Source organism: Ixodes scapularis, unplaced genomic scaffold, assembly GCF_016920785.2.
Source record: "Ixodes scapularis isolate PalLabHiFi unplaced genomic scaffold, ASM1692078v2 PGA_scaffold10__122_contigs__length_95168666, whole genome shotgun sequence".
NCBI classification, from domain to species: Eukaryota; Metazoa; Arthropoda; class Arachnida; order Ixodida; family Ixodidae; genus Ixodes; species Ixodes scapularis.
In genome coordinates, this window is record NW_024609836.1 from 53,441,724 (window position 1) to 53,513,812 (window position 72,089).

At 44.9% G+C, this 72,089-nt stretch overlaps 2 protein-coding genes across 2 annotated transcripts; one reads left to right on the top strand and one right to left on the bottom strand.

The window, feature by feature from the left end:
* Positions 1-25,018: 25,018 nt before the first annotated feature.
* LOC121834781 lies at positions 25,019-27,292 on the bottom strand. Its single transcript, XM_042288557.1, has one exon. It carries the CDS (start codon positions 27,290-27,292, stop codon positions 25,217-25,219), a length of 2,076 nt encoding a protein of 691 aa, XP_042144491.1. The 3' UTR covers positions 25,019-25,216.
* Positions 27,293-36,684: 9,392 nt separating this feature from the next.
* LOC115327711 lies at positions 36,685-49,022 on the top strand. The gene is made up of 5 exons (XM_029988740.2): positions 36,685-36,956; positions 41,361-41,443; positions 43,135-43,206; positions 44,107-44,401; positions 48,928-49,022. The coding sequence occupies exons 1-5, from the start codon at positions 36,722-36,724 to the stop codon at positions 49,020-49,022; spliced, it is 780 nt and encodes a 259-aa protein (XP_029844600.2). The 5' UTR covers positions 36,685-36,721.
* Positions 49,023-72,089: the final 23,067 nt, after the last annotated feature.

Consider the following 72,089-nt stretch of genomic DNA (forward strand, 5'->3'; position numbering starts at 1 on the left):
CATAGATCGCTTGCACGTTTGTACCTGTCTACAGAATATTTTGTGTGTAAAAATTTCTCCGATATTTGACAACAGTCCATAAGGATTCTGTACCTGCCTTGTTGCGAACACCAATGCGAGTACATTTTAAAGGTTGTTTTAATGTTTTAAATGAGGTTATCAAGTTCCAGACGACTTAAATAATATTTAGATGTCTGATCTTTTATATCCAGATAAAAGGTCCACCCTTTCATTTTTATAATATACCATGGAAAGAAATAATTTGTTTTATATTCCATACGTTTGAGGTAACTAGGAAAAGCTATAACAGACCATACAAAAAGTAAAAGGCGGGTAAGCAAACCATACAGAAATGCATGGATGGCTAAACTAAGCAATGGCAAAGCTATACATAACTATTGCGTGCCTGCTGAAAACAGCGTAGATGAAGCCATAGAAAATTCTAAAACAAGTCGTACAGAAACTTACAGAGGTCCAAACAAAACCAAAACCAAAACTATAGATAGGCTATGATGATAATACATATATTGCAGAGGTGGAACCGAGCCGTCGAGCTACAGTTCACCAAGTTTTCGTGGAACGAAGAATAACGTAAATTTTGTATTTATTGAAAAAAATAAGCGCTGATATTTGGTTGCTCTTGGTGCTTTTTTTTTATTCAGATAATTGTCATGACATTTGGGGTATTTTTATGATTAATTGCTTTACGATTAATCCAAACAAAATAAAAGACTCAATATAAATTTTACAAAATGTCGCCACGGCTGATGAGTTTCGTAAATATTTACAAAACGTATAAATTAAGAAACGATGTTCCAAAGAAAAAAGTCAAAAATGGAATTGGGTCAGATGGCAAAGGCGTTTCCGTTTTTTTTAAGGCAACGCTTGAAGGATGGGACTTTATATTACATTTAGGGATATATCTATCTTGACGACAATGTCAGAGTTTTTCATATTCTCAAAAGAAAACAAAATGAGACCTTTCTGTAAATACAATTATGGTTAATTGGAGAATATTTAAGATTGTGGAGTTTACTGGGGCCTACATTGCCGTAATTGGCATTATTAATACTACAATTAGGATATTTATTACCTAGATTTTCAAGCTTTAATATTTATTTGTTGCTTACGATATAACTTCGTACTCGCGGACCATGGCAAAGTATAGTAGGCATATTATCCCCACTGGCGCCAATTTTAGCATGAATAAATAACAGGATAAACTAAAAATATTTTAAAATCAAGGAGAACATTTTAGCTAGCCTGAAAAATCCGTGTAATATGATATTAATTGTAGGTAAAGAATATGGTGCCATCAAAGTCGCGACTTTTGACAATCGGCAAAACTTTCATATTTGTTGGCAATCCCTCCCGACCAAATGCCATGAAATACAAAAAAAAAAAAAAGATTCCGATGTTTTTTTGTTTTATTTTTAATAAAAAACTTCCATGAACATTTATTTTCTTTCATTCTTAAGCGGCGACCGCAGACTTTCCCATTTCGAAAGAACGCCTACCTAGTTGCACGTCTGCTCAGTACAGCCCGATCGTTTTGGTGGCTTTAGAAAACCGGTAAAACAATAGCGAGATTTAGTATTTCGTATACGAGCGAACGCAAACACTGTGTGTTTGCGTTACCATTGCATGTTCCATGCTGCTTGTGCACGGAGCCCGAAATTGCGGTCTTCGATTGGCACATGGCAACAACGTGCACGTGCATTACGGAACAGGCAACTCTAATGCGGACGCATAGCGCTTGCGTTTGCTTTTATATGTAATACTAAGTCTATGTAATAAGGTACAATCCCATACCGGATGCAGCGCTACATAGAGGCATTGAAGAGTGTTGTTTGTATTCAGAAAGGACTTTTGGTGAGCCATGATCGCTAGCAGTTCTGCCGTGCCCGCTGAGTAGTAGAACCGGATCACTTTCACTAGAGCGCTTCCCGTTTCCGCCGCGAGAGGGCGAGAAACAAGCTAGAGTCTCGTATAACATGCCTGCTAATAACCAGAGGACTACTGCTCATAGCATTTCTTTGTTAGTTTTTTTTTTTTTTTCGGGTTTTGCGATTCGGATTTGTTTAATTCTGTCGAAATTTCAATCAAATCTGCACTTGAACGTCGGATAAACCCAAATTGTATCTTATTTTATGTACCATGCCTTTATTTTGCTAAGATGAAAACCGTATTAATTTATATAGCCTATTCGCTCGTTCAAAAACGTTAATTGTTTTTTTTTTGTTTTTTTTTTAATTTCCAGCAACGTGCATTCTTTTTTTCTTCAAATCTGTTGTTCCTTAAGTTTCCATGAAAAATAAGAACCGTGGCCCCATGAAAAAGTTGTACCCATGAAAATCTCACTCATTATTGAATGCTCGTGACACACTCCACCCCTAAAGAAAATTGGAGTTGTCGTGATCCTTTTGATAAACCCGGTGTTCTCGGTGTTTTTCAGAATGGTCTAAGCCTGTGGTTCCCAAGCAAGGATGTGTCGCGGACCTCTTGATGACCCGCCAAAGTAATGGGGGACCCCATGCAAAAGGGGCAAGGGGAAAGGGGGGGGGGGGGAGAGATTATGAAATACGACAACAAATTGGAGGTCAAAACGGCTCTCTTTACTCTCATATACAGGAGATACAGTAGAAAAGAAAAACATCAAGTGACTTCAGCCTAAAGCCTCAATCCTGTCTCCCAGTGGGCCCGTTGTTGGGGTAACGCCGACTACGTTTGACCAGAAGAAATTCATTGCCTCCCTCGCCGGGGGAAGGAGGCGGGTGGGGTGATGTTTTTAGTTTTTTTGCCTGATCGGCCAAAGGTCATCCTGGTGATATCCCACACTGCCTGGCGATAGATAGGCGTAGTAAATTGGATTAGAGGTGGGAGGAATCATGTTTGTCATTTTAGACCCATGATAGGTTGAGTTAACTGCCGCAAGTTTCAAAGAGTACAGCCATTAACATCCACCCACTCCATTCGTCCACAGCAATCCAGGAGGACTTAATGGATAGATGGTAACGGTTGTACCCTTTACAACGGGCAGTAGCTTGAGCCACCTAGCGTGACTCAACAAAAACACGATTTCACGAAAAAAGAGGGGGGGGGGAGTTTAGGGTTTACCGCAGACTTGGACGTAGTTCAACTACTTTACTCAAACTACTGTAGTTTAACTACTTTTCCGAGTAACTTGGTAACTTTCAATTACAACTTTATTTGGGTAATTTGTAGTTTAATTTAACTACGTTTTTCAAGTAACTTCTACTCAAATTACCAACTACTTTCGAAATCTAATGCTAGATTTTCTCATCACAAAAGTCTGAGTGCAGAAATAAATAAGACGCTGGCAGGTGAAGTGGTATTCCCCAACAAGGGGCCCCCTCAGATTCCGTTCTCACGCACTTATACTCGGCAGCCGTAGAAACTGCATCACAGACGTCCTTGGGCCAAGGTGGCGACGAGCAGCCAAAACATAACACCGGCGCGCACGAACGCAGGCAGAGGTGCCTAACAAGCCTTGGTCGGGTATTGACCTAATCCGGTAACGCACGCAGGCGTCGTGCCTCCAGCTGCAACCGTGAAAGACGGGGACACCCCGAGGGTTGTTGTTGTTTTCATGTTGTCTGCCTCTAGTGAGTTCTAACTCAAGTGGTAGGTTCCGCGGCAGGCGGTTGTGGAATGACCTCGCAGCTGGGCGCCTGGTCCCATGGTCGCCTCGTCGTCAGCGCATACTCCCTTGCAAAGCCGGACTCCCCCGCGCACAAACGTAGACACGGATAATCCCTTCATTGGAGCAGGTTCCCGCTTTCAGCTGCAACTGTACAAGCGCCGATGCTTGCTCACGTAATCCTTCGCGTGCTTCTGACCTTCCACGCCAGGGAGACCTCCTCTTTGTTGAAAACATTTTACTTGTCAGGGCGTGTCAGGCGCGTCAGGATACCGTAGTTGCCGGCGAGAATTGCGAGTCACCCTTGGGAGATCGAAGTATACTTCGTTTCATTTTCTGTTAAACCCATGCATTTTTTTTTTTGAGGCGTAGCATTAGCATTGCAACGAGACGCGGAGTCGTCCGGATAATCTCATCGTCATGGCGCGAGACTTGATCCATTGACGGTCAGGTGCACTCTCTCGACGTACTCTACGAACGTCGTGAGAATAAAGATGGTCAGTCATAAAAATCTAGACTTTCCGAAGAAAAAATAAAAAAGGAGGAGAGTTTGTTATAAAAGACCCGCTAGCCGAGGCGAGCCTCACACGTTTCTTCTTGGGCACCAAAGATGCCGACACTCGCTTACCCGACCCTGCACAGCCTGTTTTTGAAATTGAACGCTCTTTGCATCCAGCGCCACGGTAGAACGTCTGTTTAGCTTGACTGAGGACGTCATCAGAAGGAAAAGGGGAAAACTCTCCGATAAGAACTTTGAAAGACAATTGCTTCTGCGAGCGAATAAACGAAATAGCTCGCAGGGTTTTTCACGGATCAAAACCGATGTTCATTTTGCTACCGCAAAAATATAAAAAGTAACTTGGAAAGTAACTTCAAAGTAACTCGCTACTTTTTTACAGTAGTTAGTAGTTTACTCAATTACTATTTCAAATGCGTAATTTCTACTGTACTCCAATTACTTTTGGTGTCGATACTCCGTAACTTAACTTAACTACCTTTTTTGAGTAATTTGTACATGCCTGGTTTACCGAAGGCTTCGCCGACCCGAGCGGGTCCGGGGAACCCCATTGAAGACCAGTGATCTAGACAAGATTTTTTTCTTGTATTTTCCCGCCTCACAATTTATTAGTACTCTCCTTTAGCCAGCAGATAATTTGTGGATCACAATGCATATTTTCGGCACGCCGAAGCTCTAAATATGCCATAGAACATAAACTGCCGATCGAGGGCTTTTGAAACCTTTGGTGTTATGCCGTTTGAATCACATGCCATAAATAAAAAGGGCCTTGAAAAAAACAAAACTAACAAAATGGCTTGAAGTTTATCTCATAAACCGTCATCAATATGTGTTTGTCGGGGGTGCTACTTATGAAATCATTTGTGTTGTTTCGGGTGTATCATCAGGGGAAGAAGACCCCTTTCAGACCCATGCTACGTGGCACAAGCTACCGCTCGTTTCAAAGGGTACAGCCACTAACATCCACTCACTGCATCCATTCACATTAATCGAGGAGAACTGGATGGATAGATGGTAAGGATAGCGCAAAAAAGGAACAAGATCACTCCTGTTACTTTTTTATGAATGATGGGAGCAGTTCAATTGAAGCGAAAAAGAAATTCTCGCTGACGACTCATTTGGTATCGCAAAATAATAGCCGTAGTTGGCCACATTTATCTCAATCAATGTTTGCAGGATCTGCTGTTCTACCTGACATATATATCACTTGAGGAAATCTATCACATTATTTTTACTCGACAATTAAGAACACTGCACAACTAATTTCATCGCGTATAAAACACTAACTCGCTCGGTCCTGGAGTTTGCATCAGCCGTTTGGAAATCTACTTTTGCGTGGCACCATATTCATAAGATACGGGCCTTTCTTCGGCGTGTTGGGTGTCCTGAGCCAAAATAAATAGGCATACTAATGCTATTCTTTGATTATTCGATTTATTCAACTATATTTTAAACTTTCTTGATGACTGCTTTTCCACTTGTTGGCGACTTGCATTTTAAAATTCCGAAATCCAATTTTTTTTTCTGCTCTGTCGCATGCAATAAATTATTTAATATTTTTACTGTTTTTTTTTAAATATCAGTGGAAACGATTCCTATGTTCGGTGAAGAGCTTCAACCTGTACACGAAATTTAATAATTTGTAAAACTTCAAAAAATTCCTCCGTGTCAACATCCCTTTTTAATTTTATAGCTAGCAAAATGCAGTAGCGAAACAAATGCCGACGTTCTCTCAAAAATGTACATCTCGAAGTTGAATGTAAGACCTTTCCAATTCATCTCATGTCAAAACCCTTACTGTACTAGCGGAGTTAAGCTAACTGCAGAAAGATGCCTGATGCTTGAGAAGAATAAACAAGAAATATCTTGCCCAGTGTAGCTCAGCGTCGGGATTATATACCTCTACTGAAAAAAATGGCAGGAAAACACCGCGAGTCAACTTATATCAATATTGGATAGTTTTCACCAGAAAAGAGTATTTGTGAATGTTGTTTGGCATGTGCACCCTTAAAAATATATTCAAATGTTAGTAACTGCAGCAGTTACTACCCTTTTCTCATTGCTCCTACCTTTTTACTAACATCTTCTACATGAAACGCGCCACAGCTAGTAAACGTTAGTAAGCGCACCATCTACTACCTTTATTCTAATCGTTGCTACATTTTTATGAGCAATATGCCACTTCAAACGAGCGGCAGGTAGCAGGTAAGTTTGCTGTGCGGCAGACGTACGCACGTTGCTAAGAAAGAACAAAAATATGTTTACCCTTACTCAAGGCTAAATTGCATTTCATTATAATTACAATTACCCTTTTATAATAGCCAGTTACCGCTACCCCAAAAAGTAATCTGTTACTTTCGCGGTGCTACTTCCAACTATACTGTCCTGAAGTAAGAAACAAAGGGAAGAGGCTTCATGTTTTTGAATTCACCGCCGGCCCCACTCATTGACCTTCAGTATTTTGAGTGACACCGGGCTCTCGAAAGTCTCGTAACACATTTTGTTACATTTCTTCGTGAAGATGCCGACTGCTACTGTGAACACGCTTTCAACTGACGCTTTGGACGGGGAGTACCATATTCTTCCTCATGATTGCTTGATGCACTGCATTGTACTTGTCCAGCGAAGTGATCGAAAGGCTCTTTCCTTTGAAGAAAGAGCAAAACTTTTCCTGGCAGCCATGCCTGCTACTATCCGAATCACAAAGCTCTAAGAATCGTCATACAACACAGATTATTTAAACTTGACAATTAAATAATAAATAACGTTTTTATTTATATCTTTCTTGCTTTGTCTGTGAAGAGGTGGAGCCTCCGTTGAAACGTTCGAGAACAGGAGAATAGAACGTGTTCGATATAAATATAATAAAACATTATAAACACCAGGACAGCATTAAAAAAACTAAACAATTAGAACGTCGGTTAAGCCAAGGAAATGTAAATGCAAGTTTCAGCACGTGCTTTTCTTGAAGCCGTTCAAAATAGCACAGAGCACGGGCCGGCAGTAGTGTAACAGACGTCTGCTGGGCCATGGGCAGCGACGGACAGAGAAAAAACTCCACTCCCTCCTTTTTTTTTTTTTAGTAAAAATCGGTGTTTCAGGTGTGTCCGGCTGTGTTAACAGCGGGGGAAAAGAAAGACCATTACCGTTTCCGCAGTGCTCGGATAAGCTGTAGCATAGAAAGGTTAACTTTACTCTGTGTAATTGAAGTCTTCGTGCAACTGAAGCTTTTTGGAACTGAGGCTGCTTTCTGGAACTGAAGACTGGAACTGTGGAGCAGAAAAAGAAAACAAAAAGGCTTTGTGGAATGGAGCACTGCCAAACCTCCTTTTGCGCTGGTCAACGCCTGTGACAGCGTGAGCGTGCGACTTTACTAATAAAACTTCCTTTTCTGTCTGTAAACAAAAAAAAAGAAAAGAGGGGGTGCGGTGAATAATATATAACAACTAATAACAAAACCGATACGTGCTTATGTAAGAAAATTACTTTAGAGTTAGTTTATCAAATGTGTTATTTTTACCTTAACGAATTTCTGACCAATGTAAGTGTTTACACGTCATGTCGGTACTTTTTCCAGATTACGAACACGTGTGATGTGTGGGGAAGCGAGAACATAGCTGCTGAGAACCTATGGGGACGCTGTGTTATAGACTGTTGTAAATAATTACTGCGCGTACCGCTGGGCACCTTAGTAAGGGGTACTAAAGAGATTTCGTACACTGTGTTTCCCCCTCAGCTAAGCCCTCCGCAACAAAGAAGCCGCTACTGCGCCTGCGCGCCAATGGCCTTGACTGTAGAGTTCAGGGTGTCGTAGCGGGTTACGGAGTGCGTCGCGAGACGGCGAAAACGAACTACGAAAGTTCCCCTATCAAGATATAGCGGTACGCGATATTGTTGCTAGACATTTCTTGGAATGTTTAGCAACAATATTGGAGAACGATATAGTTGCAAAAGCAGTACCATATATGTAATATTGATTACGGACGAGGTGGTCACTGACCAAACGACTCCTTTCAGATTATCGGCATAAAAGGTAGCCATTGTTGGCAGCGACTTTGTCAGCGTGTCTTCACGAGGGGATTGTGCGTGTATCATTTGTGTTTTAATTCCTTGCCCGTGGTAAATGTATATTACGTGTGTAAATGTGCATGCGTACAGCGTCGAAAAAAAAAAACTGCAGGGTTCAACCATTGTGAACACCAAGAGACCGGAACAAATAGTTAATTCCCAATTCCTTGTCGAGCTCGAGAACCTTTCCTGCGTAATCTTAGCCTTGTTGAGTAACCGTGAGATTTTGTAGTAAAAAAAAAAAAAAAAAAAAAGCAGAAATTGAGAAAAGCAGGTGCCGCGATTCATTGGATTAAGTACGGTTCATTCATCCGCACATATTCGTTCATATCCTCCTCAGAGACCACGTACGATGGTGTGCACTGTAAAGTGCCCTTGTTGTATATTCAATAACGTGGCTCTTAATTCTCGCAGATGATGATGATACCGTGTCTCTAAAGCTTATAAACAAAGAATACTACATGTACACGGGACGAGACAAACAGTGGGAGGATTTCTGGAGCACAAACGAGCACGTACCACGTGACACAAAGCGTCATACCGCGTTCCACGCGGCGGCGTGTGTTTCCAGAACACCTCCGATTGGATACATTTCGTTTCTCGTGCATTAATAAGACAGGTAAGAAACGCCAGAAAGTCAAGGTGGAGTGGTGTAGAGGTTAGCACACCCGACCGGACATTAGGAGGCCCAGAGTTCAAATCCTGGCTCCGCCGATTTTTGGCTTTCAGCGGGTTCCTGAAAACTTTGATTCTTTGATTTATTGGATTAAGTACGGTTCATTCATCTGCACATATTCGTTCATATATATATATGCATGCGACCGAGTCAAGAGGAATATACAAATTTATTGTAAAAGCTTGGTCTGCTGGGCAAGTTTGTAATTGACATTCATAATAAAAATAGCGCAAAAAAGACAGGGAAAAACACGAAGAAGCACGCAAGACAAGCGCTAACTGGCAACTAAAGTTTATTCAATGCTTCCAACTTTGCTATCGCTGTGCACGCCCGTAATCTCGTCTAAACAAAAACACGGCGTATTGCCAAATCAGTAGATATAGCCCGCCCACTGCCCGTTCAAAAAGTCAGCAGAACGTCCATCGCACCACCGCACAATCCGAAGGGGGAAAGAAAAAAAAGCGCAGTGTTAATATTTATCTTTCAGTTGCATATAAACCGATGCGACGCTTATGCAAATGTCTTTGACGCAAGCATGTATATTTTCCGCCTCGAGCAACTCTCTTTCAAACCTTTTTAACCGCTGACCGGGTTTCCACAGCTCAGGCGGATGGCAGAATTTTCTAGCTAATAGGGGTCGCTCGATTTGCAAAATGGTGGCGGCCAGAGAGCTCCTTTCCCAAAGCTCTATAGACCGACACGCGGAGCGGCTCTGTTTACCAACACGGCCGGGAGGCCGCGCATGCGCGGTAGCTATGTGGGCAAAAGAACCCGGCCCTCAGTGTTTTCGCCATTGCGTTGTGAGGCGTGCGCTCGTTGTTGACGTTGTAGGGACGCTTGTAGCTTTGTTTGTGAGTCGTATTTCTTGGCAACGTATGTCGTATGCTATGCCCGACTATTTGAGCTCGCTACCCGAGCCTGAACGGCAGCGGTATCGAAACAAGCTGAGCGTGGACGTCGTTGCCTACGAGGATTCGTATGCCGTAAACAAGGCCTGCTGGACTTCCGACGTGAAGTTGCTGCCACCGAAGTCGACGGCTGACGTCGTCGTTAATTTAGTTTTTTCGCCAAGCCAGTTCACGGCCGACACGCTGCAGGCGTACGAGTCTCTCAAGGCCTACGACTGCTTCGAGTCGGTTTCCGCACTGCCGGCGGGATCAGCAGACTGTGGGTATGCGGAAGTGTATTTATTAATTAAATAAATACACACAGCGTCTTCAAGTCAAGGTATGCTATTTTTCCTACTCTCATGACCACAAGGCACGACAAACAGTAACGCTTTGTCCGTTCTGCAGTCTCGGCGGTAACACGTTACAAGTAACGACGTTACCAGGAACGCGTTACTTTTTTCAGTAACGTAGTAACTTAATCGTTACTTTTTTGACACAGTAACGGGTAACGTACTTACGTTACTATGTCAAGTAACGTAGTTACGTTACTCGTTACTACAATTACACTTAAAGTTTTTCCGTGTTTTTAGGCGTCAAGCCATGTTTTTTTTTGCGTTTTTTCTCGTGAGCATTTAGGTGAAACCGTAAAAAGAGATAAAGTAATTATGTTCTGTTTCTGCATGAACATAATGTTTTTTATATGTGAGCTTATGCATACCTGTATCGTCAAGACCGTAAAACGTGTTAAATCACAATTTAAAAAGTAACGCAGAAGTAACGTGCGTTACTTTTTATCAGTAGCGGTAACGCGTTCTTTTTATTTTTAGGCAACATAGCTCAGTAACGCGTACCTTTGATTTGCAAGTAACGAGTAACGTATTTCCTTACTTTTTTTTTTGAAAAGCCTACAACACTGCCGTTCTTTTGCCGATCCCCTTCTGCTGGATAGCAGAGGCGTAGCGAGCCTCCGACGAGCGCTTGGCCGGTGCTTTGTGTGCGAACACCGTGGAAACAAAATCCGGGTGGTCTCGATCAGAGGACGGTTTCCCTGCACATAAGCAAGCCTCGGGACAGAAATTCAAACGGAAGCCGCACTTGCCTCCAAGAAAGTGCTTGCCGCACAAACGCGCGAGCCGACCATAATTTTTGATTCACGGATATCATTTACCTTCGAAGCCCTTCAGAGTGTGCCGGGAACTTGTAGAATCTCACTCCGGTACTTTTCTTGTACATTTCGGTGAGATTAACGGCAACACAGCTTCGCGGCATCCTGAAATACTATGACGCCCATGCGAAACGTGCTCCCTTTTGCCCACACCCCTCGGCTCCGGCGCGATCGCAGCGCCGCCGCAGCGCCGTGACGTCAAGCCCCCATGTCGGTCTATAAGAATCTCCGCAGAATATAATTCGTGGAAGTACCACACTATAGCTTGTCAACGTGCTTTGATCGTACGAGGCACTTTTTATGGCCCATCGCCTGATGGTCTGACGGACCATCAAGTCCCGTTATGAAATTCTGGCTGACCGTCAAACGCTTGTGATGGTCCAACAGAGAGGGCTGATGGACCAATAGCTGCCATTGGAGCTCCTGACGGACCATCAAAACGCTTTTGATGGTCTATCAGGGAAGTCTGGTGGACCATCAGGTGCCATTTTAGCTCTTGACGGACCGTCAAGGCGCTTTGGATGGTCCATCGGACGCCATCAAGGAAGTGTGATGGACAATCAAAATCCCTCTGATGGTCTATTTGGAGGGTCCGACGGACCAGCAGGCGCCATCAAGGAAACCTGATGGGCCATCAGGAAAGTTTAATGGCCCATCAAGAATGTTTGATCGACCATCAGATTTTCTTGGTAGTCTTTTCGATCGAGTGTTTTCACTGAGATAATTGTAAGTCATTTGGTGTATTTAGGTGATTAATTGCTTCAGCATTATTCCAAACAAAATAACAAACTCAATCCAAATTTTACAAAATATCACCACGAATGATGAGTTGCAAAAATGTTTAAAAAGGTAAAAATAAAAAAACGCGGTTCTCACTGCAAAATTAAAAATGGAATTCAGATCAGACGCCAAAAATGCATGTGTTTTTGCAGGCACCGACGTGAAGGATGGGACTTGATATTAGATTCAGGGTTTATGTCTATCTCTATAACAATGTCAGAGTATTTTATATCGCTAAAGAATGCAAGATGAGACCTTTCTCTAAAAACAGTTATGATTAAATTAGGTATTTTGCGATAGTGGAGTTTATTGGAGCCCGCGGTACCACAATTTGTGTGATAAATAACACAATTACGATAATCTAATACGTAGTTTTTCAAGCTCTATTTTAACTTGTTGCTTGATCCAGTTTTGCAAAGTATGATCACTAGTGCTAAATTCAGCACTTTTAATTAACGAGCTAGGAAATAAAAATAATCTAAAACCAATTAAAACATCCTAGCTAGTCTGATAAATTCACGTAAAATTATGTCAAGAGTGGGTAAATCTTATGGTGCTATCAGAGTCGCGACTTGTGACAATCAGCAAATCATCAAAATTCGCCTGCTATCCTCCCGGATTGAAACGCCCCGAAATACGAAAAAAAATCGGATTCAGTTGTTGGTTTTTAATAATAAAAAAAAAAAAAAGACTCACAAAATGTATTTTCTTTTATTTTTACGCGCCGTCGTTTTCCCAATCTCGGCCTTTCTCTTTCAAAACCAAGCGTCAAAAACCGGTAGAACAGCGGTTAGTTTTAGATTTGCGTATACGAGCGAACGAAAGTACTGTGTGTTCGCGGTAGCGTTGCATGTTCCACACTGCACGTCCACGGGGCCCAAAATTGCGGTCGTGGACTGGCGCAAGGCGCCGGCGTCCAAGCGCAGCGCGGAGCATGAAACACTAACGCAAACGTACGGCGCTAGCGTTTGCTTCTATGTGCAATACCAAATCTCTGTAGAAATGGGGAATCGCATACCCGCTGCACCACTACAATGAGACAATGAAAAGTGTTTCCATTCAGAAATGACATTTCGCGAGACAAGATCGCCAGCAGTTCCGCCGTACACGCTGAGCAGGAGACTTGCTTTATACGATGTAACACGATGTAAGCTGGCTATCTTGTTGTAAAAAAAAGGAAACGAATTTGAGCAGTCTTAATCTTGCCAAAGGTCTCTCAAGGTTTCGCGTGCGTGGAGATGTGAAAGCTGAAAAGAGTTGAAATTTCGTGCTATGGGCTGTCGGCTCGTAGAACATATATTGCTTCCTCCAGAGACTTCACCATTCTGCATAAATCCTTTGGAAAATGTATCGATGAACTTTTAATTCTTATTAGTCAATTTAAGGAATACCTTTAATTGCGATTTTTTTTATTTGTTTAAAATTAATAATTTGGTTATGTATAGAAAAATTCCATATATTAAATGAGATTCCATGTACAGATCAATCATACTTTATTAAATTGTGTGTAAAATATCGACCAAGGAATGCTCTTACAGTGTGCCAAGAATTAATTAAATAATAAGCTTTTTATTACTTGTAACTTTTATTAGATCCCCTAGAGCAGGGGTGGCCAAGCTCAATCAGTCTAAGAGCGGCAAACAAAACCACGAAACTTCCAAGAGCCGCGAGGGGGGGGGGGGGGGGGGGGGGGCGGGGAGGAGGGTGCAAACTTTTGTCTAGAACAATAAACGAAACTCGAACTGCTTTCAATCTTCCCGAGTCAAAAGCCGTCTATCTGTACGTAAGGTAGCCTAAGACTACCACACCGCAGCCTGTTTTTCGATTTAAAGGGACCATGAAATGACCTTTTTACTTTTGTCACAGAACTTTTACATTAAACCTGCAACGTTCACTGAATGCCGAACAGGCATCCGTTTTCGCCTCGGTTCATTAACTTCTACACAAAAAAAAATATCAAATATCGACTTATTCTTTTTTTCCAACTTACCGCAAAACGAGGTGCGGCGTAATTTTGACCGTCGTGATGTACGCCGGGACAGCAACCTTTGCTTTTAATTGCATTATAATCATAAAATTAAATTGCAAGCTTCACCCTTGTTGGTGTACGACTGGTGGCAGCTGATAAAACCCGTTTGCTCTACTGACGTCTAACCCCTGGTTAGCTCAGTTGGTGGAGCGCTCCACTTGTAATGGAGAGGTCCCGGGTTCGATACCCGGACCAGGCGGATTTTTTCGGTCACGCACCAGTCACCTAGCTGTGTTTCGAGATTTATGTTTGTCCTTTGTCCCCCTTGTTCCCCTTCTCCAGGGATTATTTTCGTCAACCGTAAGTTCTCTCGGCAATAGAATGGGAGCGTTAGCAGCGGCGAGTTGGGGGTGCGCCTGTAGGTTTTACTGCGCTGATGTCACCGGCGTATTTTCTAAAGCGGCGCTTCTTCTCGCCGCGATAGCCATGGACACATCGCAGCTGAGCGAAATTCAATGAGATATGTTGCGCTACAGCGACAGCATGGGACTAGTCCTATACGCCGGTATGGCTGCTGGGGAGTGCGGCGAGTCTTCCAGTGAAGACTTCAGAAGTCAACCCAACTGTCATTGTTGGTAAAAGGCGGCCCGTGTCAGTCGTTTGCCAAGCGACGTAAATGGAAACAGATCGCCGCGGCGTTTTTCGCGGCCTCCGAGATGCAGGAGCGAGCCGACGTTAAAAAAAAAGGTACGTTTGAACTACGACAGTGTCAGCAAGAGCCACGTAAAAACCTGTTCACACTCTGAGCGGACGCGCGCGTTTGATGGAAGTGATGTACTCGCGCTGTTGGTGAGCGCTTCGAGACCGATCTTTTACGATTGCAACTCGATACTGGCGGGGCACTCGGCAAAGGAAGGTTGGCCCGGCATTGCACGTAGCTTCCACGAACTTTTATAGCTCGACAGTGAAGTGCATGTCATGTCAGAATAAAAATGGCATACTAATAACAAAGTGTTAGGAGGGTAATCCATACGGCGTTTATTCGAGCTCTATATCACATAAAACAAGAAGATATAGAATCGACGAGAGTCCCTTTTCGACGACAGTGTTCGTCAACATTGCCTCGGAAAACAAGGAGATGGCAGAGGTAAGAGATTGACCACACCCGTTAATCTAAAATTGAGGTCAGCGATCAAACTGTAATACGGGAAGGGTCCACAAGGGTCGCGCGGGCATATTCCTTTCAGCACGCCAGCCGGTCGTGGGCAGACTGTCTTGGCCAAGTACCGTCGAAGCAACGCTGCGCCCAGCCGGAGTGCCTGCTAGGCCTATATTCTGCGCAGCTCGCTTGGTCGGAGTCGGTGGATTCGTGACCGTCGTAGCTTTTCTCGGGTGTTTGTGGATCCAGTGTTCTTGTTCGTCGTGGTCTGTTTCAAGTACTTTTTTCTTGCTGCTTGAAGTCGGGACGTGCGAGAAGAACACGTAGAAAAATAAACGTTCGTTGGTCGTCACGACCAAGCGACGCTGTCGGCCATGCTAATTTGATCGTAAAAAGTGCGTAAGGCAGCAACGGAGCTGCCTCTGCTTCGTTTACCACACAACACATGGCGCTTGGCTTTCAGCGTTATAAAATTTGGCAACTTTCGCCACACATCTCTAATTATGCTACAAAATGTGGATCTGAATATTATTTAACAAATCTTTTAAGAAACATTGGCCGGCTATTTATTGTTTATGATCGCGGTGCTGGCGAGGTAGGCGCTTACCCAATAGGCTACGTGGATTCGGCTGACATGCTGCAGTTCCGCGGATGCATAGCAGTGAAAAGGCAGAGAGCTTTCGAAGGTACGAAGGCGCAAAAGAGTCCAGTTTTCTTTGAAAAGTTCTATAGCAAAGAATTTTTTTGACTCTCTATTTTTGTGTTTCTTTTCACACCTTTTACGACGTCCGGTAAATGAAATAACGTGTTCCATTTCTTCTTTTTTTGGGGGGGAAGTGCTCATGTGACTAGGAGGATGGCCGGGGGGGGGGGGGGGGGTAAAGGCTTTAGAGGCCATGTCCTGCGGGGTAAAGGCGTCTAAAGAATGAATTTTATTTTTATTTTTTTTCTGTGTACGTGTGTGCGTGTGTGAGCGAAAGAGAGAGAGGGAAAGAGAGAGAGCGGGGTGTTGCTCAGCGGAGAAGCGTGTTTTCAGTTTAAATAAAGAGTTGCCTAAAAATTAAGCAATTTATTTTATTTAGAAATGCTGTTATTTGCTTTTTGAAGAGCGGATTTTAACTGTGGAAAGCTTAACGCTACGTAGGAAAGAGAAAACATCTTTTCATCTGGCTTGGGTATAAAAGAAGAAATCAAAAGAGAATTTAGACACAACGGAGTAACCGAAGATGAACACAGTCCTTGCTGTCTTTTGCGTAGTTGCCGTTATGGTAAACATATTAATGGAGTCTGGTAAGAAAACCTCTGTCGACATGTTTCTTTAAATGATCGCACTTTATTATTACCCTGGAGCGCTGGGACGTATTCGCAACACGGTGAATCTATGACAAACACTGATTATGCTTCTGTGGCTTATTTATTTCTCTGTCAGACTCGCATTTCTTTGGCGGCCTAGCCATTCCGTCTGGCGCGAAGTGCTGGCATATACTTCTAATCGCATTTTTTGAATCCCATAAAGAGAAAATATTTAAACCCGTATATACGGAAGTCCAATTAGCGTAAAGTCTGCCAAGTCTGCTTAATGCAACTGAAGGTTTTGCGGTACCTCCCGCCAAATACATACTGGATCAGTAGCAATTTTCTCAAATAAGATTCTATTAATTTATTAACCAATGCAAACGCGTTCATGGAATCCAAAGACACTTTCTGGCCAGAGTACTTTTCTCACCTTTTATCTAAAAAAAAGTATTTGAAACTAAAATTGTTTTGGACAATTTCCAATCTATGCTGCTGCCATGTTTCAAAAAATGCCAGCAGAATAGTTTACTATATAAGTATGGTGTGCTTTTTTTATGAGAACCACAAATATTTTAGACCCATCCTTTTTTAAACATTTTTTTTGTCTCTCTGTATTCATTAGGAATCATCCTATGAGCTAGGCAATTGCTTCTCGAAGCATTTTTAAAATTTAGAACACCCCATTAAACTTTTAATATAGCACAATACGAATGTTTACTATTTTTTTTTCAAAAAGAATGTGTCGCGAAGAGAATGTCAGTGAGTGTATTTACGTGTAAAGCTTATTAAACTAAATTCCTGGTCATAATCTCATTTACATCCCCCTGTATTGAGGTCAGCACATCTGGATGATTGCAATATTAAAACCCTAAACATAACCAACATACTTCGCATATGATGAATTATTTTATCACATGTCAAATTTTCATTTCATCAAGTTGCGACGATTCCGGGGATATTCAAGAAAACCCTTGCTAGCCATGTTCAGCACACATTTCCGTCACAAGAGCAGCTTATAAGGTTGCCCTGTTAAATGTTCGTATAATAAATAAAAATATACATATCGCGAGATGAAATTTGATCACTAGCCCAAAGGTGTGTTCACACACTCATTCCGAAACTACCGCGACAAATAGGACGCATAGTTAAAGCAGCAGTTATCTATATCAGGAGACCTAGTGTTGAACAGTACGCAGCATTCTTGTGGCTGTCGTTCGAAATTAATTAATGGATGGTCGTGGTAGTTGTCAAGCTAATATACGGGTTATTTTGCGTGTCGTTTTATGCTAGTACAGCTTCTTTTATCGGCGTTCAAATCAATTTAAGGTGTTCATAGCTTTAATTGGCAGCCTTGTAAATGTTTCTCATTTATTTGGCTACAGAACTCTCAAGCTTGCATTACGTATTAAATTTCAGATAGCAGAACTCCGAATCGCCAAAACGTTTGCAATTTACCACCCCCCGAGATGCCTTCAAGACCGGTTTCGTATGGCTATGAAGTATACTACTTTGAGAAACGTGAACGAAAATGCAAATGCTTCAGGCATATAAAGTACAGTGGAGATTTAGGGGGAAATGCATTTCACAATCATAAGACTTGCAGGACGACATGCAGAGGTACAGTATACACAATATTGTAAAACCTTCTTTAAAATACGCTCCGTGATACTATATAATTGAGAATCTTCAAGTATAATTATGTTTAAGCTTTTTAAAACCCTAAATATTTAATATTGCAAAACTATTAAAATGAATCATTTTCATAAAACAAACAGAGCAGTTGTTTTTGGATATATTATGTAACATCTCTCACACTTTCATTGACGCCTTGCATACTAGGGTGTGAGGAACTTTTGGTGAATAATTCAATAATAAACATTCACTGTACAAATCGCGGAGAACTACTTTACTGCCCTTAAAACAAATCTGTTCTGGACGCATCGCACCTTTGGTATTGTTCATTTGGGTTCTAATTTATTTTTAAAGAAGACCTCGCTCCTGTCTTTTGCAGCTGGCATAAAACGTGAATCTGAATTTATTTAAAATTATAACTTTTCTCGCCCTTCGCCAAAATTTTTTGTTTTTTTTAAATGAAAAAGTTGTTTACCACAGTCAAATTGGGCGAATATGGCGGACGCCTCTCAATGCTACAGCCCCTTTTTGGGCTAGAAATTCTGGCTTAATCGCAACGATACTTGACACATACCGTTGGGCTTACTGACGACTCATACCTACAACACGCTTTTAAATGTAACCAGCAAAACACATGGATAGAACTCTGGTTGGGTCAAGTTGGTTCAGATCATTCTAAAAGTTGTGATTGCCTGGAGCTGAGCTGGTTGGTTATTCACGCTTTTGAAATTTGCCAGCTGAACAAAGGAAGAAATATACAAAATAGAGAGATACAAGGAACATGCACATTCACTCCGTTGGACTAACAACCATATAATGAGTAACATCTTTTCCTTCGTCGACTTTCATTTACTGAAGAACCTCTTTCCCTTCGTCGACTTTTATTATTGCCTAGATGAAATAGTTCTCCATCGTCTTCATCAGTTCAGTTTGAAAACCTTGCATCTCCAGAGGTAACATAATCTGTGGGCTCATTCAGGCTGTTTTACACAGGCGGCGTTTCGTACAAATACATCTTTTCTTTTGTATGTGGCACGTTGGAGGCCGTGCTTACACATTCGTTCTTCTTCTCCTCAATGGCCAGAAATTCTAGAATTTTAGTTCCGACCTGTGTTTTGTGTCAAGCCATGATGGGTATGTTTGAGAAAAGAGGAGTACATTGCCATTCGCGACAATGCGTTGGAAGATGGCCCGCTGCTGTAACTATGTGCACGGAAACGGCGTGTTCTCTGATGCGGTCATTTACACTGCGCCCAGTTTGTCCGATCTAACATGTTCCACATGACAGCGGAATGTTGTAAACAACAGCGGTTTCATATGGGGCGTATTGAGTTCTGTGTGCGGTGCCGCCCGTGTTCTTTTCGTTGTTGTTGACCTCACCGTTAACCTTACGGCACATGGCACATGCCTTGCTGAGAGCTGAGAAGACGACTTGTATTCCATGTCGGCCAACAATCTTTTTTAGGTGATGTGTAACCCCGTGGATATAAGCAACACCACTAGACGCTTAGGAGGCTTCTTTTTTGGTGGTCTTGGAGTCTCCATTCGTCTGCGTCGTACTTGCTTGCAGCTGTTTTCACAAACAGGTACCAGGGGTGTGCTCATGTATCCGGAATCTTGAAGCCTAGAGATTCGTGTTTGAAAACTCCGCTGAACCCTATGGGGGTAAGATTTCCATAGTGCCGAGACAAGAGAGTATCCAATCCTCGTTTAACAGTTTTGAAATGTTCGGAATCACTCTGAAGAAATCCTATACAGGATCTGGCTTGATACATCCAGCACACGTCTGTGCTTGTGAACTTAGAGGAGATATAGAGAAACCGAATACATCGGTTTAAAGGAAGTTCATGGGTGAAGGAAAGTCCACGACACCCTTCGCCAATGAAAGACGGCATGCTCACACACTTTTCACCCGCGTTCTTGATAAAGAAAACTTCAACGATTTGTCTCTCGCTCCTTTCATTCGCTCTTTTTACAAACTTCGTCGAATCTAAAAGCAGTTCGCAACCGCAACGCTTAAACCGCTCCGTGAGATGCCCCCGAATTGTTACGTACAGCGAGCCTCTGCTCCCTCGCCCTATAATTACAACAACCTCCCGTCTCTCTCTCATATAAACACTGCCACAAATGAAAGGAATTTCGTAAACCACCTTTGTTACACATTTAGTGCACTTCATAACATGTTTCTTTTTGGAACACAGGACACGCTTCTTTCTCGACGAGGTCGAATAGGTCTTGTAAAGTTTGCGAGAGTCTGAAAACGCTACATTGAATTTGTGCTGGGCAGCTACCTTTTTTTTTAAAGTGTGCGACACCTTGTGCACATAGGGCACCACCTTCCGGCGGCGCAGACTTTCCATTTTCCCGGGGGGAAGGGGGGGGGGGGGTGCTGCGCGTTACCTTTTCGCCAGAACTGGAGATTAAAGCTAACAAAAGCACGCTTGTATTCCATTCCCCATGTATTTTGTCAATAAAGGCAACGTGAACGTTGCTTTGTTTACATGCCACTACTAGAAGCTCGTTACGTTGCACGTAAACGGCGTCTGTGTAAGGACTATGGCCCGGGCCCGGGGGGTGGGGCACGAGCCCCGATGCCCCCCCGAAGTCTACGCCTATGCCACCTGCACTCGCATCCTTACTCTCTGTTCTTTAAGGTTTTTGCCGCTCGGAGATTTAAGTTGTGGTAAGAGCTTTTTACAAACGTTAGAAACTTGGTAATACGTGTAATCAGCTAAATCAAGTCGCTGCACTTGGAGATCGAAGCTATTCGACAGTCTATGCTGGCAGCTCTCAGTGACAGCTGAGGGTAAGCACGTGGACGCAATCCCAAGTTTGACTAGTTTTGAGTTGTAACTTTTGAAAGGAAGGATGCCTTTTTTTAACGTGGGTTGTAGCTCCAGCACACCAGATCTTTTTTTTTAAAGAGCTGCAAATTCTGAAGCTGTATACAATTATCCGTTGGCTATTGCCATGCGAATTTTAGTCCACCTGGGATTGAGGTAAACAAGTGACCTCTTTTTGTGACGCTGTGAGGGAGTGTTTATAACAGACAAATGGGTCGTTCTTTTAAATTTAGGGCGAAAGAGCAAAGGCTCACTGCACGCAACTATTTTGTGTGTGTGTGGGGGGGGGGGGGGGCATCTCGAGGAACATTGTAAGCTTCCCTTAGAGAAAACTAAGACGTTTGAAATATACCATATTCGATTTTGAGTGTATTTCAAGTACACTTCATATCTATAAGTAAACTCAAAATATGCCTAAAATACAAGTGCCTTTTTTTAACTTCATATTAAAATATATTTCTGAAAATCATTTCAAAATACCCTTATTTGAACTACATTTGAAGTACTCGTCATGCGTTCTGAAATACGTAAATACTAAATTAGTAAACACAAAATTCCTTTCAAATAGATTTCTGAAAATATGAATTTAGTTCATGCAAAATATACTTCAACCTTAATAAAAATGCAGCGATCAAAATTATGTGCAGAATGCACCTAAAACATACTGGAAATCGTAAATACTGTTGTGTTACAATCAAAGTATCTTTGGACTACAATTACATACATACAAAATGAACTCAGTTAAGCTACCAAAGTATTGAAAACTCGCCGATCACTTCAAGCAGATGTGTAGTTTACTGAAGTGCTTAAATACAATGTTTGATTAGCTTGTCAGCTGAGTTATGAAGCATCGCACTGATAAATCAGCCCAGTTTATGTCATTGTTTTCTTTTTTCTATCAAGAACGCCCCTGATGAGTTTCTTGCACACCAATCACAAACAGGATTTGGGAACTACAACCACAACACTTGCTGGTGCTGCAAAGCTTCTGCAAGTACTGTATGCAGATGTTTGGCGTGGTTGTGTTAGCAACATGTTAGTTCACTGAATGTGTATACTAACCATTGTACATGCTCTTGATAAGTAGAGTGCGAATTGGCAATATTAATCTAATGTATTACATTTGGGAATAAATCTTTGCAAAACTCTAAATGCTTCAACCTGATGTCTGTGGGCCATTCAGTTTAAATCGAAAGCAGGCAAAAACAGCTTCTCATTGAACCCTCTTGAAATGGAAATACATTATGTTTAAAGCAGGAATAGGAATATGTGCCCTGTAGTACTGTCGAGTAAGCACAAGCACACATTCCAATAATCAAAGAATCTTTATTTTGTTTCCTAAGCAGAAGACAACCAAAAACAATCATGTTTATTAAAACATGTACACAGAAAAACATAATATAGCAAGCACTTAGCACACAAGAAGATAGCTCTCCCCATTTATGTACAAATGAAAGTTCGAGCCACTAGCAACCCAGCTGCCTTCCTCAGCCAACTTTGCAGAAGCACGGACCACAGCTAGGAGCTAACAAACAAGTCTATACTTGATTAAGAATTTAATTATCTAGCATGTATATCATCACAAGGCACAAAGTGCTAGCCAAGCTGAGTGATAAGGGAGATCGACCATCACGTGATAATAGCCATTATACAAAATTTTCATATTTTCAATCTTACACTGTATGGTTATACACAACTAGAGAGGCAGAAAGTCTTCTAAAAACTGGGTACTTAATAATAACATTGCAAGCTTTCATGACCGGTTCTAATTTCGCTACACACAACAAAAACAAGGACATAGACTTTGTTATACACGTGATCTGGTTTGAGAAAACTGTGAACTGGATATTGACAAAAGCTCTTGCTCTTTCCTGTGATGTTTTTGAAGAAGGAAATAGAAAAGATGCCTACACAGTAAACCCCAAAGTGTATCCCACTAAAGCTCTAAGTGTTCCTGGAGGACAACATTCATGGGGCTTGTTGAATTTATCTCTGGCAGGATTTCTTTTAATTAGTCTATTGGGTTGGGTTTTGTTTATACAGCCTATAACATGGTCTGCCTCGACGGGCGAAGAGTCTCCCAGCTGTAGATGAGCAATTTAGCCTGTGCAGTACAGTACTGCTAGCCTGAGGTCTTAAACGTGCACCATGCAGTAGTGATACATGACCGCACGCCGGTGCGATGCTCATCCAGATCAAAACGCACAGGGGTGGATTAAACCCAGGATTTATGGGTTCAACTAACCAGTTCAGCTAACCAAACTGCATTCCTCTGCGCTTAACAGTGGAAGTGCAAAAACATGGAGTGGTCACACGCACGATGAGATTCCTCCTTCGCAGATGTACCCCGTTGCTAGTCAACAAAAACAATGTACAGTACGTAGGCAGCAATATGAGCTGGAACAGTAACGTTCTGGCCGGAGAGAGAAAAATGTCATGCAGAGGAATGTGTTAAGCGCGAAACACATGTACGACGAAACCGTCCGATCCGACGTGCGGACTGCCGGAATGACCTTGGGGGGCGAGGGTTTTCGTAGCACCGGAGAGCGTTGAAAACCCTCACCTCCGACTGTCGTATTGCCTGATCGGACGTCGGATCGGACGGTTTCGTCGTACATGTGTTTCGCGCTTAAGACTGTAAAAAGGAAAAGTGCAATGGACTGCCATATTGCTTCTTGTTCCATTGTGCCACTAGGTTACGTGGCTTGGCACGCGGGGGACTCCCACTCCTGTATTTTGTTCACTTTGATTAACCCCAACTGTGTCAGCTCATATTGCTGCCATCTGGACCATTTGAATCGTCCAATTACTATCGCTTTTCTTGAAGGTCAACTCCTTGTTCGTGAAGAAATGGTGGCTTTCCGAAAGCAGCGGGAAAGAAAAAAGAAAAGGCAAGGCAACCAACATTGCCAGTAGAAGTCACCAGGCAGTCTGAGAGCCTAATCAGTCTGGTCTGCGATGCCGCTTCATAGAATTCGGTCAAGTGAGACGATCTTCTGGTAATACTTACTACGAGCATCATAAATTTTTTTATTTTTTGTTTAATACATTTTAGGTTTAAAGAGCGTTAAAGGGGCCCTGCAATCCTATTTAAGCGTCTACCTTTTTTGCCGTTTCCACATCTCTTGCGGTTTGGGCAACCCAGAGGGCACGGAGAGAGCAACTAAATATCAGTGCGTCATATTTTAACCGGACGACGTGGAAGCCTTCTCCACCTATAGAGGCGCCCCATGGTACCGAACGCACATGGTGACATTGTGACGTTATCGGTCCTGGCCAGCTCCTGCCTTACGAATGGTCAGGGTCACTAAAAGCTTTATTTTAGTGGAAATACAAAATATAAGTGGCATAAACTGTTTCAATTATTTATGAAAGTATTTTTTGTTCAGTATTTTAGATCAGAAAAGAAACAAATGCAGTTTATAAAGTACAGAAACAAGAAATGACCCGTTGACATACCCGCTACCAAGCAGTGGAACAGGCGGCACATACTAGAAAGGGGTAGCGGAATCAGGGGCCAACGCCCGCGCCAAGCATTGCTGTGAAGCGGCGAGCATAGAACGGGCAGATCCAGAACTCTGTTTTGGGGGGAGAGGGGGGGGCCGAAAATTTGTAAGGATGCTATTCTCAAATTCTTTCATGTGCACCGGGGGGTCCGCCCATGTCAAATTTCCCTCCGAGAAGGGGGAGGGGGGGTCGACTTTGTTTGGGGAGGGGTGGCCGCCACCCATCCCCCCGCCCCCCCCGCCCCCCCCGCCCCCCCCGCCCCCCCCGCCCCCCCCCCCCCCCCTTGGATCCGCCACTGGCACAGAAAGGTGCCGGATGAATACGGCGGCGCTGCGGTCGTATGGGCAGGGGGATCGACCAGTTCCGAGTGTCCTGAAGGCCTTCGGCAAGCAGGTTTGGCTTGCAATTTGGCCGTTTGGTGGTTCGGCAGCATGAAGCGGCTCCCGTTCTCAACTGATCTTTACCCCTCGTTTGCTGTGGTTTGTGGCCAATCAAGTGTCATGCTGAATTGGCATTTAGTCGCGCAGCAAATGCAATGCGAGCCACCCTGGTTGCCCGCTTCATCTAGCCTATCCAGCCTATGCTTTAGTGGCGCTCTCTCGAGCCGTTGACACGGAGTGCGGCAGCCCTGAGCACTCGCTGAGCTCTCTACCCCTCCTCTACCTAAGCCAGGACTAGGGACGTCATGAAGGAGGTTGTTTTTTGCTTGTTTTTGCAAGTTTAATTTGCCTATAACTTGTAAAATAAAGCAATATTCAAGAAAAGAAAAGTTACACTAAGTTACTATGTTCAGTATGCTCAGATTCGGTGTAAATTAAAAAAACAAACAGTCAAAAAGTCGTCGCAGGGCCCCTTTAAAGTGATGAGGTTTATGAATATCTGACGAGCTATACAGGTGACTGCAACCAAGATATTCCCCCCAAAATTTGGGTTCAGCATCCCACTTCTGGCTGGAAATTATTATGAAAACACATGCTCATGCTTTGTTCCTAAAAAGATTCTACTATCTGTGGAAATTTAGTTCTTGGAGCACACTTCTGTTATCATACACACTCAATCACGCTCAACTTGGTTGGGGAGGGCCACAACAAGGAAACTTGTAGTGGTTCGCTCCATAACCACACACTTTCTCTTCAGAGTGTCAGGACTGCATGCTGTTACCACCCCTGCTCGTGTCCCCTCTCGAACAGCTGAGAAGCAAATACCGAGCTGATTGTCCCTGAAAGCAGCACTCCGCACCAGCTCGAGCTTCTCGATAAGCACTAAGCACTGGGGCTGCTGGTGCGGAGGGCTCCCTTCAAACACAGCGAGCGCTTGCAAAATTCCAATGGAACCATCTTGAAGCTCAGCTACGCAGTTAACTCTCTTAGGCATGCAATAGCTCTCCGAGTGCCACAGAATCCCGCCACACTGAAAACGGTGGTAGTACTTGACTTGTGGTGGCAGGACTCCCAGGTGATTCTCCAACACAACCTCCATCCTAATGTTGACGCCAGAGCAACTCTGACGTCGGTAAACAACTATGCCGCCAGGGAGCTTTACCCCACTCCTCCCCATAGTCTGCCGACCCACCATCCTTTCAAAAAATTCCCTTCCTTCAGGCATCTCTATCCTCTCTGCCCAGAGAACAAGGTTCTGCCACAAAATAAAAGTTCTGGCAATCTGCTCAGCGACATACTGTGTGCCTGCAAAGTAGTTGAGGAGGATGGCATTCCGCCCTTCAAAAGGAAAGCAGGACGTCGCCCACAGCGGACCCCAAGCCTCCACAGAGTCTGTCAGGTGAAGGAGCTGGTGGACATTGTATGACACATTGGTCTCGCCATACAATGTCCCCATCTGCACCACAAACTTCTCTAGCAGAGCCCGTGCCTCCGTGAGGTCACGTTCTGAAATATCGTCTTTCAGCAACAGGTACATCCCATACGAAAGTAATGAGAAGTGTCTAAAAAAGGTTAGTGGCAAAATGGGCTTCAACACGATGTAACCATAGAAAAGCATCAGTGCCCGCAACTCCGACGCTTTCCAGTAAGCTCTGTCTTCGAACTTCCTTGGAGTGCGGGTAATCTCTGTCGGTGGGGAGAGAGCCAGAAGCAAACCGTTCAGTTGTGGCAACTTTGTTCCGATATACCACGGACACTCGTGGTACTCACTCTCTAGCCACAGTTTGAGCAACTGACGCATAACACCAAGGCATGCACAGTGTTGGTAGTCCGGTATAAAACCGTCTACCACATCAAACCGAGGAAGGGTCATTGCAATGCAAGGGCCTTTCACTCCATTGGCGGGCACTGAGGAGGTACCACTTGTTGCCTCTTCCAGATGCTTGACAGCTGTCCTGCGCTCTGGAGGAGGGTCCAAGTACTCATAGCTGGAACCCCCTGGGTGGTAACACCAGCCACAGCCATAAAAGCCGTTAAACTGTTTACAGTTCCGCACTGCAGAGCGAGCAATGGCGTCCACCGAGCATGCAGCTGCGAACACTCTTATGTGAACCGTTTTTCCATCTTTCACGCAAGAAAATCCTGTAGAAAGCTCTTGCAGTTCCTTCGTAAAGGGTGTCAGGAGAGTAGTCATGTTTGGCTTACAAAACCCAAACCACAGGGCAGGCATCAACATATTCTGTTCCCGCACTGCAGGGTCCAATTGAAGAATTTCGCACTGAACAGGCCAGATATCAAAGCTTGATTTCTCAAACACCCTGATCCCATCTGTATTCCAAAGCAGGGAGATGTCATGAGTTGAGAAATCAGCCGAAAGTCTGGCATGTTCAATGCCATCCTTTACGTCTCCAATCGTGTTCCTAGCTCCGTTGCTTTGTGGGAGCCATTTGAGGTTTTGCTGTGCTAGGATCCGTTCGATTTGCTCCTTCAGAGGCATCACAAGAAAGAAAGGGCAAGACACTATATCTACATCTCGTTCACAGTTTTCGCAATGAGCCTGGCCCTCAGGGGTTGATCTACCTAAATACCCTAGACAATCCATGCAGTAAAAATGCTTCTCTGCACCAGGGACGTCAGCTCCTAAAGTCTTCAGAAGAAGGTACTTTGATGTTGGTGCACGACCGGGGGTTATGATGTTCTGCATATCCAAGAGATCTGCGATACCCTGATCGCTCACCCTGTGCCGCATCACATATGCCATGAGAAGGGCTGCAATTTGTTTCTTTTCGTCAACGAAACCTTGGTTCTGAAAAAAAATTAAATTCACAATTATTAAACAGAAAACTCCTTGCTCTTACTCAATTTACACAAAATACACTAACATGAGAGGACAAAATTGTGTGATTCATTAAAACTAAGATGTGCAAAATTTACACCCTTGTGGTGCCCAGTCTGCGATATACGAATCATCAGCATTTTGGATGCTAAAAGTGAGGCAATCTATCTCAAAGTAAGAAAGCCAAATTTTGATTAATATGACACTAAGTTCGTGATAACTGCCTGCCTGCATGGCACGGGCAGGCAGCATTAAGAGCACAAGGTTACAAATATTTTATTCAGGACTGCAAGGCAGAGTGATTGCAACATAAGAATTAATGATTTCACATGACTTGTATTATTTTGTAGGTTTGATGACTAGTATTAAAACTTTTATTTTGTTTTCAGGGCTCTCTGGAGTATTCTTTGTTGCCAGTATGTAATAAGATGACCATAGGATAACATGACCCCTATTTATGCTACCGTCATGTCATATCTAACTGATTTCATTCCACAGAAAAACAATACCTAAACTTAGTCGTCCACTACAATGATTCAAGATCAAGCACACAAATTATAGGTGAGTGTGGTCACGAAAGACAAGGCTTATTTATGTCTTATTTAATTAGAGTGCCCATTTAATAGTCAGATGCTTTTACAATTTTGTGCACTATTAGCCTTGTAACATCAATGCTATTGTTCTTTTGCTCAAACCCTTGTTTACTGAACCGATAGTCTATTGACCGGAATGCTCTGTTCAAAGTTGCTGTCCAGTTCGCTTTAAACTTAACATAGCATTTACTGCCTTCTAAACAACCAGGGATGTGTTCTGCTTCTGCCCTCATGCACAAAAGGTGCACATGACCAAGTAATATTCTGCGGCTTCATGTCCGTCCAGCCTCAGCTAAGACTGCCCTCATGACTGTAATTAGCCGGCTCCACCTCTCGACACGTTGGTGGTATGATGCACTTTCAGCAAACAGACCGCCCTCAGTAACCATTTGACGCATGCTTCATGCCATCAGAACTTCAGTCCACTGGAGGCAGACGGCAGTGCTCGAGACATGTTGTGATGTCTAGTACTCTATTCGCGCAGACCTGCAGTGGGATAGTAACTTGTGCAGGAAAGCTGAAGCTGCAGCAAAGCATCCCAGCAGAGGCAAGTGCCTGGGTGAATCAATCTGTAAGCTTTTTACACCATCAAACGTTTTGCGAGCTCATGTATAGCCGAGTTCCATGAGCAGTGCATCAAACGAATAAGGAGCTGAATGTGCTCAATTGCCTTTGCATTGTATCAGGGACACTTTCTACATACTGGTTCGAAATCAAACCTTGTACACACTTCTCTTTAAGTACTGCTATAAATGTTGAAAAAAATATTGTTTCATTGCTGAACCAAAAAATGTAGCTGCAAGCATGGAATGCTTTAGGTGTAATGGGTACTGTGCAGGCCGCAGCTATTGAAACTTGTATCTTTTTGCTAGAGGCAGGTTCTCAATATCTGGCATCTTTGAATTGGTTGTTCTCTTTAGGAGAAAAATGTAACCAGTCGTGGTTAAACTTTTTACTGTCCTAGTCAATTTTCTTTTTTCGGAGTGCACACATACTCCACGCGTAAAACAAAACAAACATCAACAATGCTTACTTGATCATCCTCCATCTCTTCAGAATCTGTGCTGTCTGCATCAGTTTGTGGTAGCGAGGGTCCTGAGACTTCATCCTGATTTGAAGAAGCAGAAGCATACAAGCTTATGGATCCACAGGCTCTCACACAGTGGTGCATTGGTCTAGTTTGTTTTTCCAAACTATTATGGCAGGCCACAATGTTAGCAATCTTGTTACAGCCGATCAAAACATAGGAGAGACAGAAAATAGACAGGACGACATCTTGAGACGTCGTCCTGTCCGTTCTTTTTCTACATTCTGATGTTTCTTCTCTACCCCAGTCTGACGTTAATCCAACATGGCTAAAAATCAGTGCCCGCCAATACCGTTTCAAGGCAAAAAACAAGAGCGCCTTTGTCATGTTTGTACTTCCTTGTCTCTAGGCGCACCCCAGAAACACATCAACAATGCTTACTTGATCATCTCCCATCTCTTCAGAATCTGTGCTGTCTGCATCAGTTTGTAGTAGTGAGGGTCCTGAGACTTCATCCTGATTTGAAGAAGCAGAAGCATATACAAGCTTATGGATCCACAGACTCTCACACAGCGGTGCATTGCTCTAGTTTGTTTTTCCAAACTATTATGGCAGGCCACAATGTTAGCAATCTTGTTACAGCCGATCTTAAGGGTGGCTGACATCTTTAGGTGAAATGTTGGCTGCCACTTTGATGTTGACAGACCAGAATACTGTTTTTCAGCCAGCTTGAAGCACAAAAATGCCTGACACAAATTGTGAACTGTCGTGGTTTCACTGAAACTAAATAGCAAAGTTTTTGCCACGCACCAGCACAATTTTTTCTGTGGACCGACATATGCCTACTTTAGCTGTACTCGCCAAGTATTACAGCCATCCTTTTTTTTTCACATAATGTTCAGATGAGGATTTCTACTTTTATGCAATCCAGACCAGAACAGTTGCCTAGACACTTACTCTTCTACACATGCCAATGCTACTGCATGTATACCAACATGATGGCATCTGCAAACTGTGCATGAAACTTTTGCAACATGTTTAATGAGGTATGAACCCCTCAAGATGACAAATCCAGACAAATGATGACATTCAAGTTTGCTAGGTGCAAAGAAGAAACAGATCTCAAGTTTACTGATATTGCCACGTGCTTTACCGGGCAAGCACTTCTGTGGCCAAATGGTTATCGTGCTAGGCTGCCACGTAAAGGGGCCAAGGTTCGAATCCTAGGAGCAGACAAGCCTTTTTGTTAACCCTTAAAATAATGTTCTTGTAAATTTCGAGAAGTTTGTTTGTTCAAGGTCGGAATATTCTACTTGCCGAACATTCTACATCGATTGTTCGAGAAGCCAACGCGTAAACATAAGGGGCCCCGTTTGGCAATCCGAAATCAATCTCACCCAAGCGCTCGACACTGCTCCTGTGCCGCACAAACATCTGTGACGCTATTAAGTTCACCTTATTAATTGTTCAGTTTCTTTCGTTCTTCCTCGCCTCTTCATCAGTCATTCATGGCAATATTTACTGAAATTCAAGTAACATCACCTTCATTCTTAAGAGATTCATTATAGCAGTGACTCAACGAATGAAATCAATCTGTTTCAATATAGACCCAAAGATCACAATCTTACTTGTTCAGCTGCCAGCTCTTCTGAAGGAGACCCCTGCACATCTCCCTCCGGTGGCAAAGAACATCCTGGTTCGACCTGGTTTGGTAAAGGCAAAGCTATTCAGTTCAATATTTTTCCACGGAACATAACATGGCTTATGCGAAGTCCCGATGCTACTGGACGATCACCACTCGGCATTAGATGGCCTACAATCAAGTCACCAAATAATTTACCTTGGTCCTAAAAGTAAATTCGGATGCACACAAATGTCCAGTCTGTCTACTAAAATTTGTTCGCACCTAGGATCAGGGTACAAACCATGACACCGTTAGTACAAACAAGTCACCGTCAGTTTTTCTGTCCCTCTCTTAGAGTTGAAAAGCTGTCGGCCAAACGACTTGAGTCATTTAAAGTGCTTGTTTGAGGCAGCAACCTCAGAAGTAAAAATCGGTGAAAATATAGTAAGGGTGCAGGCGAGCTGGTGAATATTAACCATGTTAAATTAACCTGAAACTGGGGTAGAGAAGAAACATCAAAACATAGAAGAGACAGAAATTAGACAGGACGTCTTGAGACATTGTCCTCTCTGTTTTTTGTCTCTTCTACCATTCTGATGTTTCTTCTCTACCCCAGTCTGAGGTTAATCCAACATGGTTAAAAATTGGTGCCCGCCAATACCGTTTCAAGGCAAAAAACGAAAAAGCGCCAATGTCATGTTGGCACTTTTTTTTTTTTGGTGCAGAAAGAAGGTGAAAGCAGAGTTATACTTTAGTTTGTCTTACCCTAGAATGGGCTAACTGGAAATAAAATGTGCAAAGGGTGCCTCCCACCTATGCTCGAGAGCTCCTTATTCATGACTGTAGGAGCTCCTCGAGAGCTCCTACAGTCGTGCTGTGATTAAATGCAGGGAGCTCGCACTCATAGCCTTTTTTCAGAGTAAAGTTTCACCGTGGAGTATGAAAGTCAGTAAAAAATCTTTATTTTTGTTACTTACATCCCGCAAATAAAAAACTATGTTTCATTCTACTTTTATGGAGACACACAAACGGTTGTCAGGCACTAGGCGAGCACTGCTACTTCAACTGTATACTAGTATTGATCACAACGTGACATTTTCAATTCGCCTGGTTGCAAAACCTAATGATTTTCTCGTTCTAAGTCGATAAAGGTATCAATATTGTTTGAGGAAACTAAAGTTTTGGAGACGTCCGTGTCGATCGCATATTTTAGGATTTCTGAGCATTTCACCTGTTTTCTTATTCACTGCATTTAAAGGTATGTCGGACAAACCCGGGACGTGGATCTAAAGATACGTTGGACATCGCCACAATGGGAAAGGGTTGTATTCAGGGTGTGGAGTACTCTAAGCGGAGTGGCTGAGGAAGATCTCTTGACGCATCTTTGAGCTTTTTGGCTGCAGCAGTGAGTACAAAACCACAAAACTACGAAACATGTGCCATTGTAGAGGTGTGCATTGTGCAAAGCATGAAAAAGATTGGCGGGCCATGGTGTCTCGCCAGTTCCCGCCTGCCGATCTCTGAACATATGTTTGTGTGGTGCAACGTGCCTTACTGAGACTATGTGTGCGAGACCTTTAACATAGATTTTATCACTATATTTATCTCCACTGACGATTTTCATCCCATCTCTGTTTCTCATTACTATATATTCCTTTCCACCACCACCCCTTATTCCCAGTACAGAGTAGCCAACCAGAACTGGCGTTCAGGTTAACCTCTCCAGTTTTCCCTTCATAAACTTCTATGCCGAACCCTCTGCGATGAACCCTGAGCAGCAGTGTAGGGTGACCGCGGGCTGTTTGGGAACCTAGTTTGCAAACAGACTGCGGTCTTGCAAAGATGTGACTATTCTTATACCTCTTAACTAAAATATAGTGTAACTGTTTCTACTTTTCTTTCCCATCTGTCCAAGCCTACAACCTGAATGTCAAAGCAAGGACCGTACACTGTCATGTAAAATAATCATAGCTTTTCCCTTTCCCATCGTGGCTACGTCCGACATACTGTAAACGACTTAATTTTTGTGAATTTTGCAAATCGCCAACAATTTGCGAAAAATAAGTCCCGCAAACAATTTCGGTAAGATATAAACACACTGGAATCTACATTGAGATTCCACTGCGTCACTAAAATTAGGACCCACAAATTATTTCAAAACTTCAGCTTTGACCTAAATCGTGAAATATTGAGCCCACGAAAAATAAATCGCTTAAAGTATCTTTAGACACCCAGTTCTGCATAAGTAGACACATCTTTAGGCTCCATTCGGGTTCCGGATACACCCAACAAACATTTAGACTCCAACTCAACTCCCACTCGTCCCCCATGAACCAAGCACCCAAAAACAACGAAAGGCAATGTAATCTGATGGCGCAGCTTACACCAGCTGCCAATTCGTGTATACTTTCAAAGGCACAGAAACTACTAAATGGCATGGCTGATAAGCGAGATTTGTCATTACTCTCATCCTTTTAGAACCCTTCGAGACAAACCACACGAAGTGGCAAAGCCCACCCAGCAGAGAGTACCACTTGACCAGCGACATTAATGTCATAGGGGGTGTTAATGTCGCTAGTCGGGCAATATTCCCTGCGGGGTGGGGTTCGCCGCCTCACGTGGTTTGTCTTTTGGGGTTCTGGGTGGAAGGGGGGGGGGGGCCTAGTTTTTAGATCACAATGCATCTCGTAGTTCCTGAGTGCATTGTGCAAGGGGGGAGAGAGAGGATAGATCAGGGGTACGGAGTTCGGGTAAGGCCTGGGCTCAGATTGGGTCTACGTGTTGCACTCCTACACAAAGCATGTGACATCGTGGTACACTAACTTAAGCCTGAGCCTAAAGGCCTGTTCACAATCTTGCGACCGAGTAAGACCGAAAGAGACCAGACCGGTTTTTAAGCCTCTTGCGATCTCTTAGGACGAGCTCCGCTGCAGCGCATCCGGTCCTAAGAAATCGCAAAAGACTTAAAAACTGGTCTGGTCTCTCTCGGGTCGCAAAAGTGTGAACGGCGCTTAACCCGACCCCCACCTCCCCACCTTCCTCTCTGTCCCCGGTAAACCACCCACCCAGAAACCATGAGCTGCAATGTAATATCAGTGGTGTTGTCGGATTATCTGCCAGCCCACAGCTAGCACCACGTAGCCGCAAAAAAATAGGACCTGTAAGGCCAGGCCTAGGACGGGGGCAGAAAAGGTGGAGCCAGGACACAGGGACAGTGATGAGATTACTGAAGAAAAAATTATGTTATCGGTTGCAATCCGGCTTTGCGTGACTGCATCACGATGCCTCCACCGAGGCCAAGACACCACAAAATTCAAGACCAAGACCAAGACCAAGACTAAGCACCCCCCCCCCCCCCAAAAAAAAAAAAACACCACGCACGCGCGCGCACACGCACATACACAATCCTTTGAGACGAACCACGCGAGGCCAACACCGTAGGGAGCAGCAACGTCCGTCCACCGCCTCGCCCCCGCCCTCCCCCTTGTGACGCCACTGGAGGGAGTACTGCGCGAGTGCGTAAATACAACTTACAGCACCAAAAAGCGCGTTATTTACCTCTTTGGTGTGTCCTGCTTCCTCGCCACTAGTGCAGTCGCCTTCCGAGACCTCGTCACATCGCGAGCTGTCGGCGACTTCAGAAGCTCCGATACCAGAGAAGGCCACAGTCGGAGGGGTCCCGGCAGCTAACGCTTGCATTTTGAAGCGCCGACTTTCAGTTTTTCTGAGCAAGGGCACATCCTGTTCGAGGTGGCGTTTGTACCTTGAAGGCATGGCCTAGCGTCTTTTCCTTGCTTTTTCCCAGTCACGGAGTCAGAAGGAAATGCATGCAGTTCCGTAAATACAAATCAGAGCGTCACATAGTGCCCTGGCACGTGCAAAACTGCACAAAGGAACGCCTGGGAATGCTGCAGATGTCCTACATATATCGTTAAGCCCTGCAAGTATCACACGAACATTGTCGATATTCCCATCAATAATACAATCTAGCACAACCGGTACAACCAGTACAACTCCCAACTGAAAATAGAAGGTAACTCGCGCCACCTAACTACTGTGTTTTAATTTTATCTAGCTACTAGGTTTTTTACACCAGGTTAAATTTCTATTTCCATTTTTAAGATAGATAGATTGATAGGATCTATCCAGAAATCCAAACCTCTGATTTATAGCCTTCAGCCTAGTGCTCAACGCTCACGTCTTGTGTCCGACCTGTCGAGGTCGTCAAGGTAGAGGTCAATGTTCATTAGGCCTACCAGTCCTCGTTATGAGAACAATGAATCGCGTTCGAAGAGATTGCAAAAAGGGGCGGCCTTTCGAGATTTTGGAGGCATATGTTACAGCCCTCCACCCCCAACCTGCACGTAGGCTCGAATTATAATGCAATTAAATGCAAAGGTGCAAGCCAGCTGGTCAAGAATGACGAAATGAAGGCTCGAGTTGTGCGCAGCAAAACTACACTGTAGGCAAACCGCGAGCGCGAGAGCACAGGTTTTTGCGGAATGCTCTGTTTGACCCAGTGCTCGCGGGCATTTTGGAAAGCAGCGTGCTCGCACCCGTGTCTTCTGCCTTCCTGCACACAGCTTATTGGGAAACAGTCAGTGTTTTAAGAGTAAGGAAATCAAAGGAAGTGTTGCTGAGCCGGAGGCTCGGCATGTCACCTTTGTTATTAGGAAAAAAAACTTGTGAACTGAAGTATATATGTGTTCTTTCTGAACTTTCTGCGGATGCTCATCCCGTTAAGGGTGGTTGAGGAATACCCTCTTGTCTTGAAAGACTGCGTGAGCTGCGCGCCATGATCTCGGCTACGTAGCGTATTCCGAGCCTCGATCTGACCCTTCGGACCCACTCCTAGCTGATAAGAAATGAAAGAAAAAAGAAAGCTGATGTCGAAGTGGTAAGGGATTAAACATAAGGAAGGCACATAAAAGGGGGGGGGGGGGGGGAGATGGACAACGAAGTAAGTTCCCAAAGAAATTGTCGTTTGTTCTCCCAGGCGAAAATTTATAACTGGGACCAGTTTTGCAGTTGGGCAGTCGGAAGTTAACCTGGGAGTCAGTGCGTCCTAAAAAGGTATACTGTCGGATATGTTGACAGCTGAACGCTACCTAATAATAATATGAAGTCATAAAAGAAATACGGTACAAGGACAGACATGTGCATGCTTGTACAAACATAGATATGTACTGCAGCGTGCCTGTCCTTGTAGCGTATACGCTTTTGCTATCAATGAACAACAGGCTTGTTATAGTCATCAAACGGCACCCTTGTCGAATATCACGTCGTACCAAAGGAATAATGAACCCAATGGGTGTCATTAGCTTAGTGCGCGCACTCAAAGCTTGCGAACCTGCCACACAATACTCCGATCCTGCGCAAGCTTTTTAACGTGTACAAAAAAAAGGGTTAGCGAACGATGTTTTCGCGAATGGAGCTCGTATCCATCTGTGGTCGGACGCCGTCTGTGGTGCCCAAACGATTCGACAGTAGGGCCAGCTACCATTTCTGTTAATAGTACATTGGCCATGAAAGCCGCAATGCGTGAGCAGAACCAACACGCTCAATATTCCCAAAGATCAACGCTGCCGAAACGCCGTTCGATTATACTACCATTCATGTATCTTTGTAATGCTCCGTTATTTGGAGCACAGACAAAGGCATTTTGGTTTTTGGGCCAATGATAAGGTTACACCACTGTGTGTACATCCGGTACTGACGAAAGGGATCATGCATTTCTAACGAATGTGGTAATTTGTACTCAGTTTAATGAGTGGTGTGCTTGTTTTGCAAGCAAGTTTGTTGTCATTGAACTGCGATGTTGTTTTTTTTTCTTTTTTATAAAACGTACAGTAATGAAGAAATAATCTCCTTTAGAAACAATAAGTATTCTCTTGAGGAGAACGAATAAAAAGGCAACATATAATTACGAATTTACAAAGATAACAAACTGGACGCGGTTTAGAACTTGGAGTGTGCAGACAACGTCGGTGGCAACGTTGGTACCTTTACAGCCATCGCTATCCAATCCAATCCAATCCGCAACCAAGCAGTACATGTGCGTTGTTCGCTTTGTTTTAACCTGAAGGGAAACGCCGGCAATGGACAAGTTCGCACTGTTCAGGTTTCCTGATGAGTCATTATCGGTAGAGTCCGTAAAGTTAATTAAATACTATGACCCAGTCGTAAAGCATAATTCCAAAACGTGGCCGGAATTCAGCGGTCCAACCCAGAAGAATAACTGGGTGAAAGTCAACTGGCCCGACGGGGACAAAAAGACCGGGCGGGCGACGGGTACGTCCAAGTTGCTGGCCGCCCAGGTCGTGAAGTTCAGCCGTAAGTATATATTTCCACCAAACTTTTTGAAGCATGTATCGAGGCTGCATGAAGTGCCATGATCAATTAACTACTGCGCGACATTGTGGGCGCGAACACGACATTGCCGGTTTCCGCAAGATATGGCATTGGTAGGGACCGAATTTTAGCGCTTCGGATTATGCCCCAGACGAGCACTTGCTGTCACACGAGTAGAGTTGATGAGGGCCTTTCGATTCCATGGCAAGATCATTGGAAACCCACGACCGCTTGTTCGCGCTATCAGTCGCGCTGTGTACGGGTCCGCTGCATGGGTCTGTTTTGACCATGAGTACGTGTTAGAACCAGCTTCCACGGGGTTCATTTCGTACGACCAAACTTGTGTTGCTGCAACGGAAAAAGATGAGCACAAGTGATTATCGACCGGAGCGGCAAAATCGCGACACGCGGCGCTATTGTTCCCGAGCGCGCCGATAGCAAGATTACCGGGCACGTTTCATATTTTAAAGCGAAGATGAACGGCAGAAACAGCCCATCCTAAAGCCCGTATTTCGAAAGCTATCTTATCACTCGCTTTTCGACCGAGCGATGCGCCACCGCGGTTGCGCACTTGAGCCCGTTTATTTATTTATTTCCATTTTTTTTTGCGCGAGCGTTGTGAAGCGGCGGTATTTTCTTTATTGCAGTTTCCTCCTAAACTGACAATTTACTGCACAACAAATTGTCAAAGGCTGTGGGCGGCACTGCCCGCGTGACAGGGTAGCAAAGGTTTAAGAGCATGTGTAGTTCCCATGAATTCCGCCAAAAGGACGTGCCTGGCTATATGCCTGCCCCACACATTTTCTATAATTTTGAAGTCTGCTCCCTTTGGAGGCCATTGAAGCTTCTGTGTGCCCAGTTCTTCCAGCATCTCCTGCACTATAGCCTTGAAAGAAAAAAAGAAAAGGTTGTTTTAATTAAAGTCGCTAATTTGACTTGGAAAGATTTTACCTAGTGGCAAATTCCAGCCTAAGCCGCTTGTGGCTTCGCGTCAAGAGCGGCCTCTGGCAAGCCATTCTACTGCGGAGCCCGACCGAACCAAGGCATTCTCTGATGATAGACGGGGACACCTACAGGTTAAGTTCTCATGTCTCTTGGGCAGTAATAAAAGGATCACAGCCAACTGCAGTCACATCCCATCTGTCTTCCCCTTCCGTGGTCGTTTTTGGGTGCCCATTTCGAGCCTCGTCCCTAATCCTTGCCTCTTCGAGAAAAGCATGCACAATCGAGGTACGGTTCCTAGTGAGCACCTGATCTCTGCAGCAATACTCCTTTCATCCGACCGTCTTGCACAAAGGTCAAGATCTGAACCCTTGTCACATCGTTAACTCAAAGCATCCTACGTCGTTTTTGGCAGGATTCGTGGGAACTACAGATGCTTTTAAACCTTTGCTACTCTGTCATGCAGGCAGTGCCGCCCACAACCTTTGCCAATCTGTCGTGCAGCAAATTGTCAGTTTAGGGGAAAACTGCAATAAAGAAAATACCGCCGCCTAACAACACCTGAGCAATAAAATAGAAAAATGAAATAAAATAAACGGGCTCACGTGCGGAATTGCGGTGCTCCATTGCTCGGCCGAAAAGGGAAGGATAAGATAGCTTTCAAAATATGGGCCTTGGGATGGACTGCTTTCTGCCATTCATCCCAGCTTTGAAACATGAAACGTGCCCGGCACTCTTGCTATCGCCCCGCTTGGGAACAATGGCGTCGCGATCTTGCCACTTCGGTCATCGGTCACTTCTGCTAATCTTCCTCTGTTGGAGCTGTTTCACATAGGCAGTAGTAAACAGCAGTACATGGCTTGCTTATGACGTCATTGGGCTGTGCTGGAGGTTGTTCCGACTTGTTTTTGCTGAAGAGGCAAATGCAATAATGTAAAGTGATTGCTGCAGAAGCTACTCGCCCGGCAACAAGGCCCCCACAATGGTAGCTCAGGTGACGTCAATTTAAGCCATGCATGCAGCAGTATCATATAGAAATCCTGTGAACACCCACTGCTTAATTTTGAAAGTTCATAAATTATCGATTTTTTAGGCAGCTTTTTTTAAATCTGCGTATAGATAAGCTTTGTCTGTGTGAATCCAGCCGGCGCATGAAAGCACTCAATCTCAAAAGCCCTGTGTCATATGCCCTGCCCTTTTTGCCTCTTTTTCCATATATCCTGATTTCAGGATGCCTTTATAGTTTTTTAGTCTGAACAGCCTTGGTCCTGAATATGCCTTGGTCCTGAATATCAAAATTTTTGCAACAAGCGAAAGCATATGGGCAAGCTGGTTAGGATAAATCAGTCTAAATCCTGAGAGAAGGAAAGCTGAAATAACGGACAACACTATCCAAAATGTAGTGTCTATTGTATTTTTTTAACTGTCTCATTGTCTAGATCAGTGGTCTCAAACTCATTTGAGTGTGGGGGCCAAATAGCCCAAACTGGAAAGGTCGAGGGTCAACGTAAGCCGGGGGGGAGGGAGGGGGGAGGAGGGGGAGAGACCAACCTCGTTCTCTGTGCTTTGTGCAAACTGAGAGTTTTCCCAGCGAGATATTTAGATTTGATTCGTTTATATGACTACTTTGGGCCCTGATGCGATCACCAGAACTAAAATGACACCGCACTGCCAACGCGTTGGCATTTTGAATGGAACAAGAGCGCAAGCACACTGTTGTTCCCGTTACTCAATTCACGCAGGCATTAACAAATTTCTACATGTCTCTAAAATCAGTCGCTTAATTTGACAGTTGTTGCTTTCCTGACGATTTTTATTAACGTCCTGAACGAATAGTTGTATTTTAATTCTCTTCTCCAGCGGAATGCTGGAGAAGAGAGGGGGAAACCTCCTTCTCTCTTTAGCGTTCCGTCTGCTTCCTCCTCCCCGGCCCGTCTTACCCTCGCCCTTCGTTGTTAGGTTGCAACGGACTATAGATAGAAGAGCTTAGAAACTACAATAACCTCTGGACCTAGTCCACCTTCCATCAAAGCTCTGAGCTGAGGAACAATGTAGAGCAGTGTACAGTGCTCAGCAAGCCTGGAACACAATCTAAGGCCTCATTCACACAGCCGGCGTCTCGCCCTGTCCCGGCGAAAGCGCCGTGCCGAAAACGGGACGGTGCGGGGACGGAGGAGTGTTCGAACCAGCGGCGGCGCAACTGCCGACAGTGACTATAGGAATAGATAGATGCTGGCGGCTGTGCCCCCTTATATTGGGCGGTAGCTTGCGTCACCTAGCTTAGAAATCTTTCTGCACCTTTCAAATTCCACGTCGAACGTTTGGATCCCGTAAAACTGTATAACCGGTACGACCAACCTATTATTTCGTGCGCAATTTCACACTTCCCTCAATCTCTACTACCAATCTTGTAATCCCGTATTTATGGCTGCTTTGTGGCGGCGTCGACCACCAAATGCAGCGGACGATCGGCGTCGATGGCCGCAGCCACACCTGTTTTGTTCCTTGGACCTTGCGTTTTTGTCGCCGATAACGATCTGGCATGTTTCAAAACATTTTATTTGTCTCCACGTTTCGAAAAAAAACGACAAGACCCACCGCGAGCACGTTTCACATCAATCACTCCTTACGCCGCATTTCGTCCCCGATGATCAACGACCATATTTTCTTTCTTCGGCTGTTCTTCCTTAAAATCGCATTTACGTCCATCGCAAAGGAACCGATGTGGTCTCACCATTTCGAGCAGCAGCTCAGCGGTAAATCCAAATATCGTTATGCCCGTTGTTCAAGAGCCGTAAACATCACACAATGCGCCCGTCGTCTCGTAGGCCTCCTTCCTTCCCGAAAAGAGCTTTGTTGGCTTCGTCGTTAGGGCGCTAGGGCACAGTACGGTCAACTCTCTCTCCCGCGGCCGTGCCCATGGTCACCCAACTTTTGAAAATCCGCCAGATCCAGCGAAAGTTTCCTATTTTGTGTTTGGTCGTCCCTGGACGGGGCGGGGTGCCGGTGATCTCAACCTCTCGCCGGTGCCGTGGACATTGAACATCCTCGTTGGGCCCTTTTCGGGTCTGGTGCCCTAATTTCGGCCGGAAACCGGTTCCAACACCCTCTCCCCCGCGGAAAAGACTGCCGGCGTTTTCGCTGGGCTGGGGGAAAAAACGGCTGTGTGAATGAGGCCTAAGCCTACTCTTGGTTTGTTCTATTTTATTTTTTTTTTCTATGTGTCCGTGCATAGCTTGTGCTAGCCCTAAGCTATTTCTCTTTCTCTCCCACTATGTCCGTAGCGTACCTTCAGTTCACATAAATATGCGCAGTTCTCTCGTATTTTATCTTTTTTCTGCATTTAATATTCCACAAGTATTCCGTATAAGTTTGCCAAACACTGAACAATGTGTTCAGATGGGATTATTTTGGGAGAAATCCTAATATGTATATTCTTGTCAGCAATCCGCAGTGACCTGGAATCTTTGTTGAATGAGATGCTGGCCGCCACAAATGGGGATGATGCCTCATCCAAAGTTGCCAAGGTGAATATCTATTGTTTTCTTGACATCTCATGGCAGCTATGGTACATTAAATTTTTTGTATATGTGTCCATATGTTTTACAACTATTGTCACGAATAACGAGGTGAAACAAATAACTGCCAAAAATAAAAAGGGAACAAGATAACAGCAGTACGTCGCGGGCATTGAAGTCAGCGTAACAGCAGAGTCGAAAGCTGGGGCGAGACTGCCTCCGCTCGCCATGCAGAGTCCCTAATGTATACCCTCGTGGGTTTCTCCAACATATGGGTAGAACTTTCAATGCATAGGATACTCGTAACCTAATCAGACGAGAATGTTCTTGAACTTACGAGAACGCCAAGTTGAAAGAATAAATAAAAGGACAGTCCGCTGACTGGAATCGAACCTACAGCTTCCGTGCAACAGTCAAGCGCGGTGACCACTCGGCCACGCACGCGCTTGCTCGCCGACGCGTGTGGCACTATTAACAAAGAGATTGACTATCTTGATGCCTGACCTTGATAGTCTGAAAATGTACTGCATTATTTTCTTTATGTTTACTGTGTACAAAATAGATATGCTACATACCTCGAGTTCGAAACATTTTAGACATTTTGAATCTCGCCGAGCTTCAGATATGCAAAATTTGCAGCTTTCAATTTCTGCCACGGCTTGAGTTTCAGTTTGCAAAATTTAAAGCTTGAGCTTTTTCAAAGTTTGAGTTTGACAGTCTCAAACATTGCTTAGGTTAGAAAAATTAAAATATTTTCAATATTTTTATTAAGTACAAGTTTGTGAAGTGTAAAGTTTCAGACTTAAGTACAAATAAAATTTTTTGAGGACAGCAAGGGCATGATGCACAAAGGAACAGCTCACCCGCAAAACAAGTACTCAGAAGTCTAACACACACAAAAGTTGTTAGACAGCGCTGTGTAAGTATTTCTTTCTTTTGTCTGCATCAGACTTCTGAGTGCTTGTTTTGGGGGTGTGCTGTTCCCTTGTATATCATGAACAACCAACCCGCCTGAACCTCTGTTTTAACAGCGAGTGCAGGTTCATTGATAGTTTGCAAATTGTCTCGCTTGAAAGTTGCAAATTGAAACCCAAAGTTTTCTGTGAACCAACCTCGTGTTAAGCTTTCTAGGCTTATTTTTTACTTTGATTTAAAGTAGGTAATGCTCATTGCGCTTACGCTATATAATCACTCCACTGCACAAGAGGCCTTTGTAGCTGCTTGGGTGGTGCTGATCTGAGAGTGTCATTTACATCGCTCTAATCTAAAGGAACTAACAACATGCAGCTCACCTTGCACACGAGCAATCAAATGCCTTCCATGCATCACGACATGTGCGTCACGCGCTGAGCTAGGATTGCTAGCAGATTCGCCCATTGCCCGAATGACATTCCATGGAGATGACATTAGATTGCTCGTGTCCAAGGGGTATAGTAGCATGCATGGCTTAGATGCTCAAAGGAGGCTGGTGGTTCGCTATCCACTGAATTCCATAGCTGAAGGGAGTAATTTATTTTGACTTGTTTCAGGCAATATCACCACATTAGGACAACCTTGTTTAATACATTTTTCAACTAATGATTGGTTGAATGTGGTATGTTTATTTGTTCAGGATATGGTTACAAGCATGAATGTCTGCTTCCTAAGAGTTTTTTTTCTGTCTTTCTATGCGGTCTGTAATATTCCTCCTTCCATTTTAGAAGACCGGAAAGCGGAAAGGAAGTACCCTTGAGGACCGCGTACTACAGCGGCTGAGATTGGAGTTTGTCAAGGTGATAAACAACTTTTACTAAAATGGGATTCAGTTCTATCAGAGCAGTTGCTTGAGCTGACTGTGTATGCATAACACACTCTTCGTGCTGAAAACTTTGTTTCAAAAGCTGCATCGTCAAAACTATTTGTAAATCTGGGAAAGCATAGTTTTTGGATGATTTTCAGATGCTTTTAGAGCGCTGCTCTTAGACGCCCGTTCCTGTGTTTCACAGTGTCGGCGTCACCAGAAGAAGAGTGGGCAGGGTGTGGAGGAGGAGGAGGGGAGTGTACGGATGCATAATCACGTAACATTGCGTGATTACGCAATGTCACATGATTATGTAACCTGACATTACGTAAAGTAACCTTCTGTGATAATGTAACTTTTCGTAACCATGTAAGTTTATATGATCATGTAACTTCACGTAATTACGTAAAGTCACGTGATCACGGAACCTTGTGTGGTTAGGTAAAGTAATATTATCACGTAAAGTTATGTGTTCATGTGATTTTGCATGATCCTGTGATGCCACATGATTACCTGCTTTAAATAATTGGTTTATAATTATGCACCACTTACCGTAAAATACCGGGCAAGCGCCCACTCAAAATTTAGAGAATTGCGAAAAAATGGGGGATGGGCGCTTGTCCGGTCATGAATTTTACGTATAAATGTACTGTGTATATTTTTTCCTATCTTAGAAACTTGGATACGGGCGCTTAATGTGGAATGGGCGGATGCGCGGTATTGTACGGTATAGGTGTAACAGAAATATATATAACGAAATTCATTACCACTATAAATCGCAAATTCAAAACACCTCAAGAGCTGCGCTCTAATTTCGCGTTACAGAGAAGCGTAAACGTCTTTCAATTCTTTGTCTTAAACACACAAAAAAAAAAAAATTTCTTTAACCCAGGAAGTCTCACGACCAGATGGCGAGGGTCCTGCTTCTGCCAGTGGTGGCACGGAGGATAGTGCCGATGAAGGCGAGGCTGAGGCCAGGGCTGCCGCAGCTGAGGCAAGCTCAGCGAAAGCCGAGGCCAAGGCTGCCGAGGCAGAAAGGAGGGCAGCACAAGCCGAGGAAAGAGCGGCGCAGTTGGAGAAGAACCTCGAAGACCTCCAAGCCCAGCTATATGACAGCGAGGCACGAGCGGTGGCAGCGGAGGGCAAGGCACTGTTTGCAGTGAACACACTCTTCCCTTTGCTGGAAGGTATGAATCATAAATGTCAGAAGGAGGTCTAAACGTTTGTTCTCCTTACCCTCGGATGATGATAAAGTAACAGGGAGTGATTTTTACTGCTCAGTGTAGTAGGCTGATGATGCTAGATATTTCATTTGAACAGGACCACCCGAGATCTACAAATGTTCCCCTCTTAGTACTTTGTGGGGAGTACACGTTTGTAGCGAATGATTTATAGACAGGGTATGGTGTCGGGTGTCTTCTGTCTACATAAAGTAGGTTGCAAGGTTACATTGTAGCTGGTTGTTAAAACTAAGAAAGAGATAGCATGAGCCAGGAGGCAAGCAACTCTTCTCCGACACAGGTCTGTCTTCTTTGTGGTATTTGGTGGGAGGGGGGGACTTGTTTCTTAATTGAGGCTTCCATCGCTACCCAGTTGGCCCAGCCATCCTTTGCTGTACACACGCATCATTGCACAACTGAGAGGGGAAAGCACGCCTCAGATAAAGAGGATCGAGAACTTTTGGTTTAAAAAAATAGCTAGAGTTGACCGAATGGCGTTTGCTACCTCCTTCCTGCCAGAAAGTTTAATTTTCTACTGTTGAACTTGCAGGCTTACCCAGTAGTATAGACAAGGCTAGAGCTATGGATACCCTTTCTTGCTCATTGAAATAGCTAGGTCATAGGAACCATGGCCAAGAGTTCTGAGACACAAGCAAAGTCTGCTGCCAAGCTTCTAATGCAAATAGACCATTCCATTTAGCGCTCTCTGGGTGGCACCATATTGTTCGACAGCAGCGCCCTCTCCATACATCAGGGAAATTCAGCGGGTTCGGCAGGGTAAAACGAGAGAGAGGGCACAAGCCCGACCCCGCTAGCAGACGACAAAACGGGAGGTTGCCACTCTTCATCTTTGAGCTGTATCGGCGGGCTGTACGGAACATCGCACTATTGACTCAGTGACACGTCAATAGCACTACCACTGACACGTCAATAGCACATCGAACTATTGACTTGTCAATAGTTCGATGTGCTATTGACGTGTCAGTGGTAGTGCTATTGACGTGTCACTGACGCACTCGGGTCCCCTCTTCTTGATAAAATATGCCTCTTGCAGTTCGCGTGCCCTTTGAATTCTGCTTCTACCGAGAATCTTGGTATCACCGAAGCGTGGCTCGCATTTGCAGACCCTACAGTGCATGGGCAAATGTGCCCTGTCATTTGTCTTTAAATTTTGCGCGTGCTTTCTTAAACGGTCATTCGTGCATCTTTCCGTTTGTCCAACGTAAGATTTTCCACACGTTAGAGGGATTTCATACACGACCCCTGTGACGCGTTCGATGTACGGCCTGGCGTGCTTCGTGCCACATCCTCGCTCGTTCTTGATTTCTTTAGTAATTCGAGGGCAAAGTTGTCCGAGTTTCTTTGGCGCTGAAAACACGAGAGGTACTCCGTACCCGTTCGCAACCTTCTTGAGGTTGTGCACCATTTTGTGTACATATAGTACCTCTGGCCTCATATTGCTCAGTGCCGACTGCGTCACTTTCTGGTTGTGTGCCCTTTTACTTTCTGTAGGGTGGCCTCTGCCACACTTGTCAAGACCGTTTGAGGGAAGCCCGCTGACAATAGTCTAGTCAATTGGTTGTGGAAGCTGGCCTGCATGCGGTGAGCACACGACTTCTTGATAACTGACTTTAGGCAGAGCGTTGCAATTCCTCTCTTTACCACCTTAGAATGCGCAGAGTCATATGGCAGGAGCGCTTTTTGGGATCGTGGGGAATACATCCAACACATGTGTCCCTCCTACAACTTCAAGCTCAGGTCTACAAACTGTAGGTGATCCTGGTTAGGGAGTCCATGTGTAAAATGTAGGCCCTTACCATGTCGTTTAACCAACCAGCTCCCAACCAGGATCACCTACAGTTTTTAGACCCGAGCTTGAAGTTGCAGGAGGGACACGTGTGTTGGATGTATTCCCCACGATCCCAAAAAACACTCCTGCCATATGACTCTGCGCATTCTAAGGTGGTAAAGAGAGGAATTGCAACGCTCTGCCTAGAGTCAGTTATCAAGAAGTCGTGTGCTCACCGCATGCAGGCCAGCTTCCACAACCAATTGACTAGACTATTGTCAGCGGGCTTCCCTCAAACGGTCTTGACAAGTGTGGCAGAGGCCACCCTACAGAAAGTAAAAGGGCACACAACCAGAAAGTGACGCAGTCGGCACTGAGCAATATGAGGCCAGAGGTTGTACTATATGTACACAAAATGGTGCACAACCTCAAGAAGGTTGCGAACGGGTACGGAGTACCTCTCGTGTTTTCAGCGCCAAGGAAACTCGGACAACTTTGCCCTCGAATTACTAAAGAAATCAAGAACGAGCGAGGATGTGGCACGAAGCACGCCAGGCCGTACATCGAATGCGCCACAGGGGTCGTGTATGAAATCCCCCTAACGTATGGAAAATCTTACGTTGGACAAACGGGAAGATGCACGAATGAGCGTTTAAGAGAGCATGCGCAAAATTTAAAGACAAATGACAGGGCACATTTGCCCGCGCACTGTAGGGTCTGCAAATGCGAGCCACGCTTCGGTGATACCAAGATTCTCGGTAGAAGCAGAATTCAAAGGGCACGCAAACTGCAAGAGAATATTTTATCAAGAACAGGGGACCCCAGTGCGTCAGTGACACGTCAATAGCATTGTATAACGCTGAGATTCGTTTTTTCGATAAATACATGTAAACGGTTTCATGCTCTTGTATCTCGCGCATGAGTAGCCTGGGTGACGGTAAGTGTATCAAATATAGATATATATATGTACTTCCATCTTCCTTTCCCAATACAGTTGTGAGTAGCGCCCGTGTTTGTATTCTATCTTGTGTACGTCTTTTTTTAGCGCTTTTAACCATGGTTCAATTCTGGGGAGGGAGCAGAGAAGGAAAAAGGGGGGGGGGGGGGTTTAAAAAGGAGGAGGGGAAAAAACGGGTTATTCGCGGCCTTCCATCAAGGTCTCTGGTCCCCTCCGCCCAGTTCGGGACGGAGGAATTTCATCTCCCTGTCGGAAAGGGCCAGAGAGGGTGAGGCGACGTTAGTTACCGAGCTCTTAATGGCGTACGATTCGGCGACTTCCCTGCCAAATCTCTGCTGGTGTCCTCCCAATACGCGCGTACCTTCGTATCTGGGCGAACAACCGTCGCACGTCATACGATGTACAACTATTGGGTGCATGGAGTCGTCGGGGGGGTTTGCTCACCTCCCGCGAGTGTTCACTCAGGCGGTCATTTAGACACCTCCCGGTCTGCCCTATATACTCCCCGCCACACGAGAAAGGGATGGCATAAACCACCTCTTTCCTGCACTTAACAAACTGCTGTCCGTGCTTCTTGTTGCATTGAGTCGCGGAGGGCGGGGTATTCACCATTCTGCACATTTGTTGAAGCTTTTGCTTGCAGCTAAACACTACCCCTACCTCGAAGCGAGAGGCGAGTCCCTTGAGGCGATGTGCGGTGTTGTGCGAGTGTCGATGAGAGTTGAAAGAGTTGTATCGTCTGTTTGCGTCCCAAATTCGTGTTTATTCTTTCCGGTTGTCTCAGTCAGTGGTTCTCAACCATCGATGTTTCACTGACCCCTTGTGAATCGGCGGAGCTGATGGAGGATCCCCTTTCGTGGTGAGAGGAGGGGAAATGTATCGGTTAAATATAATAATGATTTAATATATAGAAATAACTGAGTGCTAGTATAAAGTAGCCCTCTCTTATTGACATAGACATGAGAAAACTCGCCAAAAGCGGAAACATTTCTTCTCGACCTGAAAAAAGACAACTTTTATTGCCGTGCTTGACAGATGAGGTAGGGCTTCGCGGACCCCTAGAATGCCTTCGCGGACCCCCATTTGAGATCCACTGGTCTAAGTATTTACCAACACGCTCGTTTTTCAATGTTAGCATATCTTTTTTTCCGTTATTTCAATAGTATAGTTGAGTCAGCCGGCAGTACTACCCTCAACTACAATGTGTATTGCGGCAAAAGAGCATGTTTAATTTATTATTTGAGACTTCCACCCATGGTCGGTAAAGGCCTACACCAGTACAAACTTTGCATAGTAAAAAAAGGGTACAGCAACCGAATTTAATTTTCGCCGTAGAGACCAACCAATCTGACAGTTTTCCTTATATATATATTTTTTTTTATTTGCACGCAGGTAACATTACAATTGGACCCTGTTAGTCTTTTTATCTAGCATAGTATTACACAATAACTGGCACGCCAAAATCTGCGCATCTGCGCTTGAAATTTCCAAAATGACGCGATTTTAAACAGTTTGCACGCCAGCCGGATGCCAGGTACTGCCCACTCGGTGGAGCAGGCGACATGCGGGGTGAGAGGGAGAGGGCATTTTTTCTCTCTATTACCCTCTCTGCTATGACCCTAATGGAACGGTCTATAGGAGGTGACGTTTTTTATGTGTCATCCCAAGTGCATCAAACAAATATGTATGGCACCATTGAAGCAGTGCTAACATGTTCACTTCATATAGTGTGCTTTTGTTTTGTAGGGCTTCCAGGCATTGTGGATAAAATGCTAACTGGTGTGGCGGCTGGTGCAACAGCTGCCAACAATGGACCAGCTGAGACTGTAAGTCTAGATTGACTTTACTACTGTGGTGTTCAGCTCTATTATAGTGAAATTCCAGATTTAGCTTCTTTTTAGTTTTAGTAGTACCTCATTAAGCATTCAGTAGAACCTGTAAGCATCCAGTCATGCATGCTTTTATCTAAAGTGGCCGTGTGCGCACAGCGCACACGGCCTTGGCAAGAGATACTAACAGCATGATCGTAAAATGCGCAGTCCGTCAAGCTGGGCCTGTTGAATTTGCCCAACTTTTTATTGGAGGTGTTCTTGGTTTTTTTTTTCTTTAGGATTTCATTGATGTTGACGTATATGTCATGATCTGGAGACTTCTGTTCAAACAGGAAAATCGTGCAAGTGGTTAGACCCTTAGCCAGTGACAACACAAGAAGCACAGGGCGTCTTTTTTCATTGTCCTGCCTCCAGCATGCGCTCATTGTCTTACGTTTAAATTTGGCTGCTAGTGCACACAGGAAGAGTGATGCATCGTGGAAGGCTGGAAGCGTGCACAGGAGGTGGGACAATTGAATCCTGTTCTTCAGATCTTGTTCCCGACTATAGTTTAGTGCAGAGGTCTCTGAACGTGGGATTTTTGCCAGCAGCCCACTTGTCTTAGAGGTTTTTAAGATTCAAATTCAAAACTTCTTTTAAATTTGTTTCTGGTTTCGGAGCTATTCCTTGTTTTCTCATTCCTTTGTAACGGTAACGGTTTCCCAATAAAGACCCCTTTCCATGAAATAGGATGCTGCTGCAAGGCAAATTTGGTGTGAATATGATTGAACTGAAAGCAGTTTAAAGAAAGCTTCAAGCGACGCCAGAGGCTTTCAAATAGCACACTCGGGTGTGTTGCTTGTTCTCTTAGTTCGGGAGTAAACACACTGAATTGCTTTTTTTATTCACCTCATAAATTTGATTTATAGTATGGAACGATTTAAGTCTAAAACCTGTCATCTGTCCTTTCTCTCCGTCACAGTTGAAGTTTGGCAACACACTTTTGCCTGCCATAAGGATGGTAAGGCTACAAAACGCTGGGCCGTCAATTTTCACACAAGAACTGGCAGAGATGGTTTTCGGCCAGACGACCCTGGGCACTCAAAGCCTGAGGGGCTCGACCTTTGGAGAAGGAAAAGAGCCCCTGCACAAAGAAACTGTGGATGACATTGTCGGTGAGGATGTCTGTACTTGGCCTTGTTAACTTATCTGCGTGTGACGACCATTTGAAGTATGATTCGACTCTGAAGCTCTTAACGTAGTCCAAACTCTGCAGACAAAGCTATATCAGTTTATGTGATTGCTGCGCCATTTGCCCCAAAATATTAACCCTGGTACATCATGCTACATTTTATCAACATTTGGAAATTTTGAGCCAGAACTGCACAGAAGCTTATTTTGCTTTAAAGATACCACAAGCTCAGAAGCCTTACACTGCTGCGTTGTTACGGTGGGTTTGTGTAAATTTACAAAAAGCTTTCAATTAGTGCTTCAAATAATATGCTATCCAAATTATCTTTCTGTGGAAACTGGCATACTCTTTGCAGTTTTGTACAAAATTGGTTGGCAGTACAGAGAAGAGGGGCGGAGGAACCCCCCTCTTCCCGAGAATCTCTTTTGTGGGTCACAGAATTCGCTATTGTCCCCCTACAAGATTATAGAAGATTAACCCGTCACTCAAAATTCGTACAAAGCAGCCGCTTTGGTGACTGGAACGACTAGGCCATCCTCTCGACATCAGCCTCGCCGTAGCTTTTCTCGTCCCGAGACGACCTACGTCACGATTGCGTTGGATGTCACGTGGTCTCCGCTGGGCCTTCTCCGAGCGCTTGCCAGTGTGGGCCGTTTAAAACGAAAAATACAGCCACCCGGATCAAAATACAAACGTGCAATTGTCATTTACGGATATTGTGGATCATATTGAACCTATTTTTGAACACGACGGGAATATTTCAAATTTCGTTGAAGTATCCCTTTAAAAACTGAATTAATTGTGAGCTTGTGTTCTGGCGGGAGCTTCGAGCATGCAAGCACGTGCAGCAGGTGTGTAACGGCAAGTTTGGAAAGCTTGCAACTGCACATGCTTACCTGCACCACCAAAGAAATGGTAGTGGTGCCCAGCCTTGCAATAGGATGTATGTTTTGCTTTTATGTGAAATCGCTCATTTAGTTCCTATTTTCGTATAGGCCTCGAGCTGTCCCAAGTGTACTGTCACAAATAACTTATACCTTCGCCAACTTCAGCAGTGAAAGGGAGGTTTGAGAACAACTTTAGAGAGTTCTGGGTTTTTAAGACAACAGTCATTGCCTATGTGATCTGCCGTAATCATGAATCTCTGTGTAACTATTTCATTAGTAAGCACAGTTATGTGAAAATATTTTGTAGCTATCAAGGTTTGTAGTTTTTTTTAACTTCTGAACTTGAATAAAGCATACAATTATTTACTATGTTTATTATAGTCTCACACAATTTCAGCGGACTAAATTTGCCATCAAATTCATACTTCGAATAAATTTTCAGATAGTCACTCTACATCATTCAATCCAATTGTGTATAAGACTGCTGCTACAACAATACCTAGAAAAAGGCTTTTCTTATGACATCCTTGCTCCTGTGTCTGAAGATTTTAAGCACATAGGCCAGTTGAGGGTTGAATGCTGTCTTCCGTAATGCTAATAGCAGATGCAGAGAGGTGGGAAAGGAGCATTGTCTTTGATCTGATATGAATCTTATAATTGGACTGGAACGAATGAGAGTAAAGTTTATACTTAGCTTTGTCTTAGATCTGCAAATAGCTATTTTGCTGATCTAAGACAGACTTTTAGCTGCTCCATAAGGTGGTACAAAATGACGAATAAATCACATCACTGCTTTCTAAAAACATTAGTGTTGTTAGGACTAGGTTCTAAATGAAAATGTGATTGTGTATTCCCAATCCCTCCTTTGGGCTAATGTTCTGGAATAACGAGAAAACCAATGGCCATTTTCTTAATGATTACCACTTATACAGTATCAAAACCCCTTAACCAGCTTGCTTGATCTGGTCTCAGCTGAGGCTAGTTGTCTATAGCGTTCTACTTCACGCATACACTAGGTGTGCGTTGTGTTTCTTTAACACAGTCTCAGCTGGGATGTTGATTCTAGTAAGGTACGTGGCCGGCCCTGGAACACTGTTATTTACTGTACCATAGAGACTAATGATTGATCAGATTCTTTCAGAAACTTAAGAAGCCTCATGTAATTATTTGACTTGTTTCTTTTCAGTCTACGTCATGAACAAATTTCCTGGAGAATGCGAGGGGAATATCAGGAGGTACCTAAGACGAAAGTGCAACAATGCGGCCTCCTCCCTGAAGAAGAAGCCTGCCTATTTCTGAATCGTATCACTGAGAAATAAAAAAAATTGACAATTGTAACTGAGCTCTGGGTTATTTTGCAATCCTGCTTTGCATGATGAGACACTTGGCACAGACCTCTTTTGTTGAGCTGTCCCAACTGGGCACCTTGACTTTCTCAGGTGTGTTAGTTGAGCAAACCATGTAACATTTCTACTCACGGTATGTGTGCAGCCGAACACCACTACAACCAGGAAGGCTTGGAGCAGTAGTTCACGCATATTAATATCGTATTATCTAGATGCATGTAAAATAGATTTGGTTAGTATTTTTGGTACATACTTCCAAGTCACTTTTAGTATATTTGAAGGTAATTTTTGACCTACTTAAAATGCTATTCTACCATACAATCTAGTAATTCTTGATATATTTCAGATATAATTTTAGCATATTTTTACTTCATTTTTAGCATATTTAGCATTACATTTCTGACAACTTTTAAATTCTTTAGCTGTAAGCTGTAAATGAGTTTTTGGTCAGTTTTGAATACACCGATGGTATTTTGACATTGAAAGAATTATATTTTTGCTGTATTTGAAACAGTTTCTGAATGATATTTATGATTAACTTTAAATACATTACGCGCTTATTTCGAGTGCGGCCAAAATAATACAGAATGAATACAAAATGAATACTCGTATTCAATACATTTCAACTTCATTTGAAGTACGGCCTCTTTTTGCTAAGGGTTTGCAGTTGCGAACCGGGTTTAGATTCGACAAAGTTTGTCAAGAGAGTGAATGAAAATTCGGAGAGAGAGAAATCGTTCAAGCTTCTTTGCGCAGTAAAAAAAAAAAAATTAGTATTATGTTCTCTCCTCAAAAGTGCCTTCAATAAGCCCTGCTTCCACTACAATCAAGCAAGCATCTACTTTCGAATGTCGATGTTGAGTGCCTCAGGGTATAATTTAAGCGTTCGATTAAGTGTGTTGCAACATATTCTGGTTTGTTTAAACAACCCTACAGAGCCTAGGAAGAAGCCTGATAAGTTGGTATGCCTGTCGTTCTTTCATTGTGCCCCACACAAATTGCGGGCATCAGCAGAAAGTCATAGTGCACGAGTTTTTTTTTAATGATTTGAAATTAAGTAGGCTATCTCTTTTTTTGGAAAGTAAGCAAGGTTACCAAAAAAAAAACATTAAGATGCGGCAACCATTTGTAAGATGGCGTAGTATACGTGATACCTGCGGGCTGTGGGTTCTCGTATGTGGGTCAAACTGGCCGTTGCCTGCACGACGGAATAATGGAGCGCAAAAGAGCGGTCAATTCTTCTTCTGCTAGTTCTGAAATCATAAAACACCTGAGTGAATGTGGAAATGGTTACCCAGATTAGAAGCAAACGACTATGCTTGGCGGAGAAAAAGATTATTTTAAAAAGATGTTAATAAGGTGTTAATAAAAGGTTTTTAAAAAAGTATATTAATAGAACTGATTTGCATTACACCGCGACAAAATTTTAGTGGGTTATGCAATCTCCCACCGTCTCTACAGCCAAAGGTTAAACGGCAAAGCGGTATGCTCAGGAAGCACCTATGGTCTGCGAACTCTAATGAACAAACACAATAGTGGAGCTATTTGGGGTTTAAACGCATTCAATAGTAATGTACTTTTATCATGGAGGGAAAGCTAGGATATACTCATGATCTTATGTGAATCACGTTTGTACCGCTGCAGATATTCATCTCTACCCACATTATACATATTGAGTTATTAGAAGCATAATCGCGAATATAAATGAAGTTGCTAGTTTATAATGTCAAATGTCCAACTCTCTAGTTTCATTATTTGTAATAAATACCTCCAAAGTGTATAGGTTGTTCTATTCATTGCTAGAAGGACGCATCTGACAAGAAAATTAAACTCACCAACCACGAACAAGCCCTTGTCTCTTGTCCTTGCTTCTATTTTTTCTTTGTCATGTATGTAGTTAATTTCTTAGCAATATATTGTGGAAGACGGACAATTTTTCTACATTTTTTGTAAGATGGCGGAGTGTCATGTTTGTTATAATATATGTCTTACTTTTTTTATTTTATAGCTTCTTCCTTTTCAGTTTGCCCAAGATGTGGAGGAAAACGATGACGAAAACATTTGTCGTTGTTTGCGCGAAAATAACTTGTTTTCCGAGGAAATAAATGCACACATTCATGTTGGGAACTTATTCGCTAGAGTAGGCGGTCGCCTACTCTAGCGAAGTAAATATTTTCAACCTATTACTAAATTTTTTTAGCTAACAGTCTGTCGTGTATATTTTCTTATTGCTCCCTTCCAAGGCGCTGACAGACTGTCGTGTTGGACTTTGACTTCATAGCATAATAAAAAAAAAAAAAGAAAAGACCAGATATGGAACTGCCGAGTACGACGCACACTAACAATAAACCCTTTATTGTTAGTGTGCGTCGTACTCGGAAATTGTTGCGCCCAAACAAACGGAATAAATGTAAGGACCTAGAAAATTCCACGTTAGTCATTAACCCTCTCGAGAAACCGCATAAATCAGTTTGCTACCAAATCGTGCTGGGATTAACCCAGATGTGTCTGAAGGTGGTAATTATTGTGCATCAAAATTTAACGGAACAATTTCCACCAGCTCGCCTGCGCACTCACTACAATATCATTGAGTAAAGTGTTCCTTTAGTGAAAACCATGAACATTTCCTCATCAAGGGGGTTATTTTTCAAGTTTTTCTAACCACGTTTGAACACAGTTGTGTTTTTACAACTATCTATCATTCGAGATAGGTTTCCTTTTAACCGTTATTAGCCGAATATGTGCAATATGTATGAAAAAAAACAAGTTATTCTGCCTTTTTCGTGGCGTTTGAGTAACGGTTAGCCACTGATTTCTAGCTATACTGCAGAATGCACGTAAGTTTAAGAATATAGTAAAATATCGAGCATGCGCCCATGTCAGTAAGAGCTCAAATCTCCTACCTTTGAGCCATTCCAAAATCAATAAAGGACGTATTTAGCGTGAACTCCAATATTTTAAGCAAGCTAAAAAATGCGTGAAAGGCACACCAGGGAGTAGTCGTCATGGGCAGCCGTTATCTCCGCGACCGGCGTACAGCACGGAAATATTTTTTTTTTGTTCAATTTGCACGGCGTCTTCCGGCTTGCTGTGGAATGCCAGATTGCATGTGATATATGCAATAGAATAACTTTAAACGAAACTTCACTCTGCGTTGCTCAAGCGCATTGCATTCTACCTCTTGTTTGAGCGCATTACGCTAAAACCTCTTTTCCATTTTGGTTTTCCTAAAACATCCCGAACTGCTCGTTTTTGCACTTTTTTCTATCTTATATTTGTCAATATTAGTTGGAGGATCCCATGGAGGGCCGGCATAATCTATCATAGGACGCACGTTTGACTTGTAGAGGAGCACTCGAATGTCAATCATCAATCATCAACAACCATCAGAATTGACTTTTTTAGCGCGCAGCCGCCAAGTGGCTAGGCCAAAGCAAGCCAAACCAAGCATGGTAGCACAAGCACGCCAGTTGTGGATGGAAGTAAGAAGTAGCGGAAGCAATCGACAGCGCAACTTGCGACGTGCGGGGTTAACAAAATTGTAATTTAGGAATCACCCGGCCCACAGATTTGTTTCGTCCATCAGATATATTGATGTGAGCATACATGCCGTGGCCTGTGATGCGCGTAATGCCGTTGACGTGTGGAGCGTCGTATAGGGCACCTTTTCGTCAGTGGAGAGAATGCCGAAGTTCTGCTTTTGCGCGTAAGCACGCTCGGCTAGCTTTCCGTACGACAGCTATTCTAAGTTCAATTTTGGGACGACCCATGGGCCCACTCGACCACGCGCTCATTCTGCTTTTTTGCTGTTGGACGTCCTGTAATCTGAATAGGGCGTCCAATTTAGATTACACAGAAGGCACTAGAACTTAGGTGGCAATAAATGTACCTTAGCTACACACGTACGAACGGCAGCACGATTATATTTCATTTAGAGTTCTTTTTTTTTCAGACACCGTAACTTGAAGTTGTAGATTATTTAAAAATAAACTCAGCCCCTTCCCTTTTTTTATCAAAATGCTAAGTAAAGCACTAGAATAAGGGCATCAGTCTTTCGTGCCACTGTAATTTTTTTGTTTGTGAAGTTATTGTTTTAACCGTTTTTTTTTTCATTGACAATAACAGCACTCTCCGACACGGAGTTTTATTCCCAAATTTTAACGACACGTAGCGTAACGACCTTCTTGATAGACTCTAACAAATTTCTTCATCGCGCTCGACGAGCCCGACAGATAGAAAGAATAAAATATCGACCTTTGGGTTCCCATATAGTCACCGTGAACAACGAGCCGAGCCGGCTTCGAAATGTCAGTCCCAATGAAAGAACCCCCGAATTTATAATTGTAAATTGAATTGAACTTGACTTGAAGGCGTTTTGAAACGACGCCAATCGTGCTTCATAAATTCTCATTAATTTCAAAAACGAACTTGAAGGGATCTTGACCATTTAATTCTCCAAAATTTCAAGACAGCGTTGTACCTGTCTTGAACTTGACTTCAACGTGACTTGAATGAGTTTTCTAAGATGGCGGCCTACGACGTCGATCGGGGAATTTCGACGTTTCGGCGCCAGTTCAAGAAACACGTGCAATTCCCTGTCGCTTCCCAATTAAGCGCGGTGATGCGGGAATCGTACGAAAAAACACGCTTCCCCGGTATTACCGGCTGCATTTACTACACCCACGTGCGGATTAACAGCCCCGGCGGTGACCACGCGGAAGTGTACTGCAACTGCAAGGAAGCCTTCTCCTTCAATACCTAGGTGGGTTCTATATTTATCAAAAACCGAGCGAACGTGCTATCGATCAAAACGTTTTCGCGCGTTCAAGGCACGATTGCGTGGTCGTCTATTTGAGCGATGCGCGCACGTTCACATGCGCAATGTTCGAAAATATACACAAAGGATTATATATCAAGCTAGCGATCGCTCTCTTCATTTGATATACTATGATAAAGCATTTGCAGCTGTGTTTGAGACCGTCTCCTTCGCTTGTCCTGGTGTCAACTTTCGTATTCCTTAGTCTCGAATTGCTTTGAAATGTTGATATCTGGGACCTTCTGTGATCGACTCGCGGCCTGCTACCAAGACGGCCTCGGTGTCCTAGGTAAAACTAAAGAGTTATTGCGAGCGTCAGACATTATGGGCACTCCCGAAGCACTGAAATTTATAAATTTTATTCAAAATATTTTTTTTGCGTCAGCTGCGGCATGTTGTTGCCTGGAGACGCTGTTGTTTTCCCGCACAGAACCATCCTTGGTCATTTATTTTTTCTAAACCGATACTCTGTGCAACACAGAACAAACATGTATGCCAACGATTTTTTTTTTCGCTTTAGTTATGCAAGTCAGCAAGAAACTCTCCTAGTTTACCGTTTTATCAGGTTGCCCTTAAGAGGGAAGAGAAAAATAGTTAAGCAGAGGTCGCTTGTTCATCATCTACTATAACGCTCTTTACGTGTTCTTACTGTCGGGGCAGCTGTGTGAAGCGTCAGTACGGAACAAAAACAAAAACAAAATCGAATGCGTAAGACTATGTCTTATTGATATTGGTGCATGCTGTTCACCGATTCTTTGTGGAGGGCACAACCTGCCTGAGAGTATCCGCATTTCACTGCTATTTGCTTTTATTTCCAGTTCATTTTGTAAGACATAAAATGTATACTAGCATGAAAGAACACGTGTTTCGCCCAGGCTGCATAACGTACAGAAAATTGTTCTTGTAGATTTACATATAAATGTTAGCCATTGCTAGCGCCCCCGTGACATCACAAACTGCCTATTATATTTAGATACAGTAAAATCGCACGTTCCATTTGTTATGTATGAAAGCTAAAACATTTTGGTACTTCGCACTTTTGGTTATGACCTTATGCTATTTATGTTACTTCATTAACGGTTAAGTTAATTTGTATGATGGGGAAAGTTATCATGCCACCTGTAATACAATTCTTGCAATGTCCGGAATATTTAAGAAATTATATTATTTTATGATTGCAGAGGTTGATTCAGGCTTCGAATTCACTCACTCAGTGCACCTGGACTCCTAAAGACTGTGGGTTCCTCCCTTTGTGCGGTACCACCTAGAAACAAAAAGAAGGTTCCTTTGGTCCTGATAAAGAAGTGTTTATTAACGATAACGCCACACGCTTGCCCTGAGGGCCAACAATGTCGAAGATGACGGCGCTCTCTCTTTCGACAGGATCGCCAGTCGGAGTCCGCGCTGCCGCTATTGACAGTATCATGGAGGGGGAGGATCAGATAAAATAGGAATGCTCTGTTGAGCAGAACCTCCCCCAGTGAGAGTCCTGCCCGTTGGGTTAGGGCCGTCTTATATAGCCTGCGGGAATGGACGCGCCAGGGGTGGGTCGGATGGTTTGGCTCCCCAGAGGGGCGGACGCGTCCAAGTCAGGATCCCAAGGGGTGTGCCTTCGGTAAATCACCCGAGAAGTGCGAGGGCAAGCCGTCCACAAGGGAATACAGCTTCGCCCTCGCATCCCGGACGAGCCCCCACATGGCGACGTCCCACGGCCTATCTGAGCTAGGCCTAGATAGGGATGCGGGGAACACGTGATTCCCACACTCCTTAACGTTGAGGTAGGTTTAAGAAAAATAGAAATTAACCTACGGACTTGCGTCTTTGGTGATGTTCCTGACGTTGCCGTAGCATGCTCACCGTGGCGTAGTGTCCTTGATGGAAGTGGTAGGGGGGGGGGGGGGGGGAGAGAGAGAGGGAGAAACAACTTTTTTGAACCGAGCTAATTACGACGTCTTCTTAGACGCCGTCGATGGAAGTGGTTCCCTCTTCGCAGGACCCATATGCTTCCCTAGCCGCCTGGCCCCTGGAGATCAGGACGAGCTACACTCTTAGACAAAAGGGTATGGATAGTCCTCCCTTAGGGGAGGAACGGTCTCGTAACCTATGTTCCTTTAGAAAGGGAGAAACTTTCGTCCCTGAAGCAGGGGAGCAAAGTTCCTCCGTCGCTTGCATCTCAATATGGCGGTCCCGAATCGATCAAATCAAGCCCAATGAGGCTTGGCGAGGACGCTACGTCTCTAGTACAGGACGAGAGGAGCAGTAAATAAAAGCGTTACACGAGCTTTCCGCGAACTGTGTTTATTTCCGAAACCAGATCCCCCCCCCCCCCCCCAGGTACAGAAACTTGCGTTTCGAAAGCAGTTACTCAGTCTTCTCGTCGACAGAACTGCGATGTTAAACAGAGAACACCGATATCCAGTTACTTCGCGCACTTTGAGTCTTACCTTTGGTGTTCCTCGAAATTCAATATCTTCGTCAACCGCAAATCAGGGAGAATGGAAATCTCAATCCGCGAAACCAAAAGCCGCTCTCGAAAGAACAAACTTGAAGCCGCTGTGTATCGCGTGAAGTAAAAGAGGGTTAAATCGCTAGCCACCAGATGGCGGGGTCAAGCAGAGTAATTGCAAGTAGCTAGGCTAGGTGGCGCTAGGTACCGCTCAATTCATCTTCTACAAAAAATAATTTGATTTCCTCAGGCCACTATTGCGCTTGGGGATCCTCTTCTGTACACACATTACGCATACTACAAGCATCAGGTGAACATACATTGAGCACATACACGGCACACACAAATATCAACACAACGGAGCACCACACTAACCTAAACTCCACACCCGTGCCCTGCGTTTCCGTCTTTTATACTGGTCGTTTTGAACGGACGGAATTTCTCGCTGACTGAATATTCAATAAAAAATATTCCCAGCATGTGGCCTTTTTTTCAGCAATGTCATGCCTCTAAGAGTATTTTGAATGGCTTAGGGGATGAATTTCTTATTAAAAAGCAAACGCTCGATCATGCCGTAATTATTTGAAAGCCAATAAATCAAGCCGCTCCAATGCGGCTCGAAGCCATGAGTTTGTTTCCCCGCACGGCACGTCGTAGCCTGTACTTCTATTGTAGTGTTTGTTTTTCTATTTGTGCTGTTCACGCAAAGCTGCAATTTCCGTCTTGAATATCCGCTCCGTAGAGCGGATGTTCACTCAACTGGAAGTGTTGCTTCACGGGCTGAGAAACCGCTTTTCGATCGATTTGAATGCAGTCAAAGCTGCGACTTGCAGCAGGTGTTAAGTGTATGGAGCTACGCCGTGGCGAGCCCGAAAACTTTGAGCGCTCATCCCAGCGCGCCACTTGGAGGGCAGTTTCTCCAGGAACCGTAGAATATTTAAAACGCAAAATAAAGGGTAGCTTTTTTTTCCGATTTTACCTACTATTGTTTTTTAACGCTAAAATTCCACTCTGTAAATATAAGTACTTTCCGTCACGATCTCGTACTGTTGTCCTTGCCCCAGAGCGCAATCGCTCTCGGGGACGAGACAACCGACAGTCCCATTGGCCACTGTACGATAGGAGCTCACTGTTCAGACCAGCGTTCCAACATGATTATTCCCACGTTGATCAATTGCACGTAATCCCTCAATTGGTATTCAACTTTTTAATGTAAAGCGGAATGTCAACCTGCGACACCCCGCCCCCTCCGATCACGGCCCGACCAGCGGCATCAAAGCCCGACAGTTTCCGATCTCATATTGTTACACCACTGATACGCGAACACGCGGTCATATCGGCGATAATTCCAGTCTTCTGTTCACAACCCACAACACTGCCATCGCGATGTTGCAGCTATGTTGCTGACACGCACAAATACAGAACCACGTTGAACGCCGGTTGGCACTCGGCATCGGAAAACAGAACCGAACTCAGCACGCAAGGCACTCAGGCAGCCGGCAGCAAAACCTGCCTGTCTTGGACGCAGTTCCTGCGGTTTCCATAACGTCGAAAACGTCGACACAGTTCCGCGTGGTTTCGCTACTGTAGTTCCGTGCCGCGTGAGCGCGTGAGTCCCGCAATCCGGAGAAGGCCATCTTACGCAGTGTACGTGGCGCTGCTGGCACTGCTGCGGAACTTCGCTGTTTCTAGCGGCTTCGTTTGCTCGTTTGATAAAATTAGTGATAAAAACGTCAATGCAACCGAAATTTGTGCACGTTTAGACTGGAAGACGGAATTACAGGCGGCCTTCGCTGCCGCTGAAGCTCAATCAACTCAACAGCTATTTATTAAACAACGTGCGCGACGTGCTCGAAAAACGAAACCGAAAGAAGATGAGTCGGGAGGGCGAAAACGTTCTCCCGTCTGCCTGGAGAAGGAGAAAAACGTTTCGTCCCTCCCCTTTTCTCGTGTCCGCTCGGGGGCGCGTCGGTAGAAGGGAGGAAGACGCGCCGTTGCTACTTTTCTCCTCCATTTTTTCTTAGAGTGTGGTCTTCCAGCACGGGGCTGGTTAGCAAGGTCTCCCATCGCTTGGTAAGGGAGGATGGAGGAGGAGTAAGTGGTGGGAGGGTTGGCTTGATGAAATTGCTTACTCCAATGACGTGTTGGAGCGTGCCTAACTGACTCCTGCGGAAATTACATTCCTTCTTGTACCTTTCCGGGTACAACTTGTTTGAAGGTAAGGGTGCGGAAAAGATTCTGCCTGTATCTGCCTGTAAACATCTTGCTGCTCTCTGCTAAGTGATTTGTGAGGATAAGGGTAACGTCGCCTCTCCGTCCTGTAGTAGCTCGCCATCTCCTTATGGACTGTGGCTCACCTTCCTCTACCCGGTGTTCCATCTCTAGGGCGAACTGGTGGGCAAGTTCGTGTGAGCCGGTGTCTATATTGTCACGAATCAACAGGAAAGGAAACAAAGAAAAACGAGGGAAACTGCAACGTTAAATGGGGGCGAACTTGTGCCCAAAAATAAAAATAGGAAAAAAAAAAAGATAACAGCAGAGCGTCGCGGCCGTTGAAGTCGGCGAAAGAGCAGAATCGAACGCTGGGGCGAATCTGACCCCGGCTTACTACGCGGAGCCCCTTTTGTACCTGCGTGGGCTTCTGGAACATGGCGCGTAGAAGGTTCGGTGTGTAGTACATTCTAACCTCGAATCAGCGAGGCGGCTCTCGAATTTACCAGAACATCACATTACAGCATCATCACAAATGGGTAAACGCGGCCAGGAATCGAACACTGGCCTTCCGCGCTGAAGGGAAGCGCGATAACCGTTAGGCCACGGGCGCGCTGCCTGCTTGGTCAGCTGCGGCCGCGGTAATATCAACTCAACTTTCCTTTCAGGTACGTAACGTTTCCTCTTGAGATTATCTAGTGCCGCAAGAGACGCCCACCCCTTCCTGAGCTGTTATACGCCCTTTGCGAGTCGGTGACAATTCTTCCCACTTTGGGCTGCGCGAGTGCTAGCGCTATTGCGGCCTCTTCTGCCACCTCCGGAAAAGACGTCTTGATGGAGGCGCAAGTTACAAGCGCATCCCGCGTCGTAACTGCCAGCATGGCTTTCGATAAAAAAACTTGGGTAACGAGGCGTCTGTGTAGAGGGGGCTCCCTCTTCCTGTTCTTCTATTTGATCTAAAGTCTTTGTCAATGCCTTTATACGAGCCGCTCTGCGGCCGTCGTTACGACCCGGTCTTATGTTTCGAGGCAGCGACTTACTGTCGATTTTATGCGCTCATAACCTGGGTGACGGCCCCGTTTTCTTCCGATCTTCCTCTTGCCAGCCCAACCTGGCAAGAACGCGACGTCCCGCCGAACTTTGACTCAGCCGAACTCTTTAATTAGGCAGATGAGCTTCTATTGACGCTTCAACGACGTTGTGTTTGGCCATGCCGAGACGCTTGTCGGTCGCCGAATGCTTCGGCATGCCCAGCGCCATCTTGGTTGCCTTGCGTATAATGACGTTCAACTGGTCCCTGTCTTTCTTGAGTAACTTGAGGTACGGCGCCGCGTAAACGATGCGCGACATCACAAATGCCTGGACGAGCGTCAATGCCTCGTCCTGTTCAATCATCTTCTGTTTATCTATGCTGGAACGCAAACTGACTGATGTAGATAACTGCGTCGGGCACTGATTGGCACTTCTCTCGGGTAACGTGACATGACGTTGAAATGCAGTTTTTCCCTATGCAGTTCGAGCTATGCTCGTAAAATGATGCAATTGGCGGTGACGTCAAAATGTCGTCACGATGCACTTTGACGATGCAGTTAACTGAGTTGTTGATGCGAAGCCGAAGATCAATCTGCATCGTAAAAAATGGCGACCCTTACATATGCATTCCTACTGTTGGGTTCGCCAGTGGATCGAGTTCTTAGAGATCACCGGGATGCTTTCGAGACGAGCGATGTGAGGTTTGTGGGCGAATACCGGCTGACCAAAGGGGTGACTCGCTGGCTGTATGAACAGCTTCGCGGAGAGCTCCAGCGTTGTGTTGAAGGGCCCCGTGTGCTGACGGTAGAACAACAAGTCCTCGCAGCTCTACGCTTTTGCGTCGCTGGAGGCTTCCAGGGAACCGTCGGCAGCGACGAAAACATTGGTGTTCTCCAGTGCTCTGTGAGTTGCGTACGTGGTGATGTCACCAACGCTATCATCGATTGCCTCGGATCGAAGTGGCTGTGTTTCCAACAAACTCAAGCAGAGTAGGCGCTCACATAAAGGAAGTTCTTCGGGCGATGCAAGTTCAGCGGCGTGATTGATAAATATTCTAAATACTCTGACACGATTTAACACGATTGTGTTCTCATTTGAGTACCCCCTATATAGGCGATTTGGCTGAGCGAAAAGCCAAGCAAGGAACGGTAACAGGCTTAAGTTGAGCAGTTCTTTCATACTTCAGGTAGAGAGAGAGATATATATGCTTTATTTTAAAGCAACTACTTCAGGTCAGGCTATCTGAACTAGAATAAACACACACATAAAGAAAAGACCATACACACCGTGGGACTAACAACTGATTTTCTTCTTCCTCCTCTTCTACTATGAACCCAACTTGAGGGAAATATTCTCTTTTCTTCTTTTTTGCTTCCTACTTCACCGCAAATTTAACCCCTGAAGGAACATTTCTTCTTTCTCGTGCAGCACGAGCGAAGTTGCACTAACAAAGTCAAACATAGTCAAAAAGTAAAATTCGTCGTTAGTTGTTTATACAGCAAGAGGTTAGTCTGCCTGAATATAAGAAATAATAACTTTATTCACCATATCACATATGGTGGGAGCTGGAGAAAAAAGCTGACAAAGCAGCTTGACGGGTCTCCAGCCCCCTGAACAGGTACACAGCGGGGCCAAGTTACATACAAGCAAGAAAAAAAAAAAGCAACAGCAAAATAAACAGAAACACCCATAAAACGCTGTTATGGTAAAACAAAAAGATGACTAACAAGCCGTCAACTTCACAAAAAAAAAATTGCATGAAGACTAGACGACTGATAAACATATTTATATAAAAAGTAGATAGTCACGTAACTCACGCGGGCTAGAAGATAATATATCAATATTCGAATTCAGGAAAGTGTTTAGTAACGTTGGAAGTGTATTTCTAATCATCTGAAGACCGTAATCTGTACGCGATGTACGAACCATCCAGAAATCGGAGTGACGAGTAGAATGTGTCAGCTGTTTTTGCTAAGGGATGCCAAGCTTAGCAGGAAGCTATCTATCACAGAATATTCTTGTTTATACTTCATGATAAGCCTGTATTCATATTGTTGATGTATTTTAAGTACCCCGAGTTTTTCAAAAATTTGGTCCGTGTGAAAAAGATACGGCACGTCACACACGAGTCTTAACGCTCTCTTTTGCAGTATGAATATTCTATGTAAATTTGTTTTAGTAGTGGTACCCCATACCAAATGACAATAGTTTAAATGAGATACAAATAGTGTGTTATACAAAAGTAGTTTAACACTTGATGGAAGAATTAGACGGTGTCGATGTATCAAACCAATTATACAAGCAAGTTTTGAAATAACGTAATCTAAGTGCGCTGTCCAAGACATGTTGTTTGAAAACAACACGCCCAATGTCTTGAACGTGGTGACCATTTCATTTGGGGACGAGTACAGAACGATGTCGCTCAAAAGGGTAATTTTCCTGTTTTTGGGACTAAAAAGCATAGCTTTAGTTTTGTCTTTATTTATTCTTAGATTATTTGATGTAGACCAAGCCTCCAGACTTCTCAAGATGTCGTTTGCGACTTGTAGAATATCGCTGCAATTCCGAGACGATATAAAAATACTCGTATCATCAGCGTAAATGATAAATTTAGCTGGTGGTGCAATATTAATGATGTCGTTTATGTATATGTTAAAAAGAAGCGGACCAAGTATACTTCCTTGAAGTACTCCCGATTTTATAGGTTTTAATTGAGAGGCGTGACCCCCGATGTGCACATATTGACGCCTGCATGGTTTCTAGGTATGACTTAATAAGTACTGCCGCATGCCCTCTAGTACCGTAAATATAAAGTTTCTGAAGAAGCAAATCATGGTTAATAAAGTCGAATGCCTTTGTAAAATCTATAAATATACCTAACACTACATTTTTGTCTTCGAAATTACGTAAAATGAATGCTTTTTGGTCCAACAAACCAAGTTCCGTGGAACGTCTCTTTCTAAACCCGAACTGCGATTCCGTAAGAATGTTATGTTTTTTTATAAATGTGGTAAGACGACTAAAGATAATTTTCTCTAAACCTTTCGAAAAGACTGGAAGGAGAGACATAGGCCTATAGTTACTTATGTTATTTCTGTCATAATATGGCGACATTGTTACCTACTGTAGATAAGGAATTTTTGCCAGTGCAGTACGACTGCTAGCCCGGGGTCTTTAACGTGCATCGCGCAGTACACGACCGCACGCCGGTACAATGCTCATCCAGTAGATCGAAACGGACAGGAGCGGGGACTGAACCCACGATCCCGGGGTTCTGCAGCGCGAGCTTTCGCTCCACGTGTTCCGAGCTGGTGTGCGCTAGCCTACTCGGCGATTCTCCGAAATTCCCTGTAGGGAAAAAAAGAACGATGTAGTTTCAACTCAATCGCCACTGTTCGGCGAGGTCACCGGACACGACACGGTGCAGTTCTCTTCCGATGTAGTTGGTTGGCGATGGAGATTAGGCTCCTCCCACCGGCGACGTCACGATGCAGTTTCTCCACCGCTTTTTCCAGAATAGACAGACTGTTCGTGACTCTTCTGATCATGTTCGAAATTTGTTCCGTAGGAACCTGGATCTTGTTGATCGACGCCCCGCCTTGCCGTTGTTCTGGAAGATGACACCCAGGATAGGTGCTTGCGTGGTTGGTGTTATGTTCGTCCCGTCGATGACGATGCGGATTTTCTCTTGTTCTCCTTTCTTTCTTCTTAGCTTGATGACGAGCAACTCCGTCTCCTGTGGCGAGCAACTCAGGCCGCACGATTTAGCGAACTCGTGCACGGTCTCTGCCACTCACTGAACGGTCTCCTCCATCCAACTTTCCGACCCTGCCCTCGACGTTTACACAGTGATATCGTCTGCGTAGAGAGCATGATCCATGCCCTCTATGTCTTGAAGCAGGGCTGGGAGCGGGAGGAGTGCCAGGTTAAAAATAAGCGGCGAGAGAACCGACCCTTGCGGTGTGCCCGCCTCCCAGGGCAATTGGCTTCGACATCTCCAATTTTGATCGTTGCCGTTCTGTTACATACTTGAATGTTCGCTTTTCGCACCCCGTTTGGCACAGGTTACAGAGAATACTTTCATGTGTGACGTTATCGAAGACCCCCTTGAGATTTTGCGCCAGTATAGCTCATGGCGTAGGAGCTTTCGCTTTCTTGATTACCAGTTCGTGCAGTTGTACCAAAACGTCTTGCGTGCTCAGGTGCCTCTGGAACCCGTACATGGTTGGTGACATCTGATCGGTGACGTCCAAATGTTTCTGTAGTCTCTTGGAAACCATACGCTCGACCACCTTCCCCGCACACGACGTCAGGGAGATGGGGCGCAGGTTGTCGACGTGGGGTGGTTTCCCCGGCTTGGGAATGAAACGCACCTCCGCTTCTTTCCACCCTTTTGGTAACGAACCCTTCTGCCAGGACGCGTTGGCGAGGTTCAGCAGCTCCTCCCGGCTTTTGTCATTCATATTTTTAAGCATCTTGTATGTAACGCCGACAATGGCCGATGCGCTGCCTTGATTACTTTCATCGATGGCCGCAACTAGCTCCAGTTCGGTGAGGGCTCCGTCCATCTCGACGTTGCTATCCCTCCTTGGGACATGTCACGGGACGAACAGGCACAGCTGGACCCTGGTCGGCGAGCTTTCCGACCGCGGCGCGGGTCCCGTGGACCAAGGGCGGGCAGTCCGTGGCCGGATGTCGATCCCGACGGCGCATGAAGACGACAGGTCGCTGGTGTGGCCCGCGGCCGGCTGGGGTAGTGGGGCTTCTTGACGAGTCACGCGCAGCCGTGGTCCATGGACGCCGCTGAACCGCCGTTACCAGGAGACAGCAGCTCCCGAACGGCGCGAAGCCCCGTGCTGGCTGGGGATCCTCTTCTTGGATTCGGGGACGTACTGCGGTCGAATGACCACTTGGTCTCCGGAGTCCGACCGCTTGTACCGACGTGTTGTACCGACGTGACGGTGACGTGTTGCACACGTGAGCGTAGGTGGCAATAACTGACCTACCCTTTCCATCGGATTCCCTAGTTTGGGGGATTCCACTACGGGTTGATCCGGGAGCGAAGGCTGAGGTGACCTTCTATAGGTCACTGCATGCCAGCAAACAAAGGTGTCTGACGCGTTCGCGAAGGCAGCTGGTGCATTCTGCTTTGCACTTTCCTTAATCTGATATTTCGCCACTTATTGGGGGGGGGGGGGGGGGGGGATCGGTGGCCGAGTGGCCTAAAGCGCACACCCAGCTCGACGCGCGTGGGGCGAAAGCTCGCGCTGCAGAACCCAGGGATCCTGGGCTCGAGCCCCACCTCCTGCCCGTTTCGATCTGGATGAGCATCGTACCGGCGTGCGGTCGTGTATCACTACTGCGTGGTGCACGTTAAAGACCCCAGGCTAGTGGTTGTACTGCACTGGCTAAATTGTTCATCTACAGCGTGTGACTCGTCGCAACTTTATTGGCTGACCAACTACACGCTGCATAAATATCACCATAACGCCCAATTTTTTGCCACTTAAGGCCTGTTCACACATACAGCGGAGCGCTAAGTTAAAGCTACATGAGCGCTCCCAGGAGCCCTCATGTGGCGCTTCCTGGCGCGTGACTTAGTTCTAACACAGCGCGTGATTAGCGCTTCTGTAGCGCCTTGTTAGCGCTCCAGCGTCTTTTTAGCGCTTTAGTAGCGCCTTTTAGCGCTTCAGTAGCGCTTCTTGTACCGCGGTGCTGCGGATTTGCGCGTGCACTGCGGTTCCGGTTCTTGTGGTTAGGTGTGCATCAGCAACACCATGCCGGACATGTGGGATGCTGAAATAGAAATGCGACAAATGCTCTTACATATGCGATTAGTGCATATGTGTGTGGACGGCTTAACGCCCAGAAGAGCCTTCTGAGTGCGCGAAATCTTTCGCCTCCGAGATACCAACGAGTACCTGGTGAACCTTGTTCCTAGGCTGAGGGACCGAGATACAGAGCTCTTTCGAAGGCGGTTATTTTTAACTGCGTGTCTTTGAAACCAGGGTCACGCATATCGAATAGAAAGGGATGAGGCCGTACCCAATCAATTAGTCGCACAAAGTCCATGACTTTGGGTCGCCTGCCCGACCCTTTCCTTGGAGAGCGGCTGTTTTACTTCCTTTTCTTTCAATGCCAAAGGCAAAACAACAAAGGAATCGTCGTGCACGCGCTGTTACGCAGCAGCAAGCACGGCACAAGGAGCGTGAGAGCGCTAACAAAGCGCTTCTGTAGCGCTAACAAAGCGCTTCTAAAGCGCTAACAGAGCAATACTGAAGCGCTAACCGAGCGCTACATCACGCGCTAGGAAGCGCCACATGAGCGCTCTTTCGAGCGCTCACGTACCGCTAACTTAGCGGTTCGCTGTATGTGTGAACCGGCCTTTACTGGGGCTGCCTCTACGAAAACTTCCGACATTAGTTTTTCCGAGTTCGCAGATTGTAGCGAGACGCCTGTTGTTCATCGTAGGCGTTATCTCGCGTTTTGCGTGCACCTGCCGCAAGTCGCGGCTTTGACTGCGTTCAAGTTGATCGAAAAGCGATTTCTCAACCCGTGAAGCATCACTTCCAGCTGAGTGAATATCCGCTCTACGGAGCGGATATTCAAGACGGCAGTTGTAGCCGTGCGCGATCAGCAGAAATAGAAAAACAAGCACTACAATAGAAATACAGGCTACAACGTGCCGTGCGGGGAAACAGACTCATGGCTTCGAACCGCATTCGAGCGGCTTGATTTACTGGCTTTCAAACAATTACGGCATGATCGAGCGTTTACTTTTTAATAAGAGATTCATCTTCTGAGCCATTCAAAATACTCTCAGAGGTATGACATTGCTGGGAAAAAATCAGCATGCTGGGAATATTTTTTATTGCTTAGGGAGTCACCGAAAAGTTCCGTACGTTCAAAACGACCAGTATAAAAGGCAGAAACGCAGATCTCGGGTGTACAAAGGTGACATATTGAGCTTCCGGCTCAGCAACACTTCCTTTGATTTGCTTGCTCTCAAGACTGTGACTGACTGCCTGCTCGGGTATAGTGTTCGGTTTAGTGTGCCGTTGTATTGACATTTGTATGTGCCATGTGTGTGTAAGCCCTACATGTATGTTCACCTGATGCTTGTAGTATGCGTAATGTGCGTACACGTGTAAATAGTAGAGGATCCCGATGCCTGAGGAAACAAAATTGTTTTGTAGAACACGAACTGGGCGCCTAACGCCACCTAGCCTAGTTACTTGCAATTACTCTGCTTGACCCTGCCATCTGTTAGCAAGCCATTTAACCTTCTTCCACGCTACGCGGTAAACAGCAGCTTCGAGTTAGTTCTTTTCAGAGCGGCTTTTGGTTTCGCGGATTGGTTTGCCATTTCTCCGTGATGTGCGGTGGGCAAAAGAGTTGTGACTCTAGGAACAGCAAAGACGTGAAGCGCGCGAAGTAACTGGGTATCGGTTGTCTCCGTTTAACATTGCAGTGCCGAGGACGAGAAGACTGAGTAACTGCGCGCTTTCGGAACGCAAGTTTCTGTACCTGCGGGGGGAACCTGGCTTCAGAAATAGACAGAGTTCGCGGCAATATCGTGTTACGCTTTTATTTGCTGCTCCTTTCGTCCCGTACAAGAGACGTAGCGTCCTCGTTAAGCCTTATTGAGCTCGATTTGCTCGATTCAGGGACGCCATAATGAGATGCGGGCGACGGAGGAACTATTTGCTTTGCTGCTTTAGGGACAAAGGTTTCTCCCTTTCTAGAGGAAGATAGGTTACAAGACTGTTCCTCCCTTTATGGACGACTATCCATACCCTTTTGTCTAAGAGTGTAGGCCCGGAGGTTAGCCGCCTCTTGGTTGGAAGCTTTGGCAAGTGTGGCACGTGCGGGCGGAGCGGAATACGCCCCTTTTCATGCCCGGCCAGGTTGCGACGTGGCAAAACTTTGTGTAAGTCTTGGAGCCGTTCGCATGCCCGGCCAAGTGCGAGTCTTGATAGTAACGCATTACTGCGCACCTCAGACTTGTTCGCACTACCACCTTGAACACATCTGTGTCCCTCTCAGATAGGATATACTTCAGCAGGAGCCCGTCGGCGTTCAGCAGAAACTGATCCAACGTGTCAGTACCAGTACCAGATACATCCCGACACTCGGCGTTTGCTGCAATGCCAGCAGTCGTACGCCCCGCGGACGCGCCGCCCGACTTTACAGAGTCCCACTCACTCGAGAGTCCGTCGATCACCTTTCGACAAAACGGATCATTCTGCTGAGCTTTCAGTAGCTCTTCTTTGCTGAACAGGATCCCCACTGCGCTCACTGCGGTTATATGGTTTACATTTTAGTCCAAGAAGGTCAGCGGTACTGCATCCATTTTGGATGATTTTCGGCTTCGCATGGCTTGGAGTTTGCCGTTGGCTCGGCCTGGGTCCTCGCGGAAAGATTTGCGCAGTCTACGGGGCTCGCGACAGTGCGTTGACCATCACGTTTGTGCTGCCTTTCCTGTACCGCACGACATAGTCGTATTTCTGCAGTAGCAAGGCCAGTGGCGTAGGAACTTGTTTTTGAGTGTGTGTGTGTGTGTGTGGAAAGGGGGGGGGGGAGGGCGGCAAACCAGACCCTTCCCCTCCCTCCAGGGCCGTGGTACGGTGCATTTGGCATCCCGTATTCGCCGCAGGACAGTGCTTATCCTGCCAAGTGGTGGTTGTTTCAGGGGAGGGGGCGAAACACGTGCCTTTGCCCCCCCGCCTGAGAACCGAGGGGGGGTGGCAAGTGCCCCCCTTGGGCCCCCGGCTTGTACGCCCATGAGCAAGGCCCATCTTGCGAACCATCCTGCGGGTTCGCAAAGTCTGGACAGCCACATTAGGCTCTGGTGATCTGTTGCGATCGTGAACGTTGCCCCGTCGACATAAATGTCGATGCGCTTCAGACCAACGACAATAGCCAGCATTCTTGTTCACATGTGCTGTAGTTCACCTCGGCTGGTGTCAGCGCACGGCTAGCAAAAGCTACCGGACCGAGCACCCCCTCATGTTCTTAACACAGGACCGCTCCCAAGCCCAGTTTGCTCGCGTCCGTTTGGATTATGAAAGGCTTGTTCATGTCGGGCAGTTTTAGTTCAGCTATGTCCACGAGCGTTTTAGAGGTGCAGCGGAATGCCGCCTCCTGCTCGGGTCCCCAACTCCATC

Excerpts from the sequence above, each read along its gene's own strand:
- LOC121834781 (XM_042288557.1), bottom strand. The coding sequence starts at position 27,292 with ATGCGGCACAGGGTGAGCGATCAGGGTATCGCAGATCTCTTGGATATG.
- LOC115327711 (XM_029988740.2), top strand. The coding sequence starts at position 36,722 with ATGGACAAGTTCGCACTGTTCAGGTTTCCTGATGAGTCATTATCGGTA. Across the intron at positions 43,207-44,106 it reads TGAGATTGGAGTTTGTCAAG|GAAGTCTCACGACCAGATGG; the intron begins GTGATAAACAAC and ends TCTTTAACCCAG. Across the intron at positions 44,402-48,927 it reads ACTCTTCCCTTTGCTGGAAG|GGCTTCCAGGCATTGTGGAT; the intron begins GTATGAATCATA and ends TTTGTTTTGTAG.